This window comes from Myotis yumanensis, unplaced genomic scaffold (genome assembly GCF_028538775.1).
Source record: "Myotis yumanensis isolate MYYU_CA2020_CCGP unplaced genomic scaffold, mMyoYum1.0.hap1 SCAF_8, whole genome shotgun sequence".
In the NCBI taxonomy this organism is placed as follows: Eukaryota; Metazoa; Chordata; class Mammalia; order Chiroptera; family Vespertilionidae; genus Myotis; species Myotis yumanensis.
The window spans coordinates 45,997,966-46,060,167 of record NW_027223759.1 but is presented as its reverse complement, the minus strand read 5'-3'; the positions used below and the strand labels follow the sequence as shown (position 1 = coordinate 46,060,167).

Here is a 62,202-nt window from a genome sequence, read left to right as displayed (position 1 = left end):
GAAGGAAGAGGGAGAGATATAAACATCAATGATGAGAGAGAATCATTGATCGGCTGCCTCCTGCATGCCCCCTACTGGGGATGGAGCTCACAACCCAGCACTTGCCCTCTCTTGGAATTTAGCTGTGACTTCCTGGTTCATAGGTCAGTGCTCAACCACTGAGCCACACCTGCCAGGCATTGGCTCCTATTTCTAATTTTAATAACACTTACACTAACTAGCTGGCTCATCAAAATAGTCCTCTTATATTTTTATTCAATTGTTTAACTGTAGCTGAACTCAACCATTTTATTTAACAGTCTCCAAAAGCATGTAAAAAAAGCTCCATGAATCCTTTCTTGGAGCCATTTTAATGAGCAAGACTTGCTATACTTTCAAAATTCCTGTGATCAAAGATTCATCCACTTTTTAGAAGACTCCAATTGATGGAAATACCACCCGTAAAAAACCTCCAGGCTATGTGGGATGAAATGACAGACTGACAAGACGGATAGAAAGCTGACAGACACAGTTGGGGTGCTACTCAGCTTGCCCTCTAGCAGGAAATTTCTTCACCTTCTTCCACAGAGTTGGGCCTCTGACAGTGTTTATATGTAGAAGTCACCACTGCCTTGGCCAACGCTGATTGAACCTGAAGGGAACATCTAACCAAATTTGGGCCAATCTGATTCTCTGGCCCAAGAATTTGGAATTGAGACAGAACTTAGTTGGTCTATATATGTTTTGCAATCTCAGGAGCAGGGAGGTGGGGATGGGAGGTAAATGTTACATGTGGACAGGAGAAGCAAGAAAGCCAATCCAAAGAGAAGGTTGGATAGGAGGAGAGAGCCAGAGATAAAAATAGAGTATTCTGACAGCGTTCTAGCCCCTGGGCCCAGTCCTGACTGAGGCTCAACTTCATTTCTTCCTGCCCTAGGGTTCCACGAACATCACCACCCACGCCCCACGCCCCAACCTTATAACAAAGCCCCTATAACTGCCCTCCCCTGCAATGTGGGCTGGACTTAGTATCTCACTTCTAACAAAGAGAATGGGGTGGTCCTCGCTGGTTTGACTCAGTGGTTGGAGTGTTGGCCTTCGGACTGAGATTGTGGGTTCGATTCCAGTCAAGGGCATATACTTCAGTTGCAGGCTCTATCCCTGGCCCCGGTTGGGGCACATGAGGGAGGCAACCAGTCAATGTGTCTCTCTCACATCGATGTTTCTCTCTCTCTCTCACTCTCTTTCTCTCCCTCCCTTCCACTCTCTCTAAAAACTCAGTGGAAAAAATATCCTCCGGTGAGGATTAACAAAACAAAAAATGAAACAAGCAAACAAAAACAAGAGAATGGGGTGGAACTGACAGCATGACTTCCGAACTCAAGTCATAGAGGCATTCCACCCCCACACCCCCCTTCTCGGTTACACCTTGCCCACTCGGGGGGACTCCAGCAGCCATGTATTGAGGACACTGAAGCAGCCTGTGGAGAGGCTCAAGTGGAAAGGCGCTGAGGCCTCCCACCATCAATCAGGTCTTCTCACCAGCCTTGGAAGTGAGCCATCTTAGAAGTGGACTTTCCAGCCCCCATCAAGCCCTGGCTAACATTTTAACTAAAACCTCATGAGATTCCTAGTCAAAACCATCCGGCTGAGCTGCTTTCAAATTCTTACCCCACAGCAACTGGGAAGATACGTGTTTACGGTTTTAAGCCACTAAGTTTTGGGCTAGTTTGTTACACAGCAGCCTTCATGGCCCCACATGATCTGGACCCCCTCTCAGGCCTCCTTTCTGGCCCCTGCTCTCCTGCTCACTATGCTCTAACCATATATTTTCCTCCTTGTGCCTTTCACCCATACTCTTCCCATTATCTGAAATCCTCTTCTCCCAAATAATACTTCCTCCTATTTTAGGTCTCCGCTTAAATGCAAATGCTTCAAAGAGAACCCAGTCTAAAGCCTGTCCTTTTACCCCATCTCCACTCTTCTCTCACAATATCCTGTTCTTAGTCTTCATAAATTTTACTATAGCTTATTGTTATATATATATTCATATTTGTGGAATAAATATTGTAAATGAAGTGGGTTCTACTATCTATGACCAAGGAGTCCTAACTAATAGCTCAACACACAAATATTGGGCCAGGAGGTGCAGACTCTATTTCTGGGTTTTTCAGTAAACTGGGTGCCCTTTTCAGGGTGCTTCTAGCTCTTCTAAGAAATCTCAGTACAGGTAGATACCTAATGAAGTGGCCCTTGAGCCCAGATAGTTAGGCTGTCAGAGGCCAAACAGTTAAGGAACTGTGGATGAGCTGGCTGGCCAGCAACTGAGAATCATGGGACCAGCTCTCACAGGCCTCTGCACTGGCTCTCTGTCCTCCCAAAGATTCAGCATACCTTGCTTTCCAGCCCTTTCCAAAACAGAAGGACTTATCCTAATTCTAGAGTCTTAGAAAGCTCTCACCGTTACTATACCTGGTGTGGAGTTCCCAGTGCCCTTTCTCCCTGTGCCAGAAGCTCTTTACTCCCTTGTTCTCCTCTCTGATGCCACAAAAGCAATTGTCTTCTCCCTCTCATTCCAACCCTACCTGCTCAGGACACATGGCTCTCCTCCTCACCAAGGGCCTTATTCTCCACTGTGTTCTCAGCCTCAGTCTGGTGCCCAAAACACTGTCCCCCAACTCCTATCTCAAGTCTGAAATTTATCTCTTAGGATATCTACAGTCTTTGTGACCCCCAACCCAAGGCTCACCCACAGGAATGACTTTTCCTCACAACTAGCCAGGATAGAAAGCAGAGCCTAAGCCTGGGGAGGACACAGGTAAGCTCCAAGAGAGCAGGCGTTTCATGGGCAGAGCCCATGGCTGATATGGCCAAAGAGATGGCCACAGCTGTAGCTCATTCTCTCTCTCTCTCTCTCTCTCTCTCTCTCCCTCCCTCCCTCCCTCCCTCCCTCCCTCCCTCCCTTCCTCCCCCAGCCCAGACCACTGGCCTCAGCTTGTCTGTATCTTTGTTTCTATCTGTGCATCAGCTCTCCTCCCCTCCTCCTCCTCCTCCTCTTTCTAATCCTCCTCCTCCTCTTTCTCCTCCTCCTCCTCCTCCTCCTCAGTCTCAACCAGCTTCCTCTGCTTACTTGTCTTACACAGGGCCCACCCTATACTTCATTTCTATAGGACTGAACACCACCACAGCCACAGGTCACTAGGATTTCCCTCTATATCTCTTAGTTCTAATTCCCTAAATAACTTGTGAGAAGTTCAAATCATCTTTTCAGACCGAGCTGTGCCAATCAGGTAGTAGCCTGCTTTTCCATGGAGTCCCCTGGGCCGGTCTTCTGGAGCTGAAAAGGGCTGGGAACAGGGCCCTCAGCAGCCTGCGGGCAGGCACTCTTCCAGAAGGGCACAGGGGGACAGGCCCCTGTATATGCCACACCTCCACTGCGTTCTGTAACTTTGATTTGAGGATGATTCAACACCCTAAATATCTATTGTATCTACCCTTGGAGTTCAAGACATTTTCTCCAGGAAAATCCTGCTACTGTACAGTATGTTACAAGCAGTTACATCTTGGAGTCTTATAAAATGGGACTTCAGAGACTATCTAGTTCAGAAATCGCAAACCCGACTCACCTCATGCCAGCTCTGCCTGCCTGCAGTATTTCTTATTATAAATCACAATATCACAGGGGCAGTCAGAATCGGAACCCAGAGCAGCAGCTCATTCCTCTTTCTGACGTGACACGGTAGCTCTGAAGGGCCCAAGCCCAGGAGTGCAGGAGGGCTGTGTGGGCAAAGCCATTCACTGGCTCTCAGTGATCTTGAAAATGGCCCGGACCATGGCTGGCTGAACAGCTGAAAGAGAACTCTCAGAGCGTGAAAAATGCTCCACCAGTCTTCCTGACAAACCGTGTTTTCCTATTTGGCAGGTGAAATCCTTTCCAGAAAAAAAAAAAATGCTATCTTATAAAGAACTCCCTTCTCCAAAGTGCCAATGACAACTTTCATGAGGAAAACTCCAAGGCAATAAACTAATTAAGCAAGTCCCACAGTCAGGAGGAGACTAACCGGACCAGCCTCCGTTCAGGGCAGGTTGGACCAAATGAATAGCTCAGCGGAGATCAATAAAAGAAAAAAAGTAATTAGAGATTCTTACTCATGTGTGCTGCCCTTGCCATAAGGTTAGTTCTCGAGGTGACATGGGAAGGCCTCACCAATTCCACTTTGGGATCTGGGTGACACTGGATTGCTTTCTGCATCTTTACATCTATATAGGGGACAATTAGCCTACATATGGTGGGGCTCTTAGACACTGCACCCTCCCCTTGTCCCTCCACCTCCCTGAATACTCCCAGCCTCCCGTAGGCTTCCCCCAAGAACTTGGACCAAAATCCAGTAAGATTTAAAATCATTTTCACAAAGGGCCACCTCAACATCCTTGTGCTGGTTAGAGGAATCTTTTCAGTTCAGTAACAGGAACACCTTCAGTTACTAAGTTGATCTGATAGCTGTATACTTTTCCTAAACTGGTTTCTTGTACTTTTTCTTTGAACTGATCTTTTGTCCTTGCTTTCCAGGAGGCCCTGGGCTAGGAGGGCTCAAGTATGTCTGGGGGACTTACCCAAATGGTGAAAACTACCTGCATTAGTTTGGATCAGGCTGGGCTGTGTATAACAGAAGAATGCATTAACATCTGGGTTAAATTGAAAACAGTTTCTCATCCGTGGTTCTCATCCAAGCTGCATCTGGGAGGTTAAAACTATTGATGCTTAAGCCTTAGGCACAGAGATTCTGGGCCCTGAGCATTAGCTTAAAAATAACAACATCCCCCCAAACAAAAACAAAACATTTCTGTTCAATGGCTTTAACCCTGGTGGTACATTAGGGTCACTGGGGGGGTGCTTAAAGAAGCAATACCTTGCTAGGGCTCCAGCTTGACATTCTAATTCAATTGGCCTGTTGAGAGGCACAGCGATGTAGTTTTAAGCTGTCTCAGGTAACTCTAAGATGCATCCAGGGTTGAAATCCACTGACCCAGATGCTCTAAATTAGCTTGAGGGACCTGACCTGGAGGAGTTCCAGAGTACAGAAAGCACTTGCAAAGGAAATCGTTGTACCCTTTGATCATCTTTAAGAACGGGTCGCAAGAATAGTAGGGCTGGTTTCGGAAAGATGGGCAAATATGATCCCAATTTTCAAAAAGTCTGAAAAAAGAAGGCACTCTAATCTGTAGTTCTGGCAACTAGGCATTAAGCCCAGGCAATATTTCTTTTTATTAAAATTATGGTTTATCAGCAGTGACCAATAGGAGCTTGCCCAGGTTCAGTAAGAAAAAGACACACCCAACTAACTATATTCCTTATTTCAACAAGGTTGCCTAACTTTAAGATAAGGAACATGTGTTTATTAAATTTCAGAAAGAATATGGCAAAATTGTGTGTGTGTGTGTGTGTGTGTGTGTGTGTGTTAAGGTAAGGGAATGAAGACCCATACTTCTCAAACTTTATTGTGCAGTAAATCCCGGAAGATCTTGTACAATACTGAGTCTGAAGGTATAGAGTGGGTCTTGAGAATCTGCATTTTAAAAGCTTCAAGGTGTTGCACAAGTCCACATGAGACACTGTGAGTAACAAGGGCATGGAGTGCATAATAGTAGGCCAAGGACTCCACTTGCCGAAATAAATAAATAAATATAGTAATATTGTTACTTATATAACTATTTGGTTTTTGTTTCTTCAAAAGGATTCCATTTTCAGCATTCAGATGACTAGAGGTATTTCATTTGAAATAGTTAGAATGCATAGTCATAATACTAAATGGCATAGAATCTGACTGGACGAAATGGAACACTGATCCAAATGGTATATTTTTTTCATAGAACCATGTGAACAGACAGGACCTGGAGCGGACATAAGGATTTGCACAATGCCTTAAATGGATTCCTTGCGGCCAAAGGAAGTGATATAAAGCTATTCCCAGCCAACTCACCATGTGGGAATATGTTTTCACAAAAGGCAAACTTATCAAGAGTTTGTACTGAGTAGCGATTGAAGTGGTAATACCAGCAATGGCAATGGAACATCTACTGTTTTCACAGTAATGTATATTATAACATCCTATATAATAAAAGGCTAATATGCAAATCAACTGAACGGCGGAATGACCGGTTGCTATGATGTGCACTGACCACCAGGGGACAGACACTCAATGCAGGAGTTGCCCCCTGGTAGTCAGTGTGCTCCCACAGGGGGAGCACTGCTCAGCCAGAAGCCAGGCTCACAGCTGGCGAGCGCAGCGGCGGTGGCAGGAGCCTCTCCCAACTCCACTGCAGGCGGGCAGTAAGGAGCGAGGGGTCCTGGACTGTGAGAGCCCTGGACTGCGAGAGGGATGTCTAACTGCTGGCTTAAGCCTGAAAGCCAGCAGGCAGACATCCCCCGAGGGGTCCTGGACTGCAAGAAGGTGCAGGCCAGGCTGAGGAATCTCCCCCTCCCAGTGCATGAATCTCATGCACCGGGCCTCTAGTTTTACTAGTGATGTGAAAATCTCCAGACTACTGACATGAGAGAAATGGAAACTTCCAAATACAACTTGTGGCTGCTATGGCTGACTCAAGAGATTTCAAAATCAGTAAAGTTCAGTCCATCTTCCTTGCCTGCCCCCAAATATCACTTTCTGGTGCAATCAAAGATCAATAATTCAGTCACATGGATTATCCCAAAGGTATGAGGTAGTGCAATAAATAAGTCCCTCCTTTCTTTTCACTTGCTTCTTTTGTGTGTGTCTCTGCATTTGTGAGGCAGTTCTTACGTTTCATTCTGGGCGTCACTTGCCAGGCCGGTTTTTCCTTTCTGTGAGTCTTGTTCCATAAGACCAGAGGCTACATACCACGCTTGCAGCTTCCAGGCAAGGGGGTGGGGATGCCTCGAGGCGCAGATCTAGCTGTGACTCTAGCAATCCTCCACATAAACAATAGCCATTTGGGAACATGGACCTTTGTTTCAGCAGTTCAGGAGAATTCCTTCTTAGCAGAGAAAACTCATTTGCTGGTGGCAGTGATTCAAGCTGCTAACTTCACAGAGGATATTAGCAGAGCCAAATTCTTTCTCCGTTATGGAGGTCAGAGGTGAGGCAACTGTGCTTACAGGGCGAAGCTCTTTTATGGATTCCCTTGGCTTTCTGCTTTCTTCTTCACAACCGATTAACACCCAATGACCATTTCTTCAAGAAAGAAAAATTAATTTCCTCAGTTTAATTAACTTCCCTGGCTCAGTATTCACCACAGCCTGCCTGTACCCAGACAATGACTTGAGACTCAGGGTTTGTGTGGTCAGAATAAGACCTGGACTTAACCCTTGCCTGGCACGCGCGAGGACTCCTGAATGCTGAGTAGTGTATCCAGTGGACATGATTTTTGGAGAGCCTGAAACTTTTTGCTAGTTTGACATTTTGCCTTAACTTCATGGTCAAAGTGCATTTGTTGACAGCATGGGTTTTATTATTGTTAATTTTAATACACTGTTGAGTACTTCTTTCTGCCTCATTCTTTGAACAATTAAAAAACAAATGTTTATTGAGAATGCAGAAAGCATGGTGTACTTCATATGTTTACTAAGTAGCTACAGATTTAGGTTATCATATGCTTTTTTATTCTTTTATTACAGCTCTTCAGAATGATATGGTAGAGGCAATAAAGCATAATGGTTAATTGCATGATGCCAAGCTGAATTGCCTGAGTTCAGACTTAGCTCTGACATTTCATAGCTATGTGTCATGGGCAAGTTAATGGACCTCTCTGTGCCTCGGTTTCTTCCTATGTAAAATCAGGAATAAGAGCAGTATCGACTTTTTTAAGTAGTAAATGACTTAGCGATGTGAAACAGAACAGTGCTTGGGCCCAGAGTAAGCTCTCATAATGCTCACTCACAGTGAGCATTTATTAAAGAACATCACTGATGAAAGATCACTATTTCATTGTAAATTTTCTACAATTAATTGTCCTGTCAACTCTCCTTCGTCTATTACCTGTTTTGTGCAAGGCATAGTGGGTGCTGGAGTTACAGAGGTGAATCCTACATAAACTCTACTCTGGAATCCTTTGGGAATTTTGTGCATACGTCACAGTTGTGTGATGAGTTGACATATGAAGGAGTCACCCATTTGCACCAGCCTGGCTATGGCTGAGTCAGGACCCCATGCATCACAGGATAATACGAAGTGTCACAGTGCCCCGATATCCAATTCATTATTTCCTTTAAAGCTTTCTAAATGACCTCTCCTTTGCCAGTGATCTGTGCTCCTAGAAAAAGCACAGGACACAAGAAAGGAAACAATTCCCAGTGACCTTGAAAAGGCACCTTGAAGAAGGTGTTGTTTGTCACTGACTCTAAGATGCACTTTTTTTTTTCACCTTTTGACTCCTCTGAAGTCGGATGCAGTGAGAAAGTGTTACCATTGCCCAGGCATGTGATCTGGTCACAGCCGCTCAGCTGTCACTTAACTGAGTTGTGTGCATTGTTGGTACCACAGGATTTGAAATGTATCGTCATTAAAATGTCTTCCAAATGATTACACTACGATTTAGATAGAAATGAAAAGTTACTGTACATACAGGAAGGCATAGAAACAGAGCCCTGCAAGATATGATTAAAAAATTATGCTTAGTAAGTCTAAAAGAGTGCTTTCATTAAACATAAGATTCTAAGTGCTAAGAAAGCATGCACCATAGTATAGTTGGCAGTATTTTTCTTGTTTCATAAAATGTTTCTTGGTACATAAAATAATGGTTTATTTTACAATTAAAAGCTTCTTAGATTCAATGAAATATAGCACATTTTAAAGCTTGAGAAATAATTAGAAGATCCTAAAACACTTATCTTCACATTTTTCCCAGCATTCTAAATGTTCAAATCCTACTTACATTAATATTTGATTGATTTTTAAACTCATCTCATTGTTAAACCTAATGGCATTATCTTGAAAGAAATATGTTATTCTTATAACATAGAATGAAGGTTTTGATGTGCTAGTCAGATGGTTTAAATATGAATTACAATAAACCCATAACCATTAAAGTGGAAAAACATGCTTGACCATTTATTACCTAAAATTGTTTTACAATAGAATGCAGGCATGTGCAGGATCCCTTAGGGAAACCCCCCATTTAGATGAGGTTTCACCTGCTCAGATCTGTCACTTCCTCCCAGCCACTGAGCCATTTCCAGACCCTTTGCTTTCAAAAAATTCACATGGAAAAATCCTGCCCAAACTGAATTCTCAGAGAACTGCACCAACTTAGTGTTTGACACTTCAGTACCCATAATTCCCATGCTCATTTCCTTACTAAGGGACAGAAAGTTAGATGCCCTACTTTGGCTGTGATGACTGACCCTCTGAGGTTGCCAGACTTTGCCATGAATTCTTACCAACATTTTGACACAATAATTTTGGAACTTTGGGGGAGGGGTCTAATTTTAGTCTAGGGTAATCATTATCAAGATTGGTGCTTGTCCTTCAATTTACTTTCAATTTGTAAGCCCAGTCATACATCTTCTTTGATTCAATAGAGCATCACTTTCACATATGGCCAGGTCTCTTGTTTCAACAAGAGAAAGAAATTCTATCAGCAAGTGACACTTCCCCACTTTGCACTTCCTACTAATCATGGCTATGTTTTCAAGGTCCTATCACAAAGAGCAGCTCATTGATTTTTATTATTTTTGAAATCCATTGGCTCCCATACAGCGTGAAGCTGGCAGATGCCAGAGGGTTAGAATTGCAGAAATTAATTAACGAAGACTGAAAGCTCTTATTAGCTGATGCTTTTGCTATCTTTCTTTTTCTCATTTAACTAGTTCAGAGTGGGTCTAAGACTCTTCAAACTGGAGGCAGGGAAAATGTAAGCGCTGAATGTTCAAGACACAAGAAATCCAAGTATTAGGCCTTGGGCAAGAGAAGAGCACTTGCCTCATTTTCTGTCACTTTCCAACTGTACCACTATCAGGTCTGGATTTAGAAAACCCACAGATTAGTTGGTTCCCAAATCACCTCTAACTGGTGTCTATATTTAGTTGATTCCAGATAGAAGTTGGCACTAAAAGGCTGGACTGGAATCCCTCTGCATCACAACCATTAAAATTAGGTTTCAATGCCCCATGGAAGTCCGCTGCTCTGTGAAGATGTAGCACTTTGCTGATACTCTTTAAACATCAAACCAGTTAGAATCTATTATTGTAGATTCCACTGTTAAGTCTATGTCTGTTCAATTTCTCTTTTTAAAAGTGATTTTCTGGGATGGAAAAGTAGTACTTTCCAACTGCTAGTGGCAGTATAAATTGGTGTAATATTTCTCTTTCTTTCTTTTTTAAACAATCTTTCCTAAAAGCAAGGTAGCTATAGGCATAAGATGTCATCAAATGCACATACAATTTGACCAAGATTTCTGCAAGTATTTTGTTCAAGGAAATAATAAGAAATGTGGGCAAAATTTTATCAATAAAGAAGTTTATTGTAACATTGATTAGAGTAGTGAAATATTAGAAAAACCTAAACATCCCAAATACTTCGCTATTATACAACCCACAAAAGTGATGTCAGAATATTTGACATAGGAAAATGGTTACCTTATATTGTGAAATTAAAAAACCATGTTCAGCCGAGACCGGTTTGGCTCAGTGGATGGAGCGTCGGCCTGCGGACTGGGGGGTCCCGGGTTCGGTTCCGGTCGGGGGCGTGTGCCTGGGTTGCGGGCACATCCCCGGTGGGGGATGTGCGGGAGGCAGCTGATCGGTGTTTCTCTCTCATCGATGTTTCTGACTCTCTGTCTCTTTCACTTCCTCTCTGTGGGAAATCAATAAAATATATTTAAAAAAAAAAAAAAAAACCATGTTCATGTCTCATAACTATATACTATTATTCTAATTTTTAATTGTATACATTTATAGCAGTTAAGAGGGGTAGAATTACAGTATATTTTTATTTTCTTCCCTGTATATTTCTGTATTTTTCAAATTTTCTACATTGAACAGCTACCACTCTTGAAATCAGAGAAGGAACATTAAAGGCTTTACAAAAGAAAGCACCTCCTTGAGGCATAAAATAATTGAAATTCAAAGTTTATCAAATCAAGCCCTTATTATTCCTGAGGGTTCAGAAAGAAAGAAACTGTGATTTGTTGAGGACTTGCCATATGGTAGCCACTGTACTAGGACATTTTGCATATATTACCTCACTTAATCATCACAATAGTCCTGAAAAGTAAATACTATTATCCTTATTTTTATGCAGGAGGATGCAGAAACTAGAGAACTTAATAAGCTTAATTTATCTCAGTTCAAAAAACTATAAATGACAGTCAAAATGTTAAAATGCAGAGTCAGGTCTCATTCATTTGTTCATTCCTTTATTTATTCATATCTAATATGCAAACTGACCGAACAGCAGAATGACCCGTGGAATGACTGGTTGCTGTGACATGCACTGACCACCAGGGGGCAGATGCTCAATGTAGAAGCTTCCCCCAGCCCTCAGGCCCCAGGCCAGCCAAGGTAGGTGCCAGTGGGAGCCCCCTAATCACCCCGCTGGTTGCCCCGCAGAGAGAGGCAACAGGCGGTGGCAGTGGGGGCAAGGCTGGTGAGTGGGCGGCACCAGGCTGGCCAAGGCGGGTGCCAGCGGGCCCCCCCCCTCGATCGCCCCATTAGTCACCCCGCAGATCAGCCCTGATCACCGGCCAGGCCTAGGGACCCTACCCATGCATGAATTTCATGCATCGGGCCTCTAGTATATATATAAAAGCCTAAGCGATGTCTGACCATTCGACCATCCGAACGGTAGCTATGATGTTAAATGACCACCAGAGGGCAGATGCTATGACGTGCAGTAGGCGGGAGACACTCAACACAGGAGCTGCTGAGCCGCAGTGACTTGGCAGCTGCGTTTCTTGGGTGACGCACCTGGAACCAGAGAGGAGGGAGCCCAATTCTGGGGTGCATCACCTGAGAACTGCCCTCTCACAATCTGGGACCCTTCAGGGGGATGTCAGAGAGCAGGTTTCGGCCCGATCCCTGCAGGCCAGGCTGCACCGGACCTCTAGTGTGTGTGTGTGTGTGTGTGTGTGTGTGTGTGTGTGTATGTGTGTGTACACACAAACATACATAATTATGAGGATTGCTAACTAGTTCTGGCATATGAAAATATAGAGAATAACATTTAAAGTATCCATACATTCACCTTCCAGCTTAAAAAATTAAATACTTCAGATACAGAGGTGCTTCCTGTGCACTTACTTCCATTCCATTTTGTTCTTTTCCATCCAGGGATTACCATTATCTTGAATCTGAAGTTTATTGTTTCCATGCAAGATATTGTTCTTTTGCTACATATGTTTATATCCATAAACTATACTGAACCAGTCACTATCCAGTCAGGAAAATAGAAACCACATTATATGTTTTGCACAAAGGGAGATTTCATACTGAGAATTGGTTACAAAGGTATAAGAAGGGGCTGGAGGAGCAAACAGGATAAAGGGGGCTCTGTTCAATTTTATCCATTGACCCCTCCAGATCAAGTCTCAACCTTTGCTTGTGTTCAGAAAACTGAATGGTACAGACTGCCCCACTGGACTCCCTTGACCTCTGACTTCCGGTTAGTTTTGGGCAGTGGGGAGTGCTGGCAGGAGGTCGAGGGGAAAGGGGAATGAGATCAGATATCTGCTCACTTGTTTTCTTCCCTGTTGGATTGCTACAGGTTGGCGCTGCAGCTGCTACAATAGCTACTGACACTACTGAAAGGCTCACTTCCAGTCACTTCCTACCATTGCTGCTGCCACCATTGCGGGAAGCACCACCAGGAACAGAAAGGGAAATGGCTTCTCCTTTCTTCTGTCTTCTAATCTCTTTGTCAGTGCCAGGCACTGGCAAATCCAAGGGAGCTTGTGGCATGTAGTTCACAGGTTTCCAGCCCCTTGCAATACAGAAGAGGGCACGGAAAGGCTGGAGTGGGGCTGAGAGCCAACAGCGCGTAACCTGGTCAAGTGCATAGTATTGTCTGCATTTTTAAAACTCTATATAGGTAGCGTCATACTACTAGTATACCTATCCTCGCTTTTTAGTTTAACTTTATACTTTTGAGATCTACCCATGTTGATACACATGGCTCCAGTTTATTCATTTTAGCTGCAATATTGTATTCAATAATGGCATTTCTACAAGGAAACTAATGAAGATAGAAACATGGATGCTAGCACAGCTGGTGTGGCTCAGTGGTTTAGCACTGACCTATGAACCAGGAGGTCACGGTTCGATTCCTGGTAGGGGCACATGCCTGGGTTGCAGGCTCAGTCCCCAGGAAGGGATGTGCAGGAGGCAGCTAATCAATGATTCTCTCTCATCATTGATGCTTCTCTCGCTCTCTCTCTCCCTCTCTGAAATCAATAAAAATATATTGAGAGAGAGAGAGAGAAACATTAGGCACCAGGAAAACTGCAGCAATGGTTATCACTTTTAGTAGTAAGTTCCCAAGAAGGTGAGCCATTTATCTCACCCTCTACCAACTGTCAAAAAGGGGTAACACAGACTTTGATGAGGCACAAACAGGAGCAACATAAGTAACTTACTAACTGATCCTGAATAAGAAAAGGCTTTGAAACTATTCATTACTCATACTGAATTCAAATCAACAAACATTACTACCAAGTTCTCAACACTCAACCAGGAACTGGGGAGCTAAAGAAGAAAAAAAAACATAATCCTCACCCTGAATGATGGACCATAGATGGTAGAAGACAGTCCTATGACGATGATGTTACCAGAAATGATGGAACTATTTCAGGAACTCAGAGTAAGGAGAGAATCATTCTGAATGTAGGGATACATAAGTAACATTTGAGATAAGCGTTAAGGCTGGTTAGAATTTGTCTAAGTAGAAAAATGTAGAAAAGAACATTCCAGATGTATGGATGAGCATAAATAAAGGCAAGAAGGTAAGAAAGGAAATGGTCTGTATGGGAAATAGCAGGTAGTCACATGTGTGGTGGAAACGTGACACAGCTCCAAGGACCGGATTTGCTCATGAACTACCAAAGGCCCCACAGCCTGGGTTCTGCAAACGATGGCTTGTGTCAGATGCCTAGGAAACAAAAATTTTGACCACTGAACATAGCAACAGCCTATTACAAAACCATAAAGAGGATTACAATTGCCAAGCAGAACAAAACATTACCATCAAATCTAGTTCTTATATTTATTCCTGTGCATTAAATTAATTTGTTGAATTAGCTGCCAGGCACTCTGCTAAGTATTAAGAACACAGCTGATTCCACTGCAGGCCCTGTTCTTCAGGAGCCTAATAACTGGATATTTCATGTGTGTATTTATGTATTTAGTAGGCGTCCTAAAAACCTGGTATTGGTTTATTGACAGCAAAGAAAGTTAAATAGATTTTTATGTTTAAATTTAAATAATATTTTATTGTTACAGAAGCAGCCCATGGGCATTATAGAACATAGAACCAGGCAAAACTAAAAATAAATTACCTCTGTCACCACCCAGAGATCACCACTGCAACCCGTGGTTCATATCCTTCCACATTTTAATATACATACATATGTAATTACATGTATTTAGTTTTAAAGAATGCTTTCATATTGTTTAGAGACCTCCTGTCTTGTAACCTGTTTTTTTTTTCCAGTCAATACTTTCCACTTTTCCATGTCAATAAATGCCTTTTTCCCCCTACTACTCAGTACATATTCAAATTTTCCCAATTAAGCCAAAAATGCCCTTTACACCTAATTTCTCCAAATTAGTCCGATTCAAGATTTTACTTTGCATTTCCTGGTTATGTCCTTCATATATCTTCTTTTTTTAAAAAATCTTCACCCGAGATTTTTTTTCTTGATTTTTTAGAGAAAAAGGAAAGGGGGAGGGGAGAGAGAAACACCCATCAGTTGCCTCCTGCATGCACCCTGACCAACCGAGGATCAAACCTAGGTATGTGCCCTGACCGGGAATTGAACCCACAACCTTTTGGTGTACAGGAGGCCCCAACCAACTGAGCTACCCAGTCAAGGCGCCTTCACATATCCTTTAATCCTGTGTAGTCCCTTTCTTATTATTCTAACTTGATGAAAAGCACTGGTCAGCTGTTCTGAAGAACAGGCCACCTCCTCTATTTGCCTGGTCGCCTACTTGTGATGTTACTTTACTCGTGGCTCTATCCTCGCTATTCCTGCAAACTAGAAGCGCTCACTGAAGATGTGATAGAAGCAAGTCAAACATTTTGGGCTGGAATATGTACTTCGCATTGCTTCTCATCAGAATACACCGCTGGTGATGGTCCAACTGACCCCTGGGCAATGGGGGTTTTCACATGGAGTAGGACGTGTGACTAGGACTTGGCTAAGGAAAGGAAGAGGAATGGGGAACCCAGCCGCAGGCGGTGGAACGCAAAGGACATCCAACTGTGCTGATCTTCTCACCATTAGGAAAAGGAAAAAAAAAAAAAGAAGTACTTGGGGGGCCCTCCATGACTCCGGGACAGCCGTTTTACAAATGGCACGTTTCCCTTTATACAACTGAGCTGAGCTGAGCCGACGCAGTATTCGGTCTACGGAGAGCCACTGTCACCCTCCTCTGCCCAACCTGGGACAAGACAGGGAATGGCGAGGAAGCAGTGCGCTGCATTCAACCCTATTCTTCCCAGCAGCCTTCCTCCTGTCTCCGGCCACACGAGGAGCTGCTGCCCAGCAGCCATACTCGCGGGCGAGAATCTTTCGGGAGATGAATCTTGTCCCACCCGGCGTCCCGTAGCCAGGTTCCCAGGCAGGACGAACGGCACGTCCGCTCGAGGAGGCCCCGCCCCGCTCTCCGCCTCCCGCCCGCCCACCCCACCTGCGCAGGCTCAGACAGTTCCGGGGGCTCGCGGCAGGTGGCGCTGTCGGCGGCGGCGCTGCGGCCCGGGCTGCAGCGGAGACGATCTCCCGGCGGGCAGTGCGGCCCGGCTCTCCGGCGGCAGCGAGTGCCACGTCCCAAGTGCTCAGCGGAGGAGCCGAGAGGGCGGTTGGCGGGGGGCGGGGAACAGCGCGGAGCCCGACCCGACCACGGATCGCCCGCCGCCATGGGCGCTTCGCAGAGCGTCGAGATTCCCGGCGGCGGCACGGAAGGCTACCACGTCCTGCGGGTAAGAGGTCCGACGGCGGCCCGGGAGCAGCGGGCTGGAGGCGGGCCTTTCCCGAGGCTGGCAGGCCCGACCTCACGGAGGAGCGGCGGCCGCGGTCGCTGCGGTGCCGAGGCCGGGTCTCGAGTGCACTCGCGGCCCGCCGGCCCGCCGCCCCCAGGCCCGGGCCCCCCGCCGTGGGAGGGCGGGCTGGAGCGGGGACGGCCTCCGGCGACTTCGCCGGGGAACAAACTTGGCTGCTTTTCCTCCGCACGGCATCCCGCGTCCCCTCCCCCTGAATTCTTCGCGTCCAAAGTTAGTTCCTCCGAGGCGTGGGGGCAGACTCTGCCAGGAGGTGATGGCGGAGGTACCTTTGGAGTTTTCCGAGGAAAGCACGCCCGGCACCCGCCGACCGGAGGCGGGGGATGCGACGGCAGGTGCTCGTTCCCCTCGGCGCCGCCTGAATGTCCGCCGAGGCCAGGAAGGCAAACAGAACGAAATGGCCCAGGTCCTAGGAGCAGGTTTGACGCGCTGCGGTGTATATACTTGGATTTGACAGTGTCTCTCCCTCTCCGGCGTCGCTCCGGACCTTTCCCGTCCTCCTCTCCCATGTTTCCTGGCCGGGGGAACTTCCGCCCGGTCCTTCCCAGGGCTGCTCGGGGCGTGGTGGAGATCGGAGGTGTAGAGCCTCCGTGGAGAAAGGGGTACGGGGGAGAGGGGGACGTTGAAACATCCAGGCAAACACAGCCAAGCAGCCTCCGTCCCCGGCTGCGGGGAGCCGCACCGCACAGGGCGTTAGCCAAGCCCCTGCTTCTCCGTGGACAGCCTGGCGTGGACAGCGCCTGCCGCCCTCCCCGCGGCGGGCCGGTCTGCACGGGGCTTGGAGGGCTGGGCGCCGTGACACCTGCGTGCGGCAGCGCGATTGCCCGCAGCGTGGCCCCGAGTGCAGCGCCGTTTCGGGGTGCGGTAGAGCACCGCCAGATGCTGGCTCCTCGCCGGCAAGGGCCTTTTCCCCGAACGTGCGAAAGTGCACTTCCTGGTGCTCCCAGAAAATCTGTCTGGCCCACGCCCCGTGTTTTAGGCAGGCACACTCCTCGGGTACCCCCATCCCTGTGCGATAGGGCTGTGATCAGTCCCCTTTCTGATCCTCAGCATTATCGCCTCCTGTTGTGTCCCCGCTGTACTAAGAATCCCTCCTGGAGCCACACACTGGCTGGGAAACGATTTTCGCAGCAAAATAAAGAGAATCTGTTAATAAACCATCTTACCTTCCCTTTCCTTCAGTTAAGCCAACCCCCAAGTACTGCAGAGGGAGGGGAAATGGAAGAAGTGTCAGGTTCCAGGTGTGAAGTGCACGTTAGCGGCAGTACTTTTCTCTCCGTTGTCTGGTTTGATTTCGAATTCTCTGCTCTTGGCTGTGTTATTCAGTATTATCCAATGACTGATTGTACCCATGAATCCTTGGGGATTCGTGATATTTTTTAATAGGTGCAATCAGTAAAACACAGTGTTAATGAGTTTAAAAAGTCTCCTAGAAAGTTGTAAACATCAAAAGGATTCCAATTCCGTGACTTCTATTAATAACTTCATTTGCCATAAAACAAGTTGAAGTGTATTTTCTTCACATAGGTGCACCTCAGTAAATCGGCACGCATACATATTCTATAGTTCAGATGTTATTAATCTATAAATCTGATTTTTACAAGCACTAGGGACAACCTTTGTTTTCTATCTGGAGCATAAATGTTGCAAAAGATGAAGTAATTCTTATTTTGTTCGAGTTTTATAAGAGAGAGCTTTAAAATAATAATAATAATAATAATAATAATCTAATTTAGGATAATTTTTTTTTTAAATCCTCACTCAACGACATAAGTTAGAAGAAGGGGGAAAGCGAAACTAATCGATTGCCTTCTGTACTTGCTCCAACCACCAGGGATTGAACCTGAAACCTAGGTACAGTATGTGCTCTGACCAGGAATCAAACCAGCAACCTTTTGGTGCAGGATACTGTGCTCAACCATCTGAGCCACTTTGACCAGGCAGAGAATTTTTTAAATGTATCTGTGTATGTAACCTGCTCTGCCCCTGATTCTGTAATTGGTTTTCTTATCTTTGTTTTCAAAGTGGCAAGTACTATGTTAAATCCCAACGTATAAAAAGATCTTCCTTGCCCTGACCGGTTTGGCTCAGTGGATAGAGTGTCGGCCTGCGGACTGAAGGGTCCCAGGTTCAATTCCGGTCAAGGGCATGTACCTTGGTTGTGGGCACATCCCTAGTGGGGGGTAAACAGGAGGCAGCTGATCGATGTTTCTCTCCCATCGATGTTTCTAACTCTCTATTCCTCTCCCTTTCTCTCTGTAAAAAATCCTTTAATTTGCTGTTGCTTAAATGTACAGCAGTATATTCCACCGCTGGATTACTGAGCTTGTAAACCAGAGTATATATGGCAGGTTAACCCTGGAATAACATCACCAGTGTTCAACAAGGTCTAGAATGATTAAATTAGAAGTGTTCATTCATTCCTGGCCATTTCCTTGTTAGTAATAAAAACTTATATGACTGGGTTTTGAAATACTAATTTTATTATTATTACTTTAAAGTTCTTACAGTTCAGATTGAACTTTATGGTTTTTCCATTTTTCCATAGTCATTGTTAGATTCTTCTTTAAAAAAAATCTTTAGGGACAACCTTGAAATGTTTCCAAATTTTCTGCTTTGAACAGTGTACTTTACTCTTTATGTTTTATGTATTTATGTATTTTCATGTTTGATCCTATTTTATGCCCCCACTCCCTGTCCTGGAAGTAACCATCATAAATAATTTCTTCATATCTTTTTTGTTGTTGCTGCTAATCCTCACCTGAGGATTTTTTCCCATTGATTTTGTTTGTTTGTTTGTTTAATATATTTTTATTTACTTCAAAGAGGGAGAGAGAGAGAAACATCAATGATGAGAGAGAATCATTGATCGGCTGCCCCCTGTGTGTCCCCCCCACCCCTCCACTGGGGAAGGAACCCAAAACCCAGAGCACGTGCCTGACCCGGAATGGAACTATGACCTCCTGGTTCAGAGGTTGAAACTCAGCCACTTAGTCACACTAGCTGGGCTCCATTGCTTTTTAAAGAGTGGAAGAGAGGGAGAGAGAGAAAGAAAGGTCACTATGAGAGAGACACATCGATTCTGCCTCACGCACCTCAACCCGGACCAGGGTCTGAGATTGAACCTGCAAACCAGATATATATGTCCTTGACCAGGAATCAAACCCACAACCACTGAGCAAAACCGGCCAGGGCTATAGATAATGTTTGGTACACCTTCCTCCCTTTTATTCCCCCCCCCCCCCCCTTTTTATAACTGTTGGCATCAGACTGTTACCTTGGTCTTCTCATTTGATAACCCATCTTGGCAGTCTTTCCATAGCAGCACATAGGTCTGCCTCTTGTTTCACTTAGTTTCAGAGTAGTCTCTTGTACCATAGTTGGGTTAAGCAGCACCTTCTGATGTTGGGCATTTAATTTTTCTATTCTTCTGTTGTTATAAGTACATATCTACAACCTTAAATCCTACCTTTGATTTTACTTAAAATGTACATTTTCCCAAATTATTGAATTTTAATATTGTCTAATTATATAAACATTGAATAGTATAAAATGAGGTGACAGGTTGTCAGAGTTTTTTATTCTTTTGGAGCAAACTTTACTTTCGACATTTTTTTTACTAATTATATGGATTTTTTCTAGGAAGCTGCTATGTAATACTGGGTTTTTATTTCCTTTTAGTTACTATTAGAATTTTATTTCAAATTGCTTCATATGTTACAAGTTACATCATGGGTTGAGTGTCAGGAGAATGTGCTCTTTGAGTTACTTTGGTAGAACATCTATAATAATAAAAACGTAATATGCTAATTAGACTGGATGTACTTTAGACGAAGCCGGGGCTGAGAAGGAAGCCCGGGTCCTGGGTGCCAGAGGGAAGCCGATGCCGGCAGCTGGGGGAAGGAAGGCCTACTCTTGCACAAATTTCATGCATCGGGCCTCTAGTTGAGAATAATGTTTTAGCAGGGAAGCTTGAACTCTTTTAGTCTACTAAAAAATTATTTCCTACACTTTTGTGTCAAGTCCCAAATTGGGAAACTGGCCCTTTTCAGGTGTGGAAGAGCTCATTGACTCCAAAAGTGTATCTTTTATAACTCTGAAAGATTTTGAGTTTATTTTAATTACATCACATTTCCAAATCTTTTTCTATCATTTTATGTGTCTGGTTTAAATGAATCCTCATTTAGGTGTTACTTGATTGTTTTATTTTTATAGTCTTTTTTAACATCTCTACGGTTTTTAAAAACAGTGCAGAAGTGAGAGTGTTAACATTAAATTGAGAGCTAGAGAAGGTGATGGTGTAGACAGAAAGTCCTTCAAAGGGATTTACCTACCTTTTATGTGGGAGGAAGCAATTGATGGTGCAGAGAAGACACATTCCACTGAGCCAGTTTTATGGAAACATTTCCATGGTTAGAAAATTTAAGATAATTCATATACCAGCCAGAAATTTGAGCAATTGTGTTTTTGTATATCACTTATAAAATACCTAGTCTGATAATATCCATGTTCTGAAAGTAGCCTTGTAATTTCCTTTGTTACTTTAAGGTAGCAGTTCTGTATTCCTCATTAAATAAACCAATGCAGTTAGGAGAGTACCGCCGCCCCTTTCCCCGCCTCCCCCAAACTCTTCTTCCCTTCAACCCTGCTGTCCCTCTCTCCCTCAAGTCAAGATATGACCCGGATCTATACTACTAAGGGGTAATATGCTAATTAGACCAGATGTCTTCCAGATGTCCTTCCAGACAAAGCCACAGCTGCAAGGGCCAAGGAGGGCTGGCAGTGGCAGCAGCAGGGGAGTGATGGGGGCGGCACCTTCTCCTGATCTGCCCAGTCGCCTCCTGAAGAGGGAGGCCAAACTGCGGCTTAGGACATCCCCTGATGAGGGCTCCTGGACTGTGAGAGGAGGCAGGCCGGGCTGAGGTACCCCCCCCCCCCTCCTCCAGTGCATGAATTTTCGTGCACCGGGCCTCTAATCTAGTATAAAGTGTTATACTTTTGATCCCAGGAGAAGAGATGGATGTTTCACTGGAAAGCAACCAGTATAGAACTATTCGATCTGTACACAGATTCAGGCTCAATCTGATAAAACTTTCTAATGATTGAGGATCAGAAAGTGAGGTGAGAAAGTCAAAAGCTTAATTCTGCTGCATATACCAAAACTTATCTATTCTGCTGTTTAGTTTGGGGCTGTTACAAATAGTACTGCTGTGAACATTATACTGTATGTATTGGAGAACATGTATACCCATTTCTATTGGATATACTAAAGAGTGGAATTTTTGGTCAGAGGTGTGCATATTTCAGTATTAATGGATATTGCCAAGTCATTGACTAATTTAACATTCCCACCATCAGGTTTCTGATTGTTCCATATCCTCATTAATACTTACTATTTTCCATCTTTTTTTATTTTGACCATTCTGATAGGTGTGTAGTGGTATGGCATTGTGGTTTTAATTTGCATTTCCTTGATGACTGTTGAAGTTGAGCACATTTTCATATTTATTGGCCACTTTGTATCCTCTTTTGTTTAGTGTCTGCTAAAATGTTTTCTCCATTTCTCCATTTTTAGCAGCTTTATTGATATTTAATTTATATGTGATTAAATCCAACTTTTTGAAGTATACAGTTCAGTGGTTTTTGTAGTATATTCACAGAGTTGTAACCATCACTAGTATCTAATTCCAGAACCTTTTTATCACCTGAGAAAGAAACTTTCTTCCTATTAGCAGTTACTCTCCCTCCTTCCTACTCTCAGCCCCTGACAGCCACGAATCAACTTTATTTTTCTATGGATTTGCCTTTTCTGGACATTTCAATGGAATCATACAATATATGGTCTTTATGACTGGCTTCTTTCACTTAGTATAATGCTTTCAAGGTTCATTCATGTTGTAACATCTATCAATACTTGGTTCCTTTTTATTGCCAAGTTATATTCCATTTTATGGGTATTCCTCAATTTGTTTATCTGTTCTTTAGCTGAGGAATATCAGCTGAGTTTCCATTTTCTGGCTTTTATGAATAATGCAGCTATGAAATTTGTGTACAAGTTTTACATGGACATGTTTTCATTTCTTTTGGTTATATATCTAGGAGTGGAATTGCTGGGTCATATGATTACTGTGTTTAGCATTTTAAGGAATTGCCAAACTTTTACACAGTGGCTGCACCATTTTACATTTCCACCATCAATGTATGCAGGTTGCAGTTTCTCCACATTATTTTTTTTATATATATATATTTCAGGTGATTCATTTATTTATTTATTACATTTTTATTGTTCAGATTATTACATTTGTTCCTCTTTTTTTCCCCCCATAACTCCCTTCCTTCCAGTTCCCACCCCACCCTCCGCCCTCACTCCCCACCCACTGTGTTCATCCATAGGTGCACGATTTTTGTCCAGTCTCTTCCCGCATCTCCCACACCCTTTTCCTCCCCAAGAATAGTCAGTCCAGTCCCTTTCTATGTCTCTGATTCTATTATAATCAACAGTTCATTCTGTTCCTCAGATTATTTATTCACTTGATTCTTAGATTCATTTGTTGATAGAGGCATATTTGTTGTTCATAATTTGTATCTTTACCTTTTTCTTCTTCTTCCTCTTCTTAAAGGATACCTTTCAGCATTTCATATAATACTGGTTTGGTGGTGATGAACTCCTTTAGCTTTTCCTTATCTGTGAAGCTCTTTATCTGACCTTCAATTCTGAATGATAGCTTTGCTGGATAAAGTAATCTTGGTTGTAGGTTCTTGGCATTCATCACTTTGAATATTTCTTGCCACTCCCTTCTGGCCTGCAAAGTTTCTGTTGAGAAATCAGCTGACAGTCATATGGGTATTCCCTTGTAGATAACTGAGTTTCTTTCTCTTGCTGCTTTTAAGATTCTCTCTTTGTCTTTTGCTCTTGGCATTTTAATGATGATGTGTCTTGGTGTGGTCCTCTTTGGATTCCTTTTGTTTGGGGTTCTCTGTGCTTCCTGGAGTTGTAAGTCTATTTCTTTCACCAGGAAGGGGAAGTTTTCTGTCATTATTTCTTCAAATAGGTTTTCAATATCTTGCTCACTCTCATCTTCTGGCACCCCTATAATTCTGATGTTGGTACGCTTGAAGCTGTCCCAGAGGCTCCTTATGCTATCTTCGTATTTTCGGATTCTTTTTTCATTTTGCTTTTCCGGTTGGGTGTTTTTCACTTCTTCGAATTTCAAATCTTTGACTTGATTCTTGTGCTCCTCTGGTCTGCTGTTGGGAGTCTGTATAATATTCTTTATTTCAGTCAGTGTATGCTTAATTTCTAGTTGGTTCTTTATCACAACATTGAAGGTCTCATTAGATTTCTTGTAGATCTCAATAAGTTTATCGGCGGCTTCTAGACAGTTCTTGAGGGACCTTAAAAGTGTGGTTCTGAACTCAATATCCTCCATTGACAATTTTGTCCTGTTTCTTTGTCTCCGCATTTTTTTTTTTTTTTTTTTTTTTTAATATATTTTTATTGATTTTTTACAGAGAGGAAGGGAGAGAGATAGATAGTCAGAAACATCGATGGGAGAGAAACATCGACCAGCCGCCTCCTGCACATCTCCCACGGGGGATGTGCCCGCAACCCAGGCACATGCCCTTGACCGGAATCGAACCCGGGACCTTTCAGTCCGCAGGCCGACGCTCTATCCACTGAGCCAAACCGGTTTTGGCTGTCTCCGCATTTTTTATGCTTTCTTGGTGCACCCCCTGGTGGTCTTTGTGCGCAGTCTTGTTGTAGTTAAGCCTTGATTGTTGTAGTTAATACTAGGGGGATTTGACCTCCAGGCCACCTGGCTGTGATAATCAGCTGTGTTTGCAGTGGGAGAACTTCTGTCCTCTGGGGAGGTGCTAATCTAGCCTTTGCCTGAGGCTGTCCTGCAAATGGCTCTGCGCAGGGCTTGGGCGGGGCGGGTCGCACGGGATCAACAGGGCAGGCGGAGGGAGCAGTTATGGCTGCTCTCAGTCCCGTCCCCAGAGGATCTGCCTCTCAGAGTCCCAGCAACTGCTGTAAACCTCGGAGAGAAAGCTGCCCTCGTGTTCCTACCGATGCCAGACAGTCCCGATTCTCCCGTTTGAGTCTGGGTCCCTAGAGACTCGCCCGGATCTGGAGCTCAGAGCCTGAGACTCCCTCCCGATTGAAAATGACAACTGCGCCCTCAGCCACCAGCCTGCTCCTCGCGCACCTCCGCACCTTTGTATTTTCCGCACTGCGCCTCCTCTGAGCCTCGGTATGCTGTTCTCTTTCCTTCTAGTTGAAAAATTTCCCCTCAGCCAGCCTTCCTGTGGTTCTGGGTGATGTCCGTTCCGTCTTTTAGTTGTATTTTTGAAGTGGTTGTGCGAGGCAGCAAACTCCGGTGTTTACTTATGCCACCATCTTGGTTTCTCTCTCTCCACGTTATTTATTGTCCAGCCTCATTATTGTCTTTTTTATGTTAGCCATTGTAGATATGAAGTGGTATCTCATTGTGGTTTTATTGTCTATCTTTCTTAATGATTTGCAGTATTCTAAATTTGTCCGTTGTTGAATGTGTATTTTCTACTTAATTATCTTTTGACTAGCAGAAGTTTGTAGTTTTAGTATAATTTAGCTTACCAATTTTTTTAGTTTATAGTTAGTACTTTTTTGTGTCCCATTTAAGAAGGCTTCATACTTGAAGATCTCAAAGATATTCTGTGTTTTTCTCTAAAAGCGTTTTTGTTTTACCTTTGATCTTTAGATCCATCGTCCATCCAGAATTGATTTTTGAGAAACAACATTTAAAAAATTATTTCTCTTCCCTTCCTAGCTGGCTAACATTTTGTGTTTTTTAATGGGTGAGAAATAATTAATACATGGTTAGAAAAGCAATGTAGTATCCAGGATTAGTTGGTTATAAAGATTTGCCCTCAGGTGGTGACTAAAAAGTTAAAAAGAAAAGCTTCAGATTTGTAGGACTCCTGTCATATGTCAGAGACTTAGCTAAGCATTTCATAAACTTACACTCATTCAGTCACTACAGTATTCTTGTAAAGTAGATGACGTTATCCCTTACTTGCAGATGAGAAAACTGAAGCCCATAAAGATAAACTTTCCTCAGCTTACGCTGCTAAAAAGTAGGCAAAACCATGCCTCAAAACCAAGTCAGTCTACCTCTAAAATTCTATTATCTTTTCACTGTACATTTTTCCCCAGAATATATATTTTTATTGATTTCAAAGAGGAAGGAAAAAGGAGAGAGAAACATCAGTGATGAGAGAGAATCATTGATTGGCTGCCTCCTGCACGCCCCCTCCTGGGGATCGAGCCCCCAACCTAGGCATGTGCCCTTGACCAGAACCAAACCTGGGACCCTTTAGTACGCAAGGTGACACTCTATCCACTGAGCCAAACCAGCCAGCACTCATGGTACATTTTTTTTTTAATCTTGCAAAATCTTAATTATTTAACTTTAAATTTAACCTCTTCATCTTAAATTTGTGATATTTGGCCCAATAATAAGTGCTAAGTAGCCTGCATAACCGTGTGTGTTTATGTATGTGTACATATTTAATTCAGATGGTTTGAAGGAAACACGATAAATAATCAGATCTCATAGGGGACAAAATGTATTGAAGTGGGAATCTGATGTTTGAGAGATTAGATGGCTAAGTGATTCTTATCAATGAATAATATTGCCAGAGAAATTTACCTGTGTGGATTTTTCATTTGCTGTGTTGTAGATCTTATTTTCCATGCTATGAAAAGTAAGAAATTTCCTTTAAGTGTATTAGGGTCAAGAGAGCATTTCCTAGGGCTCCCTCTGCTGGCTTCTTAGCAGTAATTAAGATACCTAAATACAAGAATTGTGCTGGTACTAATGATGTAAATAAATTTAGGAAAGAAATTAATTTCAAGGTCCATTAGAAACAGAGAGGAGATTGATGTTTGTAGCAAATGAAAATGAAAAAATAGAGTTAGAGAAATATTATTTATTGTAGAATTCAAAGTTAGTTACTGAATCTTTTTTGAGTTATGGGGAATAATACCCCTACTGGTATTGAAGACTTTGCATTTCAAACAAATGGTAGTAAAACTTTATACTTGAAGGGTGGCATGATAAGATTCTGTAAAGATTCTGTATGTGAGACCAACTTTCTCAGTTGGTGATGACATTACAAAAAGCATTGTCTTTAGCCTTTTTTAACTAAAAGGTAAACTTTTGGCAGCCTCAGTGGAGAAGTGTGAAATTGATCAGTGAACATGTTAGTTTCTAGATAAAATAGAATTATTAGATAATGGGCCCTATTAAATGAGAAACTTCACTCTGAGGAGCTTCTGGGGCAGTGGTTCTCAACCTTGGCTGCACATTAGAATCACCTGGGAATCTTTTTAAAATCCTGATTTCTGGGCCTCATCCTCCGGAAATTCTGTTTCTTTTAACAAAGAACCTGTTTGGTTGATTTGCATGATAACAAATTCTCATTTCTTTTAACAAAGAAACAGAATTTCCGGAGGATGAAGCCCAGAAATCAGTATTTTAAAAAGATTCCCAGGTGATTCTAATGTGCAGCCAAGGTTGAGAACCACTGTTCTAGGGCTTATGCTAATTATCTTCACACCTGAAGCATTTTGCACCTAGTTGATAAGATCCTAATAGACAGGCATTTCACACTTGGCAGATCTTTGACTCTTTTTTTCCCAGCCAGCTGTGACTTGACTTCACTTTTCTTCTCATAGGTCCAAGCTGCCACCATTTTCCTTTGCAGAGTTGCCATTTGAGGAGAAATCTATATGCCATTTTGGGTTCTAGACAGTTTGCTTGACAATACAGGGTGGGACAAAGGGTTAGCAGTTGTTCATATGGAAAGTTATACAATCCTCCTATATAATAAAAAGTTAACATGCAAATCGACCGAACAGTGGAACGATCGGTTGCTATGACACGCACTGACCATCAGGGGGCAAACGCTCAGTGCAGGAGCTGCCCCCTGGTGGTAGGTGTGCTCCCACAAGGGGAGCGCCACTCAGCCAGAAGCCGGGCTCACAGCTGGTGAGTACAGCAGCAGTGGCGGGAGCCTCTCCTGCCTCCGCTGTAGGCAGGCGGAGGGTACCCCCACCCCTTAGTGCATGAATTTTGTGCTCCAGGCCTCTACTAATTGATTAATAATAATATAGGAATAAACTTCATTTCATGTACTCACAACTGTAAACCTCCTTTTGCCCCACCCTATATGCAGAATATAATAGCCCCCGTTTAAGAAAACTTGAGTATACAGAAACTAAACAAGTATATATTGACTGTTTTTATTAAAGGTAACACTTTTAAATCCCTTTGGTAATTTAACTTACTTAATTTAAAAAATGATTAAGTCTCACATTTGCAGGGTAATTTGCATAAAGCAAAATCAAACAGTTTTACTAAATTAAACATTGAAGCATCTTTATAATGGACAACTAACTATTTCTTATTGTGACAAATGGGAAAAAATTTAGTTTTACTTCTTCAGAGGCAATGATAGTATAATTTGGCTTTAAATAAAGGTAATACTAATCCAAGAAGTCAGATATTAAAGGGACATATTCTGGGAACAATCTGTGTTCAATTTTGAAAGCATTAAAATGATTTGTTACTGTGTAAATAGCTACAGATTTATGTATGGATGAATGTATGTATCTGTTATTTGCTTAGCCTCAGAATTGAGTATTAAAACTCTTTAGACGGTTAGAGAAAATCAGCCTACAAATATCAATTCAAACTTTGTTTTCAAAGCAGAATAACAATTCCTTAAAACATTATGAAAATACTAGAGGCTCGGTGCATGAAAATTCGTGCACTGGAGGGGGGGGGTGTCCCTCAGGCGGCCTGCCCCCTGTCACAGTCCAGGAGCCCTCAGGGGTGGGAGGCGACCCGGCGATCAGGGGAAGGTGACGCCCCATCACACCTCTGCTGCTGCCACTGCTACCAGCGCAAGCCTCGGCTGGCCCTGGTTACCTGCACCTCGGGCTGGCCCTCGGCATCTGGGAGGCTGAGAGGACTGGGGGACTCTGGAGGCAGGCACCCTGGTGGGGCTGAAGGGACTGGGCGCCGCCATCTTTGCAACAGCATGAGGGTCAATTAGCATATTCCCTCTTTATTAGATAGGATTATAGAGAGATGCAAAGTGGGTTATATTAACTTTTTTGCTTGTCATATTACTAATACTGCCAGCTACTAATTTTATTATTTCAATTTCAGAAAATTTAATAGGTAATTTTAATCCATTTCAAAGTTGGGTGCTAAACAGTTGAGTTGTTGAGAAGCTAAATAGTCCTACTCTTTCACTTAAAGTCCTCTATAAATTTGGCTGCACTCTTTCCAGCAGCCTCCTTATTGGATTAATAGTTGTAAAATGTACTTTTGAGTTTCACCTCTACCACTAGCCAGCTATGGCCCGTAGAAAGCAACAAAATGGTTTTTTTACCTGTAAAATAAATGAATTGCCCAAAATTCTTTTAAGTGCTTTCAACACTTTATTTGTGTCATGGAGAAATCCTTTAAGAATCTGATGAAAACTGTTGATTCATAGAAAATGTAGCATATCATTTCAGGAGTGGCAGTGTTCCCTGACACCACCCACAGACCTTTTCTTGTATTAGAGGACTTCTGATTTTCAAAACCTATAATTCTGTGTTTCTATCCCACACCACCCTGTTGTCTAGCTATACTATGTTATCATCCTCATTTTTCAGACTCCTTTAGGGTTTTTACTCATATCATTTCTTCAACTTTCAGATGTCCTTATTCCCTTGTTCATTTTCACCTTTGAAAGTTCTACCTCCTTTTTAAAGTACAGTTCAAATGTGTGTGTGTGTGTGTGTGTGTGTGTGTGTGTGTGTGTGTGAAGCTTCTTCAATTAGAATTAATCTTTCTTTTAGAGTTTTATACCTACATTTAACTCTTACTTTTTTGGTCTTGTAGCACAGTTATTAGAGGCCTATATGTCCTCTGTCTCCCTTTTCTCTTCTTGCCTGTTTCTCCACAGATTATAAATGTTTTGACACCAGCCATTATGATCCTATATTAGTTTTAACTAGTAATTGTTCCTTGCTAGTAGTAGTTATGGAATAAATGCTCCCAAAATTAATTTGAATTTGTCACTTAGTTGTAATAAATTACTATCTGTTGTGTCATGTGCTAAATGCTCAGAGGATTGCCCCGCAACCTGCCTCCAAAAAGTAGAAAGTGGTGTTAATAGAATCAGAGGGAAAGCCTCATATAGGAAGTGAACATAAAGAATGGGTAGAATTTAGGAAGCTGCAAGGGTATTTATTTTCTGGAATAGATGAAGAGAAATGAGAGAACTAGTGTGTAGCTATAATTTTTTATTGATAAAATTAATCTAGTTTTACAGAAGAAATGGGTATTAAAATTTTACTTACAATTTTTAATTAAGCTTTGTATTTTTCATATTGGCATTTTTGTTTTTACAGGTACAAGAAAATTCCCCAGGACATAGAGCTGGACTGGAACCATTCTTTGATTTTATTGTTTCTATTAATGGTTCAAGATTAGTAAGTTCAGCTTTTTGTATCTTCATGTGTAGTATTTTGTATCTTTTGAAAACGGAATTTTTCAGATTATATGGAACTGGTGTTTATTCATTAGTTACAAACAAAGTGTGTTACCAGTTTGTAAAAATAATTGTTAGTAAACGTATGAAAATGTCAAATATAAAATACTATACTTGACACTCCAGCAATTATTTTAGGGGAATAAAATCACTGGAGACTTTTACTTTAAATGTTAAATATTTAAATGTTTTTATGCAGAAAAAAATAATATTAAAACATTTGCTTTTTTTTTTGCCCTAACCGGTTTGGCTCAGTGGATAGAGCCTCGGCCTGAGGACTGAAGGGTCCCAGGTTCGATTCCGGTCAAGGGCATGTGCCTTGGTTGCGGGCACATCCCCAGTGGGAGGTGTGCAAGAGGCAGCTGATCGATGTTTCTCTCTCATCGATGTTTCTAGCTCTCTGTCCCTCTCCCTTCCTCTCTGTGGAAAATCAATGAAATATATTAAAAAAAAAAAAAAGAGTTCACTGTGAACACAAATGGTATTAAAAAAAAAAAAACATTTGCTTTTTTTAAAGATGTCAAATTTTTGTAGGTTATTGACAAATGACTCTTAACTTGTAGTTTTCTTGTGTATATAAGTAATGTTACTAGAACCAGATAGATGTGTTCCAAAAATGCAGAATTAAAACCACTTTTTATAAGTTGCTTTCAGTTTACTTATAATAAAGCCCTGTAGGAAGGGAATTATATAATTTCAGCAAAGGAAATTCTTATGACAGTGGCTACTTGGTTGGCTTATTTTTTTCACAGAAGTGTTGTTTTTATTACTTTTCAACATCTTCTACATAATGGCCTTTATTCATTTATGTAATGAAATATTTAACATACTGCTTCCATTTTCTTTTTCCTGCCAGTTCCTATTAAATAAATAAACTTTATATTTAGGAGTAGAATCCAAAATTAAACTTCAATGCCAGCAAACGTTTTAGATTTTAAAACCAAAGTCATACCAATCCTGTTAGTAATATGACTTCTTATGGAATATTTTGGGGGTTTTATCACTGAAGCCCTAGGTCACTTCAATCCATGTTGGGTTGCAAATTCCATAATCTGTAGTTAGCTGTTAGAAAAAAGTCAGAAGTTGTTGCTAACAAGGATTGTTCTTAACTTCTTAACATTCTTTTACTTGGAAGAACTTTGGTATGTTAATGAAACCTTTGCCCATAGAATGCTTTGTGTTGATTAATATTACTCCAGTAGGCCATAGGATGCTTAAACTAAGATAGTTAACATTACATTTTTATTTATTAAGAAAAATAATTTTATGTGTTCACAGAATAAAGACAATGATACTCTTAAGGATCTACTGAAAGCAAATGTTGAAAAGCCTGTAAAAATGCTTATCTACAGTAGTAAAACACTGGAGCTGCGAGAGACCTCAGTCACACCAAGTAACATGTGGGGTGGCCAGGGCTTGTTGGGAGTGAGCATTCGTTTCTGCAGCTTTGATGGGGCAAATGAAAACGTTTGGCATGTGTTGGTACGTATCACTTGTAAGCTGCTACTTGCAGTTTAAGAAGCAGTGTAGAAAGGTGTCCTATCAGTGGGTTATCTCCAGTTTGGTTGAGATTATAGGGATATTATTATTATTAGGCTATTTTAGTTCTTGAAAATCAGAATTCATTTCTGTTAAAATACAGGTTATTTTTTTAAATGCATGAGATGAGGAAGAGAAGCAAATAATGATTTATCTGTTATGAGAAGAAATGTTAAAGGAGATAGCTATAGAAGTATTTTAAATATTAAAGATTATGTGACATAACAAGACAATTACAAATGTAGGGGTTTTTAATCACTATAATTAAGGACTGTGAGCTATAAAATTTGGAAGATTATTTTATGTATATTAATTTTGGGCTGTGTTTTTGTGTCACCATAGGAAGTAGAATCAAATTCTCCAGCGGCACGGGCAGGTCTTAGACCTCACAGTGATTATATCATTGGAGCAGATACTGTCATGAATGAGGTAATTAGTCTGTTTATTAAAGAAAATTATGTAACATTTTCTTATTAATGTTTACGTTCAGAAGTATATGTGCATACTTTGCAATTAGAGTTGAAATTTGGGTCTTTGCCGGTCAAGATCACTTATGCCAGGGAGTTAAACAGACATCTGGGAGGTGTCTCATTAGTATAGCTATGGGGGGAAATGCATACTATGTAGCAGTTGCACAGATTTTGTGTATGGGATATAAAAATCTCTTATGGCCCTGACTGGTTTGGCTCAGTGGATGGAGCGTCGGCCTGCGGACTGAGGGGTCCTAGGTTCGATTCCAGTCAAGGGCATGTACCTTGGTTGCGGGCACATCCCCAGTAGGGGGTGTGCAGAAGGCAGCTGATCGATGTTTCTCTCTCATCGATGTTTCTAACTCTCTGTCCCTCTCCCTTCCTCTGTAAAAAATCATTAAAATATATTTTTTAAAAAATCTCTTACGTACCTCAAGGCTAAATCAAATCCTCATTTTGGTTATTGATTTCATTTTCTCTTCCTAAAAAGAGGTCACAAAATTGGCTCAGCTATTTTAATCCTTTTCCTTGCCTGATAGCTAGTGAAAGTATATATTGCTAAATCAAAAATGAGAGAAAAAATAAGGTGCTCAGATAACCAGGTCTTACTCATAGAGAGCAAAAGCAGAATACATAGGATTTGTGTGTAGAAGAGTTTTACTAAAATTGCTGACTAGGTCTTATGAAAGTGGACATAGGCCTTGCATGTAGTAAATAGGTCATATATTAAATTAAACCTTGTTTGAGTATCAGTTTTAAGAAATGATGTTTATGTTTGGGGCAAGGCCCACAATATGTGTGGATGTGTTTCGTTTTTTCATCCTTACCTGTAGATATGTTTATTGATTTTAGATATAGAGGAAGAGAGAGAGAGACATTAATATTGATGTGAGAGAGAAAAACGAATTGGTTGCCTCTTTTATGTGCCCCGACTGGGGATCAAACCCTCAATCTAGGTATGTGCCCTGTCTGGAAATCAAACCCACAACCTTTTGGTGTACGGGATGATTCTCCAATCAACTTAGCCACCCAGCAAGGTTGTGTGTATATGTTTTTTAAAGTTTCCAGGTTACTATTCTGATATTAGCCAGGTTTGAGACTCACTGTTCTAAAGTTCAGTAACATAAAAATATTTTTCTCCTGTGATGCTTTTGCAGTCTGAAGATCTGTTCAGCCTTATTGAAACACATGAAACAAAACCATTGAAACTTTATGTGTATAATACAGACACTGATAACTGTCGAGAAGTGATTATTACACCAAATTCTGCATGGGGTGGAGAAGGCAGGTAAGGTCATTTTTAGACTAAATTATAACTGCTTAAACTTAGATGTGTTGTAAAAATTGATTGTTTTCATTTTGAAACTAGAGGCCCAGTGCACAAAAGTTTGTGCACTGGGGGCGGGGAGGTGTCCCTCAGCCCGGCCTATGCCCTCTTGCAGTCTGGGACCCCTTGGAGGATGTCCACCTGCTGACTTAGGCCCGCTCCCTGGGGGATTGGGCCCAAGCTGGCAGTCAGACATCCCTCTGGCAGCCCGGCAGCCCTCAGGGGATGTCCACTTGCCAGCGGGAAGCAGGGCTAAGCTGCATTCGGACATCCTTAGCGCTGCTGAGGAGGCGAGAGAGGCTCCCACCACCACCACTGTACTGGCAGCCATCAGCCTGGCTTGTGGCTGAGCAGAGCTCCCCCTGTGGGAGCACACTGACCACCAGGGGGCAGCTCCTGCATTGAGCATCTGCCCCCTGGTGGTCAGTGTGTGTCATAGTGACCAGTCATTCCCAGTCGTTCTGCTGTTAGGGTTAGTTTGCATATTACCCTTTTATTATATAGGATAGAGACCTGGTGCATGGGTGGGGGCCGGCTGGTTTGCCCTGAAGGGTGTCCCAGATCAGGGTGGGGGTCCCCTGGGGTGCCTGGCCAGCCTGGGTGAGGGGCTGATGGCTGTTTGCAGGCTGGTCACACCCCCTTCAGGGTGGGGGTCCCCACTGGGGTGCCTGGCCAGGCTGGTTGAGGGCCTGATGGCTGTTCTCAGGCTGGTCAAGCCCCCCCCCCCCCCCCAGTGAGTACCCTCACCCCATGGAGGTTTGGCCAGCCTGGGTGAGGGGCTGAGGGCTGTTTTCAGGCTGACCACACCCCCTTTAGGGTGGGGAGTCCCCACTGGGGTGCCTGGCCAGTCTGGGTAAGGGGCTGAGGGCCGTTTTCAGGCTGGCCAACCCCCCCCCCCCCCCGCGACGGAAGCTCCCAGCCTCTCCTTTTTTTTCTTTTTCTTTTTTTAATTCTGAGATTTATTTACCTTCTATAATTGAAACTTTGTAGCCTTGAGAGGAGCTCAGAGCTGGCCAGGGTGGGTGGGAGGGAAGCCTCCTGCTCGCTCCAGCTCCGTGGCCACAGCCAGCTGAAAGCAGGTATCTGGGGTTTATTTACCTTCTATAATTGAAACTTTGTTGCTTTGAGTGGAGCTCAGAGCCAGGAAGCTTGGATTCCTCCATCATTGGGGCAACCAAGCCTCTTGCTTGCTCCCGTTCCGTGGCTGCCGGCCGCCATCTTGGGTTGGGTTAATTTGCATATAGTCACTCTGATTGGCTGGTGGGCGTGGCTTAAGGCATAGCGAAGGTAAGGTCAATTTGCATGTTTGTCTTTTATTAGCGTAGATAAGTTATTGCTTTATTAAAAGACATCTCTTTTTTTTTTTTTAAGTGAGATATATTTTTTTTAATATATTTTATTGATTTTTTACAGAGAGGAAGGGAGAGAGATAAAAAGTTAGAAACATCGATGAGAGAGAAACATCGACCAGCTGCCTCCTGCACATCTCCCACTGGGGATGTGCCCGCAACCCAGGTACGTGCCCTTGACCGGAATCGAACCTGGGACCCTTCAGTCCGCAGGCCGATGCTCTATCCACTGAGCCAAACCAGTTTCGGCAAAAGACATCTCTTGAAAAAAGGAAAGCATTGACCTAGAACAGGGGTGGGGGGCCTTTTTTCTGCCAAGGGCCATTTGGATATTTATAACATCATTCGTTGAATATAATTCACTTAATATAAATTTATGTTGCTATGAACAAAGCTCCTAGATTTATTGAATTTTGATTCCCACCTGTGGTTGCCTTGGCAGGGCCAGACCAATTTATTTTGAGAGCCTTATATGGCCTATAGGCCGGATGTTCCCCACCCCTGATCTAGAATATTGAACCTAAATTCATTTAAAAAAATGTTTAATTTTTTTTTTTAAGAGAGATAGGAAAGGAGAGGGATAGAGAGGAACATTGATGAGAGAGGAACATTGATTAGCTAGCTGCCTCCTGCATGTCCCCCTTTTGGGGGTTGAACCTGGAACCTCTTGGTTCGTGAGTTGAAGCTCAACTACCGAGCCACACTGGCCAAGCAATAATTCTTCTTTTAAAGTACATATTTAGGAAGACTGGTATATAGACTATAGTCTTTTTTTTTTTTTTTTTTTTTAATATATTTTATTGATTTTTCACAGAGAGGAAGGGAGAGAGATAGATAGTCAGAAACATCGATGGGAGAGAAACATCGATCAGCTGCCTCCTGCACACCCCCCACTGGGGATGTGCCCACAAGCCAGGTACATGCCCTTGACCGGAATCGAACCTGGGACCCTTGAGTCCGCAGGCCGACGCTCTATCCACTGAGCCAAACCGGCTTCGGCTACTATAGTCCTTTTTTTTTTTTACTGACCTAAGAGCTAATAGCCTTTTTTTGTTTTGTTATTTTAATCAAATAGTTCAGTTTTATTTTATTTTCCTAATTCCCCTCTTCAACAATGGGACAATGCAGTGTAACTTTCTCTAGCTGCTGCGAAGATTTCTTAGACTTTGTGGAAACTGTTGGATTTCAGAAATAGATAGGCTGATTTCAACCAAGAATTAGACAAAATTGCAATGACCATAAAATTCAATTTAGAAAGAGGATCAAGCCAAGCAGGTAAACAGATTTTATAAAATCAGTTTTCTGGGACTGTTTATCAACTCACTTCCCTAATTTCAAAAAGCTAAAGCAAAGCATGCTGATTTACATTGCTTTTTTTAGTTCTTTCAGCTGTTGCTTAAATTGTACAAATTTTTCAATATTTTGAAAGTCCTAAGCCTTTTTTAATTGGAAGAATTATTAATCACTAGGGGCCCAGTGCACAAATTTGTGCACCTTGAAAGGAACTGTGGGCCACGAGGCTGCAGTGGGCACAGGGGTGGGTCTCAGCCCATCCTCTGTGCCCTCACCCGGCCCCTACTACCGTGGCCCCCCGTTCCCTGTCTGCCGGCAGCCCCACTCCCACTGCTGCTGCTCCCACACACTGATGGTGCCAACCCCACTCAAACCCACTGAAGGTGTGGAGCCGTTGGGGCCGGTGCCAGTAGTGGGTGCGAGCGGGGCGGCTGCTGCCCCGATCGCCCCTCAGGAGCAGGGGGAGGTGGAGAACCCCTCAGGGGCAATCGGGACAGCGCTGGGCTCTGGCAGTGGGTGGGAGCAGTAGTGCCGGCAGCGGGTGCGAGTGCCGGCTGGGACCATGGTGCATGGGAACAAAAAATTTTCAGTAACTACCAGAGGCTCTCCCTGATGATAGCAACCAGCACCCCGCCTTGGTCTGACACCCCCAGTCACTGCTCCACCATCTCGCCACGGCCGATGCCCACCATGTTCTGCACTCTGCTGCCTGCTGTCGACGTCTGCCATGTTCTGTGCAGACCCCCTGGTGGTCAGTGCACGTCATGGTGACCGGTTGTTGTTATGCCGTTCGGTCTATTTGCATATTAGCCTTTTATTATATAGGATAGTAATTATTATAGGAAAGCTTAGGGTTTGGAAACTTCCAAGTGTTTTGTAAAAGTTCTGCCATTTGCTGGGAAAAGGATGACTTAGTTGATGCAGGCAGAGAAAAACCTCTATTTGCTCACACTATTACCTTTACCCACACTACCTGAGAGTCTATGTTGCCATCAGAATGCTAAGTTGTTGCAATTTGAGAAAATGAGATAGAGCTCTCATTTTAAGAATCTGGCCTGCCTGAAGCAGTACTTGATCAAGTTGTCATTGTTCATTGTCCAGGTTTATAGTCACAGAATATGATCTTAAGACATTCAAAGTCAACTAATTTCAGAGGGACTGCCACATAAAACTAAATTTTTAAGGAAGCTGCTGTATTTATTAGAATGGCAAATTTTCAGTTTACAAAAGAAACTAATAGGTTCTCCAGTTAGAATACTTAGGTCCGATTAGTACCACAAGATTGCTTGGTGAGCATAGAATCAACGTGCAAGGAAGAGATTCTGCAGATGGGGATGTCATCACTAGTTCTTTAATTTTTAATTACACTGCTACATTCTTGTTCTTAGAGCCCTTCTTTTCTAGACTCTGGCAATTATTCCTTTTCTTTGGGAGACATTTTTCCTTTTGACATGACTTAGTACCATTGATCAGCCATTGCTTTAAACAGGCCCATACATACCATTTTCCTGAGTCTACTCTCATTTGTCATGTGTCTGCTTCTGGTTTTTATTCCCTCTGAGGCTGTCCACATTTCATTCATTACAGCATATTTCTCTTAGTTTCATTCTTGGGCTAGCTTTAAGTTCGCAGAATGTCTTGCTGTTGCCTTCAAGTGCCTCTCTATCACCACTTAGTTATTTTGATTAATAAGCACCTTGTTTTATTTTTATTTTTTATTTTTTTAAATATATTTTATTGACTTTTTACAGAGGGGAAGAGAGAGAGAGATAGAGAGTTAGAAACATCGATGAGAGAGAAACATTGATCAGCTGCCTCCTGCACATCTCCCATTGGGGATGTGCCCGCAACCCAGGTACGTGCCCGCAACCCAGGTACATGCCCTTGACCGGAATCGAACCTGGGACCTTTCAGTCCGCAAGCCGATGCTCTATCCACTTAGCCAAACCGGTTTTGGCTAAGCACCTTGTTTTAAAATGTAACTACCTCTGAAATGCTATCATCGATCAGTGTAAATTATTTAATCTTATTCCCTTCAAATTTATCTGAGATCCAGTTCAGTGAGAATTGCAGTTTTGATGGTAGAAGGAAGGGAAAAAAAGTGAGAGCAGGAACAAGTAATTTTGTAATGTGAAGCATCATTGTGAAATCAGATTTGCATAAGGAAAAGCTTAAGTTGGCCACTGCCTGCTCTCCCAGCTTTTGGTGATGGTAATACACATAGAAATAATAAATGCCTTGGCAGGGGAGAGGCACAGACGTGTCTGCCTGGCCTACTCAGAAAGTGTCAAGTAGTTTGGGAAATAAAAGCAGTCACGATAGAAACAGTTGGAACCTGATTATGATGGGCCTTAAATACCGTGGTCAGGAGATTTGTATATACTTTGGTCAGTGGGACGATGATATTGTATCAGTGGGGGCTCTTTGGTTCCAAACAGTAGAAACCAACTGTCATTGCTGTAAGCCAGTGGTTCTTAACCTTCCTAATGCCACGACCCTTTAATGCAGTTCCTCATGTTGTGGTGATCCCCAATTTCATTGTTATAAATTGAACATAATTAAAGCATAGTGATTAATCACAAAAACAACATGTAATTATATATGTGTTTTCTGATGGTCTTATGCGACCCCTGTGAAAGGGTCGTAGTCTTGGGCAGGAGAGATGGATTGGCTTTGGCCACTAGCAACTCCTTGGTTTGGGCAGGAGAGGCCTTCTGATTGACAGTCACACCAGTACTGCACACAACAGAAGAGAAATAATTCTCCAAAAGGAAGAAGGAAAAATAAATATTGGGAGGCCAATAGACTATGGAAAGAAGCAATGTAATCATATCATTAAAAAGATGGCCTCGCCCTAACCAGTTTTGCTCAGTGTATAGAGCGTCAGCCTGCGGACTCAAGGGTCCCAGGTTCGATTCCCGTCAAGGGCATGTATCTTGGTTGTGGGCACATCCCCAGTAAAGAGTGTGCAGGAGGCAGCTGACTGATGTTTCTCTCTCATTGATGTTTCTAACTCTCTATTCCTCTCCCTTCCTCTTTGTAAAAAATCAATAAAATATATTTAAAAAATAAAAATAAAAATCATCATTCTCCCCTTTAAAAAAAAAAAAGATGGCCTCTGGTAACAGTAAGAGGATGAATTGGAGTCTGGATTAATTTGGATTGATTTTTGTTGTGTTTTGAAATAGAACTATGAGATGTGTAAATTACATCATCATACAGAAGTGCTTGGAGCTCTTCTGTGCAAAGACTATGGCATTCATTCAGCAAATAATTATTAAGTGTCTACCATGTATCAGGAACTGCTCAAGGCATTAAACAAAACAAGGTCTCTGCCCTCAAGAACCTTAACATTTTATTAAGGGAGACAGAAAATAATATACAGTGTGTTGGATGGTAATAAATACTTGAAGAAAAATAGAGTAAGGGTAATGCCCATGGTGGAGAAAAGGGTGGTATTTCATAAGAGGGTGGTCAGGGAGCCTCTGATAAGATGACATTATTTAAAAGAATGGAAATGTTTTTTTATATTTCAAAACCTCAATGAAATGCAAGCTATGACTGATAACAGTAACTTTTAAAAATATTTTTTTTCATAGCCTAGGATGTGGCATTGGATATGGTTATTTACATCGAATACCTACACGCCCCTTTGAAGAAGGAAAGAAAATATCTCTTCCAGGACAGATGACTGGTACACCTATTACTCCTCTTAAAGATGGGTTTACAGAGGTAAGATAACTTTACTATATGATTATATCATAAAGTTTCCACCAAAATGACTTGAGTGTTGATGTATTTGGTGGTAGCACTAATTGTTGTAGGGTAGATGATGAGTTAAGTATTGACCATGCTGAATTTGAATATACATTTGGATATTCTACAGGTCTGGATTTTAAGAAAGAAGACAAGGCTAGAGATATAGATTTGGGAATCATCAGGAAAGAGAGGGTAATTTAACCCAATGAGCATTAATAAAAATTGTCAAGGGATTAGCCTCTAAGTGAGTCGAAGGACTGACATTGGAATCTTGAACATTTCTAGTATTTAAATGGATGGGCAGAGAAAGGAAGCTCATGAGAGGTCCAGGGGGAGAACAAAGCTTTAAGAAAAAGGGAGATAGGGGGTGAATGGTGAATGATTAAGTGATGATAGCTGGTGTTTATTATTTCAAGAAACTTGACTGGAAAGCAAAGAATGCTAGGTGTGTGGGGACTGTTACAGGATCAAAATGAAGCTTTTTAAGGAATAAGAGATATTTGCACAGGATTAAAGGCCTTTAAACTGTATCCTAAGCAGGCCTCACAGAACGATTAACTCTTGTCTACACAACTAATTCAAAACCAAACATCAAAAAAGAAAATGCTACAGTTGTAAAGAAAAGGCTGCTACCACTGTCATTTTATGGTACACATTTTGACCAGATTCTAGAGAAAGTGAAGAGGAGCTCTGAAGTAGTATAACCTCCGCTTCCTCCTCATCCCCACCATTGGCTTATGGCCAGAGCAGTGTAGTTATATGTTCAGACTCCCCTGCCCATTTCTGCTGCCCCTAACCAGATGAGCCTCTAGGACAGTCAGAAGACAGAGGATGAAATAGCAACTAGGGAAAAGGGCTATTATATAAGTTATGTTGAAATGTGCTAGAAGGCATTGGAGCTAGCAGAAATAGAGTATTCAGAGGTAAAACTACCTATCCACCCATCTATATAGAATCCATATAGACTCATTCATTTTCTCTTGCTGGAAGGTAGAGATCTGGCTGCCACATTCATTCATTCATTCATGAAAAAAGATAAGGTGGACTTATGAGGTGAGGCATCTTGAGAAATGTCTAAGGAATTTATCATGGTTTTAAGACTTCCGTCTGATTTCTTCCATGACCAATGAAAATTTAAAACAAAAATTGGCTGAGAACTCAAAGAAGAAAGCAGTGGTGATATAAGGGTTGAGTAAAGTGATTTTTGGATGGCCTGGAATGAGGAGGATAGAATCTACTCCTAGTGTGGAAGTAGCTATAACAGTGTGTGTAAAAAGGTAGATGCCATGTGTCAAGAGACTGGAAGTGACAGGATGGGAAGGTAGTTACAGTGCATGGTCCTTGGCATATACCAACATTAGGAAAGAGTCCCAGAAGGCAGAAGTGCTGGGTTAACATATTTGACAGTATATGATCAAAAAATCTGTAGGACCGGTGAGAGTCAATATTTATATTTTCTTGTAAATACACTTGAGTAATTTTTTTTCTTTCTACTTTTTCTTTTTTTTCCGGAAGGTCCAGTTGTCCTCGGTTAATCCCCCATTGTTGTCCCCACCAGGAACCACAGATATTGAACAGAGTCTGTCAGGACTTTCTATTAGCTCAACTGCACCAGCTATCAGTAATGTTCTCAGTACAGGTACACAGAAAATGTATTCTGTTTTTCAGTCTACTTTGTTTGACCTGATACTCTTTTCTGTCTCCAGCTATACAATTTTAAAAAATCAATGCCAGTATACTTTGAAAACTGTAAATATGCTCTGTATTGACAGGCCCTGTCTGTGAAACTTAGTACTAAATCACCATGCATTTGACACACAGCATTTAAACCTCTTCTCAGTATAGTTCTGACTTTGGGCTTCTCTTAATATTGTACAAGTTGTAGAGCCAGGACTCTACCTTGAAATTCTGTTTAATTGCTCTGTTTATTCAACAGATGTTGCATATCCCTGAAGTGGTAAACACTGGGGATACAAAAGTGAGCAGGATACCATGTATTCCTTTCCTAGGAGCTCAGTCTTGCTCAGGAAACATGTGTCTGTCTCCTTTCCTTTATTACTTGTTCTACCTAATACATATAGTCCCTGTTTGTTTTTGTGATGTTATTTTTTTTTAATACATTTTATTGATTTTTTTACAGAGAGAAAGGGAGAGGGATAGAGAGTCAGAAACATCGATGAGAGAGAAACATTGATCAGCCGCCTCCCGCACACTCCCCACTGGGTATGTTCCCGCAACCAAGGCACATGCCCTCAACCGGAATCGATCCTGGGACCCTTGAGTCCGCAGGCCGGCGCTCTATCCACTGAGCCAAACCAGTTAGGGCATGTTGTTATTTTTTTAACAGCTTTATCAAAATCTAATTCACATACCAAACAATTCGCCCATTTAAAATATACATTTCGGTGGGGGTGGTGAGTTTATTTGCAGAGTTGTTTAATCATCACCTCAGTCAATTTTAGAAAAATTTTATTACCCCAAAAGAGACCCTGTACCCATTATCAGTCACTTCCTATTTTTCCCCAATGTGCCCCCTCCTTGCTTGGCCTAGGCAGTTACTGATCTACTTTCTTTCGATGGATTTGTCTAATCTAGGCCTTTCATATAATACTAGGGGCCCGGTGTACGAATTCGTGCACAGGTGGGGTCCAGCTGGGGGGAGGGGCCGAGGGAGGTTGGCCAGCTGGCCCCACCCACGGCTGGGCTGGTTGGCCAGCCGCAGTGTGTGTCATAGCAACCTGTCGTTCTGGTCACTTGGCTTTTATATATGTAGATAGATATGTGCAGTTTCCTGTGATTGGCTTCTTTCACTTGGAATAATGTTTTTAAGATTCATTCATGTCATAGCATATATTAAAACTTCGTTCCTTTTTATGGCTAAATATTATCCCATTGGATTGATATTCCACATTTTGTTTATTCATCAGTTGAGGGACTTCTTAAATTATTTCTACTTTTTGGCTACTATTAATAGTATTGCTATGAACATTTGAGTACAAGTTTTTATGGGATTGCTTGGTCACATAATATAGTTCTTAACTTGGTATGTTGGTAGAGTTTATTTTTTTCTTTCCTTTTTAAAAAATCTTCTGTTTTTTGGTTTTCTTCCTTCATAATACTATACCTAGAGTATATTATGTACTCAGATATTGAGTAAGTGAATTAAATACTGACATGGTTTAGTTTTATTTCCTTAGTACTTTTTATTCTTGAGCTATTTGTATTCAATATTTGCTTACATGTTCTGGAATGGATTTAAAACAGCCCAGCAAGATACACTTAAGGTCAAGAATATAATCTCTGGAGTTGGTCCCCTAGGTTCAAATCAAAGCTTTTTTTAGAATCTTTGTTTTTTCCCCCAAAGAAGTGTTTTTCTAGATGAATTTTTAAATTTTAATTTCTTATAATTAAAAATTTAACTCAGAAATGGGTAGAATAGTATAACAAACCCTCACTATGCAGCTTCATTTGTTATCAGTATGGTGACATATCTTCCCACCCCTACTCTTTGTTGTTGTTTTTTCCCAGTATATTTTTATTGATTTCAGAGAGTAAGGAAGAGGGAGATAGAAAAATCAATGATGAAAGAGAATCATTGATCGGTGCCTCCTGCTCACCCCGCACTGGGGATTGAGCCCCAACCAGGCATGTGCCCTGACCAGAAATCAAACTGTTACCTCCTGGTTCATAGATCGATGCTCAACCACTGAGCCATGCCAGCCAGACTTTTTGTTAAGTTTTTTTCCCAACTTGATTGAGGTGTTATGTGCATACCATAAAATTAATTCGCTGTAAATATACAATTCAGTGTCTTTCAGTATATTTAAGTAGGGAGTTGTGCAGTCATCACCACAATCCAGTTTCAGGACATTTCCTAGGTGACATTAACTATTAATGTCATCAATATCAAGTCTTAGATACAGTTGGGAGGGATTTTAAAGTTTGTTTCATATAAGTGGTGTTTGAATTCTTTTTATGTTATGATTTTTTTTTCTTATACCCCATCAGATGCTCCTGTAGTGTTCCTGAATAGACTTAGTAAAGGTGGATTGGGGTTCTTCTCACGGCAGAGGCTGTATCTGTGTCTGAGTAACTCTACCTGCTTTAGAGTAAGAGGGTTCCTATGCCTTATGATAAGTCTTCTGATTTTAGAGGACAGCTAACATCTCTCTTCAAGTCCCAGTTTCTTTTTGACATTTTAGCTCTTCCCTCATTACATTAGAATTATACAGTACTTGTATTATCTTAAAAGCACATGCACTGAGATCCTTGACCTTATAACACTACAGAGAAATGGTTTCTTGAATATTAAAAGAAAGAGTATAGATAAAGCAGTAATTGCTCAAAAGAGACTGTCAGATACTAACATTTTCACTTCGAGTAACTCAGTTTAAAAATACTCCTATGTCCTAGCATCATAGTGTGAGAAACAATTTTTTGTTAGGCATTTATTTTTCTGTCTTTGCTTTTATTTTTTTTTTTTTAATATATTTTTATTGATTTCAGAGAGGAAGGGAGAGGGAGATAGAGATAGAAACATCAATGATGAGAGAGAATCATTGATCAGCTGCCTCCTGCACACCCCCTACTGGGGATCGAGCCTGCAACCCGAGCATGTACCCTTGACTAGAATCGAACCCAGGACCCTCCAATCCCCAGGCCGACGCTCTATCCACTGAGCCAAACTAGCTAGGGCTGTCTTTGCTTTTAATTATATTGCTGCAAAGTAGCCCAAATAGTAACTGTAGAAATATAGAAATATATGGTTTTTAAAAATGACTTCTCTGTGGGTTGATATTTTTTAGATTATGAAAGTTTTAGAAAATGAATGTATCATGTTGAAATGGCATTAATCAGTGTGACCTTTCTGGTACACCCCCACAACACTTCCCGACCCCCTTCTTTGCTCAGTTTTTCTGCAGAGAACTTACACCATTTTACATACTATGTATTTTATTTGTTTAATATTTGTCTTTTCTGGCCTTCATTAGAATGTAAATTTCGTAAAGGTCTTGATTCCTATTTTTTTTATGCTGTGAAGAGCCTCCAGGCCTAGAACAATATCTAATATATAATAAGTGCCCCTCAAAAACTTGAGTAAATGAACGCACCAACCAACCATCCAACAACCTCTTGGAGAGTCTGATAAAAGCAAAGAATCCTCTTCTACTTTTGCATGCCTCCAATTTCTGCAGTAAATATATACATGAATAAATAAATATCTGAAGATGGTTGCTTCATACTTTTAGGCACAATTCATTTCTACTACTGTATTTAAGCAGATCTCTATAAGATTAAGATAAAAACTAGAATTCATTTGCAATATTACTATTGTTTTGACATCAGCAAAACCTCCCACATAAGTAGGTGAGAAACTTTAGTAGGTAATCTTGATCAGGCAGTATCTTAAGAGTTATTTGTATATAAAGAACATAGCATCCTCAAGCTAGCATAAGTGAAAGTGGGAATGTGCTGGACCTCAAAGAAGTGTCACAGAACCTAGAGTCAAATGGAAATGGAGATCCAGGAAGCCAGGTCATTCTCTCCATCTCTGGAGGTTCACGTGCTCTTTTGTCTCTTTCCTCTTTCAGAGCCCAGCACTCACTGTTTCATCAGGCATATGGCTCCCACCCCTCCAGCAGGCCCAGGTCCCCATGGTTTCTTAGTTCAGGAGCCCAATGGAGACTGACTAATCTTTGCATTCCATTTCCAGATTTGCAAAAACAATTTTGTAATCTAACCCTGCTTAGGTCAAGTGTAAATGTCTCATCCAGTGAGCTTAGCTGGACTGGCTTTGCTGAGCCTCCCGCCTTCTCGGCCCAGGCTCTAACAGTTTTTGTTAGGGGCCATGGGCAGAGTAGATAGACCAGCTGTGACACCTAATGACACAGCCAGAAATTAACTAAATGAAGTCCCACTGACCACCTGGGGGGCGGGGGAGGGTAGGGGGACTAAACACTGTGAATATAATCTGTTTATTCTTTGTCAACTGAATTTGTTATAAATTTTTAAAAGGTTGTACTTTTATTTTAGGTGTACCAACAGTACCATTATTGCCACCACAAGTAAACCAGTCCCTCACTTCTGTACCATCAATGAATCCAGCTACTACATTACCAGGTAAGCAGCAGGAGACTTGAGATGTATGTAATAAGAGCATTACTGATATTTTGCATCTTAAAAAGCAATGAAAAAAATGTTACACCTATGGAGTGACTTTTTATGTCTTTTAATCTCATTTTGCCTCTGTAACTTTGTGATAAATGAGAGCAAGAGGAAATGAACCAACTTACCACCCCTTCCCACCCCTCTTGCAGCATGAGGCAGGAATAAGAAATATGTGCAAGTTCGGTTCTTCAGTGCTTCCTTAGTTGGGCTTTCTCATAGTTGTCTACTAGTATGTGAATACACATTATGTCCTGGGAGAGGGCACTCCTTATCTGCATCTTTAGTAGCTTGAACATTAGATTAGATTTTGGTTTATTTCTCTTACTGTTCCCAATGAACACGAGTCCCTTTATCTTGCAAATAATAATCAAGTATTATTTCACTGATCAAATATATTTGCATTGTGGGAGTCTTTAATTATATAGCTAAAGATGTTGTTATACAGACATATTAAGCCATTGTTAACCAATTAACCAAGTATGTACACACTCAAACACAGAATGATAAAGCAGGTCAGAGAAAATGTTAATAACATTTGGGGAATTTGAGTGAAAGGTATATTTGGGGATTCTTTATATCGACTGCTTTTTGTAACCCTAAGTCTGAAATTATTTCAGAATTTGAAAAAAAAAAAGGCCAGAGAGACTGTAAACCTCAACCAACAAAGAAAACTTCCATTCCATTTTACTACCATTCTTGCTGGATAAATCACCCCTTTCTCCAGACATTTTGACCTCATCGTTCTTGCTCTTGGGTTTAGAACAGCGGTTCTCAACCTGTGGGTTGCGACCCCTTTGGGGGTCGAACGGCCCTTTCACAGGGATCGCCTAAGACCATCGGAAAACATATATAATTACATATTGTTTTTGTGATTAATCACTATGCTTTAATTATGTTCAATCTGTAACAATGAAATTGGGGGTCACCACAACATGAGGAACTGTATTAAAGGGTCGCGGCATTAGGAAGGTTGAGAACCACTGGTTTAGAATTAGTATTTGTTTTAACTCTTAGCCATTTAATCAGTTAGGTATAGAAAGACATTTTGCTTCGCCTCACTGGCGAGGCTCAGTAGTTGAGCCTTTACCTACGAATCTGGAGGTCGTGGTTCAATTCCCGGTCGGGGCACATTCCCGGGTTGCAGGCTCAATTCCCAGTGTGGGGCATGCAGGAGGCAGCCAATCAATGATTCTCTCTTATCACTGATGTTTCTATCTCTCTCCCTCTCCCTTCCTCTCTGAAATAAATAAAAATATATTTTAAAAAACAGACATTTTGCTTCAGTGAGATTTTATTGTTAATGTTGTTATGATACAAAACTGCCACATAGTAAGTGGACTTCTCACTTTGAAGTGAGTAGTATTTTTTCAACACAGATGGATTGAATGTTTTCCCCCCTGGGAACTGGTTAACCTTTTGTCCTCACCTTCTCTTCAGGTCTGATGCCTTTACCACCAGGACTACCTAACCTGTCTGCCCTCCCCAACCTCAACCTCCCCACACCACACGTCATGCCCAGCGTCAGCCTTCCAGAACTTGTGAACCCAGGTATGTTGCCCATCTTGCCTTCCTAGGGCTCTAACTAATAAAAAGTTTTATCTAGGAAAGCCAATCCTCTATTTCAGGGCTGTTGTGGGTTTTTTTCTGGAAAAGGCAGATCAGTTTAATAAATTGTAGCTGCCTCAAATCAATATTAATCTTTTTTATTTAAAAGGCTTTTTAAAAAAAGAGGAAGCCCTAACCGGTTTGGCTCAGTGGATAGAATGTCGGCCTGTGGACTGAAGGGTCCCAGGTTCGATGCATGTACCTTGGTTGCGGGTTCATCCCCAGTAGAGGGTGTGCAGGAGGCAGCTGATTGATGTTTCTAATCTCTATCCCTCTCCCTTTCTCTCTGTAAAAAGTCAATAAAATATATATTTTAAAAATAGATTTTTTAATTAAAAAAAAGAGGAAGAAGTTATCTTTGTGATTCTCCTCTCACTGCACCCTGACAACTCATGCGCCACAAAGGCCATTCGTAGAAGTAAAGAGAGTGTGTGGTGTCATGCTGCTGTAACTAAATTGGATGGAAGGTGTACATTTCACCCAGTGGAGGTGAATGAACTTCTCTGATTCTCCTTGTGTTTGGGGCGGCTTCCCCCTGTGGTGCCTATCTTGCGTAGCCCAGGCCCGGAAACTTAGACTGTAAAACCATTGCCCTTGCTCAGCTGGTTAGCTTATTTTTTGATAAATACTTGTCATTTAATAAATATTCTCCATTATTAAATGTTTTTATAATAAAAACTGTGAGAGATTTTAGCTGCAAATAGGTAAGTTAGCAGATATTCAGTGTTCACACTCTTCTTATGCACTGATGAAAATGAAGCAGCAGAGTATATCCCACAAGTCTGCTCTTCCAGTTAATGGTTACCCAGGTTACCTTTGACTTGGGGAGGGCCACATGTCAGGGCTGACTTTTCATTCCTGTAAACGCTAATGCTTATTGTCTTAGCGCTCTCTGTCTTTTCTTCTGTGCCCTACATTCTTGGCTTTTTCCTGTCTTTTCCCCAAATTGACATTGAAGGTTTAATCAGCCCAGTGGTTGCCCTGAACCTGTTGTGCAACCTGCCTTTCCATTGTTTCTGAAAGAAGTAATACTCTTTTCCTTTATTATTATTGATTCCTTATTTTTAATCCTCACCCAAGGAATTTTTTTTTAAGTATATATTTTTATTGATTTCAGAGAGGAAGGGAGAGGGGGAGAGAGAGATAGAAACATCAATGATGAGAGAGAATCATTGATTGGCTGCCTCCTGCATACCCCCTACTGGGGATCGAGCCCACAACCCAGGCATGTGCCCTTGACCGGAATCGAACCTAGGACTTTTCAGTCTGTAGGCCGACACTCTATCCACTGAGCCAAACCAGCTAGGGCTCTTTTTTCCCCCCATTAATTTTCAGAGCGAGTCAAAGGAGGTGGGGGCCGGGGGGGAGAAAAACATCCATGTGAGAGAGACACATCAACTGACTGCCTCTCGCATGTGCCCCCACTGGGGGCAAGAAATGAACCCACAACCAAAATACGTGCCCTTGACCAGGAATTGAACCCTTGACCCTTTATTCCGAAAGCTGACACTCTAACCATTGAGCAAAACTGGCCAGAGCTATTGTGCATTTTAAAATCAATACAATAAACCCACTAAATATAAACAGTCATCCCTCAATCTGGGGCTTGAGCAGAGGCTGGGTATTTATGATGAAGCTAATGCAGGGGCTTCATGACAAGCCCCTCCTTCCACAGTCTTCCCAGAGGCTGCCTTCTGTGTCTCCTCATCCTATTGTCTGTCCAGGGCAGCTCTCAGTCAGCTTGCAGCTTTCCTGGGTGAGTGGGATTCTCCTGTCCGACACTCGGTGTGGCTACAGTGCCTGCTGGAGGGGCTGCTGTCTGTCCCCACTGGGAGAGTCATTTCTTCCCTGAGCTGGGACAGGGAGCCGAGGCATATACGAGCCTAGACACAGGGAGCCTTTCCTCCTGGCCAGCTGGTCAATACAAACAGTTATGTGACTATGACTACTCTTTTAGTGCTGGGAGGATGTATGATCTGTGCTGTTTTTGTCCTAGGTTTGCCACCTCTTCCTTCCTTGTCTTCCCGAAACTTACCTGGCATTGCAGCTCTCCCCTTGCCATCCGAGTTCCTTCCATCATTCCCTTTGGTTCCAGAGGTCTCTCCAGCAGCAGGCTCAGCGGAGCTGTTGTCCTCCCTCCCACCCACCAGCAGCCCACCCTCCGACCCCGTCATGACCACTGCAAGAGCAGATGCTGCCTCAGCACTCACTCTGGATGTAACGCTCCCAACTTCCAAGGCCCCGATCACTGTTGAGGACAGAGTCAGCGAATCCACCCTAGCCAGCCAGAAGCCTGTTTCTTCCGTAACAGATGCAAATGCCTCTGAGTCACCTTAACTTTGAACCATCTTTGGAGTTGGCTCGGTGTGCTTATTTAACCACAGAAACGAATCTGGAAACGCAAACTATCATTAATTTCACACTAGTTTTTATCATATCTGTAGGTTCCTGTAAATAATTCTAAGGGAAAACTAAGCAAGAGGATCTGAGATTGTATCCTGCCAAATCAGGGTGGGTTCATGGGCTGGGGAGGGAAATGTCAAAATGTGCTTGTATTTTGAAAACAACCAAAAAGAATTGTAAGAGGGCTTGCTGCCAGGTTTCCACTGCCATTCTTGGGGGTGTGCATCTTTGGGAAAGGTGGCAACAAGGTGTCTACTTTTGTCCCTGTCCCCCTGCTGCTCCTCTGTAAGAAAATGAAACATTTTATGCCTAGTTCTCACATGCAGCATTTCTTGTAGTTTGTAAATCATTTGCGGGAAAGCAGACCAATTCACTAAACCGTGAAAGGAAAAAATATTTACTTTTGGTCTCCGTGAGTCACATCTCTATTAAGGTTTACACAAAAATCCAGCTAAAGATGCTTGATAAAGTTACACAATGTGCACTAGTAATTGAACATCTTTTTATTCAGCCTATACACGGATCCTTGTTTTGAGCTCTCAGAATTACTCAGACAACATTTTGTAACTGCTGCTGTTGCTTTATACGTCCACCATAAAATACATTTAAAAAGAAATAAAGGAGGTATTGGTGTTGCACAGTTTTAAACCAGAAGGTGGCACTTTGTGGCTACATCAGATATTACAACTATACTGGGAAAGCATAGATATAGCAATAAATTATAGTAATTTGACTTTTCTTGTGATACATTTAAATTATAGGTCTTACCTGCCATATGTGAATGCATTGCTCTCAGTGTGCCACACATCTTCAGTGTAATTTTTCATGTCTTAATGTTAGCTTTCTCCTAAGTTTTCTAAGAGAAGATAAGGTAAATGGAATTGATTTATTGAATGAAATTAAGTGCATATTATATCTCTGTTTTTAAATAAGATGAAAGAACTTCATCGGTTATTGACCTGGCACTGGCGTGAACATTGCTAAGAGAATAGCACATAGAACTACAACCACTCAGCTAACTAGGGTCATCAGCTCCAGCTCAGAGCCTCCAACAGGGGCCAATGCCAGTCAGTTCTTAGCATATATCCATTTCTAGAGCCAGATTTCTAGTTAAAATGATTAAAGAAGGCTCCAGCTCTAATCATAGCATCTTCTGTTTACATTATAAATATTTCTAGAATAGTTCTCTCAATTCTATTTTTAAAGAGGAGCTTATAACAGGTAGGAAAAATATTCACAAGTATATTTAAACTAGAGGCCCGATGCATGAAATTCGTGCAAGGGTCTCGGCCCTCGCAGCCCCAGCTTCGTCCAGAAGGTCATCCGGCTGTCTGGTCTAATTAGCATATTGTGCTTTTATTATTATAGATGGTATAATTGTTTACTTTCCAGGACAGGAAAAGTTGAGCAAGTTGTTATTACTTTCTAAAAGATGTTCATATTAAGTGTGTGTGTGTGTGTGTGTGTGTGTGTGTGTGAGTGAGATACCTTAGTGCAGTGGTTCTCAACCTTCCTAATGCTGTGACCCTTTAATACAGTTCCTCATGTTGTGGTGACCCCCCCCCAATTTCATTGTTACAAATTGAACATAATTAAAGCATAGTGATTAATCACAAAAACAATATGTAATTATATATGTGTTTTCTGATGGTCTTAGGCGACCCCCAAAGAGGTCGTGACCCACAGGTTGAGAACCGCTGCCTTAGTGGAAAGCAAGTAATTTTTTAAAAAATATTTTTATTGATTTCAGAGGGGGAGAGAGAGAGAGAAACATCAACGATGAGAGAGACTCATTGATCGGCTGCCTTTTGCACGCCCCTACTGCGGAACGAGCCTGCAACCCAGGCATGTGCCCTTATGGGAATTGAACTGTGACCACCTGGTTCTTAGGTCGATGTTCAACCATCGAGTCATACTGGCTGGGCAATTTTTAAGATTTACAAAATGATTTTTTAACACCTTTCGTACCGCATAGAAATCTCTAAGACATACGCCAGGGACTGCACGTTTTTGGGCAAACTGCACGTTATTTAAATCATCATAACTACAGATCATAGTGCACTTTAGGTGTTGTTTTTCAATAATTATAACATTTTTATTTACAAAAACAAAGTTCCTAGTACTTTTTTAACGTATGGTACTGCGTAAAACATTTTCTAAAAGCGCCAGGAACTTGAAGACTATTCGAATGACCAAAATACAATGTAACTGCAATGCTTTATGGGTTCGTGCAATTATATAGTTTTTCGTAGATTGACCTGCACGGTTTCCACCAATAAGATCGCTTCATTCGATGTGGACAAGACAGTGTGCTGACATCTAAGGTCCATAACAGATGGCGTGTGAAAAACGAGAAAACTCGTGAGCGGTCCTTAACAGATGGTGCGCGAAACACGAGAAAGCTCGTGAGCGGTATGAAAGGTGTTAACAGTTTCTCCAACGCAATGATATTACCTCTTGTGGGATCACAGTTCTCATTTGAAAATGACAACATCCCTAGACCATCTTCCCAGGAAAATGTCCATAAGTATATGTAAAACCCTGTGCTCTGGGGAGAGAGGGCTTCTTAGCACTCCCTTGGAAGATAGCTACAGACTTGGTCTAGATTGGCTCATTAGATCTTTACTTATTTTAGATACTCTTTGCTTCTTTCAGAAAAAAAACAGTTTTGGTGTTTATAGACAGCAGTAGGTTCTGTACCAGGTGCCAGAAATGTGATATAAAAAAAGTGTCCCTACCAAGAAGCCACTCACTGTGGCCTTCTTGGGGGGTCAGTCCTCAGGGCTCTCCAGGGTAAGTGCTCTAACATGGAGAGGAGTTCCAGCGAGATGAGGATCACAAAGGCAGAATTACCTTTGAACCCTCTGCACCGCTCAGCTTGTGTCCAAGTGCCACAAAAGAGGCACAAGGCAGTAATGGGGGAGGACATTAGTTTTGAATAGGCTGTTACCACAACAATTCTCAAAATAATAGTGGCTTAAACAAGAATGTTTATTTCTCTCCCTTATTCAGAGAGATGGAGGTAGACCAGCTGAGGCAGGCCTGGCCCCTGGGATGTCAGAGACCTGGGCTCTCAGCTCGTAGTTCTACTTGGTGTGCTTTCCATTTCCAAGGTTAGCATACGGACCCAGATGGCAGCTGGAGCCCCAGCTACACCATTCTCATTCCAGCCAGAAGAGCAACTCCTGTCCCCCTTCCTTTGGGGGCAATTCAGAAAAGTTTCACACAGCACTTTAGCTCACATCCTTCTGGCCAGTGTGGAGTCACCAGGCCACTTTTAGCTGAAAAAGGGTCTGAGAGATGAAGTCTTTATCTCATATGCCCAGCCATTGCTGATAAGGAAGGGGAGTAACTAATGCAACCTAAGTGCCTGGCTGGGGAGTTGGGCCTTTGTCTTAAAAACAGGAGTCACAAAAGAACAAAACAAAACAAAAAAAGAAAGAAAAGAAAAAGAAAATAAGAGAAAAAAACACAGGAGTCACAGGAGTATTTCGTTGGGAAAAAGCTCAGATTTGCATTTGAGAAAGCCTGCCTAGCAGAGTGGAGGGGGCAGAGCGTCAGGGCCAGGGAAGTGGCTCTGTTACTCAAAGGCCACTTAGGTAGCTAAGACCATCTGTGATGATGACTTTGGTTTTTGTTCCTGTTTTACTGAATGTGCTTACCTTTGAATAGCCTCATTTAGCTCATTGCCTGAAAAGTGAAAATAAAAAGGAGAAACAGCTTCCTCATGAGACTTAAACTAAAGTTTAAGGATGGCTCTTCCTTGGTCTGAAGGTGAAGGCCTCCCCTCTAATTATCTGACCACCCAGCAAGCCTTTCCACCCGCTTAAAATCACCTCAATTAGAGTATGGATAGCTGGGCCCTTGGAGTTTTGAAAAGCTTCCCATGGGACGAGAGCCCCTCATAGGGACATTTCTCGCCCTCATTGAGCCTGTCCCCTCCCAGGCTGCAATTAGCAGCTGGCTCAGCACCTCCTCCTCTGATAATTGAGTCAGGCTGTCTTGTAACGGGGACGTAATAAGGCAATAGGAACGTCATTGTCTACTAAGACACACCTCTCAGCAAAGTGCACATTAGAAGAGAGCCCTTTTTATTGCTGATAATTTTTGCATTTGATGTAGGAGGAGCAGTTTCAGGTTTTGCTGACCAATGCATTCCTTTATAGGCCTTGGGACCACTCCTAGGCTGGCGGCACCCTGGGAACTGGGGAAGGGGGGGGCGGGGGGGGAGGGGGGGAAGGGGCTGTTCACAAGGATGCAGCCAGGGGCAGAGGCTTGCTGCCAACTGCGGAAGGAAGGCCGGCACAGTTTACACCTGTTAAAGCGCAGCTGAGGCTGAGAAGTGCAGAAAAAGCTGCTGCTCCAGGGAACTGGCCACTCTCCTCCAGTTCAAATAACACACGAGGACACTCCTTCCGCTGGTGGAGGTGCGCTCCGGGGACTTTGGTTGTTACCAGCTTTGAGGCTGCAGCAATAGGAAGGCCTCTGCTCCTTGAAGGCCACTGGGCCTTGGGGTAATAACAGCCACTGCCCACTGCCCAGTGCTCAGTGAGGAGCCAGGCCAGGTCTGTGCAAAGCCCTTTACAAGACAATCTGCCCAGCGAACAAGAGGTAGCCAACTGGCTTCCCCAACGTGGTTCTTTGATCTGCCCTGTATATATTAAAATGTGAATCAATTGCCAACATTTAAAAGTCAGAAAAAGTCCCAAGATCCAGCAACACTGGGTTCTGTCCACAAAGAAACAAGCGCCATCTTAAGCCTACGCCCTCCAGTCTGCCCCAGTCCCCACCTGGCCCACAGACAACTTGCAGTGTCTGCAGTATGATCCTGGTGGCGATGGGTGGGAAACCGGGACTTCAAGAATTTGGAGGGTCCAGAGCCCAGAGAATCCAGGATCAGAAACAAGATCCTCCCTGGACTTCCTTGTTTTAGATCCATGAATCTTGGTGGAACAGGCTCTAAGGCAGCGGTTCTCAACCTGTGGGTCACGACCCCTTTGGGGTCGAACGACCCTTTCACAGTGGTCGCCTAAGACCATCGGAAAACACATATATAATTACATATTTTTGTGATTAATCACTATGCTTTAATTATGTTCAATTTGTAACAATGAAATTGGGGGTCACCACAACATGAGGAACTGTATTAAAGGGTCGCAGCATTAGGAAGGTTGAGAACCACTGCTCTAAGGTAAACAAAGTTTGACGCAGTCACTTAAACTATAAACCTGGGGGAGAAATAGTTGTCTGGACAATGACTGGGACAGTGACCAGAATTTGGGTTTTACCAGCCTCTTCCTAAAGCCAATTCTGGGGCTCCAAGCCCATTAGTTATTTACCTTACCAACCAACTCTGTTGGAATTTATCATCAGTTCTCTTTTAGGGAATAAGGAGTAGGTGATACAAGGTCCTGAATACCTGGGAGGCCTGCCCTCCACTCAATACAGCCTCACATCCTCATAGAGCAGTGGTTCTCAACCTTGGCTGCACATTAGAATCACCTGGGAATCTTTTTAAAATCCTGATTTCTGGGCCTCATCCTCCGGAAATTCTGTTTCTTTGTTACTAATGTTGTGGCCCTACCCCAAAACAAAGAAACAGAATTTCCGGGGGATGAGGCCCAGAAATCAGGATTTTAAAAAGATTCCCAGGTGATTCTAATGTGCAGCCAAGGTTGAGAACCATTGTGGTAGAGGGAAGCGGCTCACATTTGCCCAGCCCTGGCCAGGCTGACCTGGTTTGGCACCGGGACTAAGCCTGCCTGAGAGGAAGCACCTTCGAGAAGCATTGAATTAGAGTGGTTGGGATGGGGCTCTGGGGACTTCTTATTTCTTCTCTTATACACGTGTGTATTGTCAGAATTTTAAAAAACAGATTTGAGTTACTTTTCAGTCAACAAAAACTAGGGTTATTTCCATGTCGGGACAGTTGGGAGACTTACAGAGCCAGGACTGCCTAGCTGGAGGGAGCGTGGGCTGGGGATCTCCAGTGGCATTTACAGGGAGCCTGGTCATACACACGGAGCTCTCTACAAAGAAATCCCTATCAATGGTCCTAGACTGGAATTGCCACCGATGTTTGCTCAAACTACAAATCACAACACAGTGCCAGTCTGTTGTGTCTAAATCACATCAGCCAGAAATGTTCCCGTGTGGTTCAGACAGCTGTGCTAAGCCGAGGGCCCAGAGACATGATGGCAGCAGTCCCTGTCGCCTCTAGACATTGTTCAGATCTCCAGAAGGAATGTTAGCCGTCGGGTACATGAAGTGTACGCAGGTCTAATATTTCCTTTGAAGATCAGCTGAACAACCTGTGTGCTTTCGGACAACGGGGAGCCCGAGTGTGAGAGCTCATGCGCTGTCTTGCTAGGGAGCTGAATAAAAACAAGAAATGGGCTCTTGTTGTGGAGCCCAGGGACTCCGCTCATTCTGATGTCAATAAAACGAGCCGTTTGCCCACCTTGGTCTCTGTCAAGTTTTTTTCTTTTCTTGAAATGATCAGAAATGAAAAGGGCATGGAACCTTAGAGACAATGAGCTTCGTTTTTCCAAGTTCATATCTCTATTAGGCAGATAGTATAACCTGTGTTCCCGGCGGGGCCAGGTGAGGATCCACTGTGGCTGGAATGGGGAAGAAGCAGAGAGAGACGGACACAGGCCCCTGGGCAGGCACTGGTTCCAGATTTGGTCATGGTCTCATGTTGCTGAATGGTACATGGAGGAAATTTTTTTTTTCTAATTTCAATACCTATGTGTTTATTTTAACATGTATTGAGAAAAACACTTTGATGAGTATCTTCCTTTACTAATAAACGTCAATGAGAAAAGGGAGTCAATTTAAAGAAAAGTATTAGTTGACAGCAGGTGCCAAGAGTTTTCCTGTTAGTTCTCTGGGGCATCCCAGCAGGTGGGACTGATAACTTCCCTCAACAGAGAAGAAACCTCCTCCGGGTCACACGGCGGAAAGCTTTGGGCCAGGAGCCGACTCCAGGGATGTCTGTCCGGGCCCCAGCTTCAGTTCTGTCCCTACAGGGCGGGCGCCCGCAGGGCCCAACCCTGACTGTCACCCGGAGACCCGCGCGGGGAGGCAGGGAGCCCCGCCAGGGCGGACTTCCGAGCGGAGCCCGCAGTGCGCGCCACGGCCACCAGGTGACACCCCGAGCCCAGGAAAGCCGCGCCCCGTCGAGGCCGCGGGGTCTCCGGGCCGGCCTCGCAGGGCCCCTGGGCGGGGCTGGGGCATCGTGGGAGCAGCCCCAAGGGTGGCGGCGCTTTTTGCTCTTTAGAAAAGGTCTCCGGGATTCCGTTCCCTGCCTCCTGCCGCCGCACCTGTAGCTGAGCGGGTGGGGGCGGGTTTGGGGGGGGGGGGGCAGAGAAGCCTGGGTCGTTCACCAGAAGGGTTCCTTTTTCAACACCATTTTAAAGTAGATATAGCATCCGCCTGAGGATTTGTTAAGATAAAGAAGGAAATCCTTCGGGTGTCTTCGAACCTCTCAGATACTTCAAGAAACACCAGGAATCTGAGTATCTGGTGCGGCGGTGCAGGGGCCTGGCTTCCACCATTCCCAGCCCACCCCCTCCCCACCCTCCTCCTCTGCCTCCTCAGCGCCGCGCAGGCTGCCGAGTGCAGGGCCGGGCTGTGACCGTCACAACCTGCCCCGGCCGTGGGCTCTGCGCAGCGCGCCTCTCTAGTCAACAAGGCAGTTTCCCTAAATCCGGCAGCCGGCTTTGGCCCCGGTGTCTGCCTCCGAAGGCATTCCACCACGCCGCCTACAAATTAGCAAAGGAGCAGCCCGCGTGATGAGTATGGGGACAGAAAAGCACAGGAGCGGGCAGCTTCACCTAAGGAGGCCAGGGGAGGCTCTCCCGAGGAGGTGTGTGGGGCTTTGAAGGGTGGATAGGAGCTCTCTCAGGCCGTCAGCCGAGCGTCCACAAGGACAGGAGGCGTGCACCACAGTGCTCTGGCACTACCCATCGCTCGGGAGTGCGGGGGTGAGGAATGGATTGGTAGCGGTTGCAGCTGGAGGGGGAAAGGGCCAGATCGTGAAAGGCCTTGGATTGGGTGCCAAGGAGTCTCGGACTGGACCATAAAAGGGATTTTTGTTTTGTTTGGGGCAGAGGAGTAAAGAGTTTGCCCTTTACAAGGATCAGTGATTTGAGAATTCTTCCTTTTAGCACGATAGCCTTTTGAAAGTAGAGTTTGTGGTACACAGAATTAAAAATCAGATCAAGGCGGAGCTGCTGAAAGCTGCCCTCTGGCTAGGAAGGGAATGTGTGGCTTCCCTGAAGAAGGCGGCCGCAGTCACCCCAGAGCCCACAGTGAGGGAAAACTTTAGGATCTCTCTTTTTTTAAAGAAGGTTGTTACTCTTTTTAATATATATATATATATTGATTTCAGAGAGGAAGGAAGAGGGAGAGAGAGATCGAAACATCGATGATGAGAGAGAATCATTGATCGACTGCCTCCTGCACACCCCCTACTGGGGATTGATCCCACAGCCCAGGCGTATGCCCCTGACAGGAATTGAACCCGGGACCCTGTAGTCCGCAGGCCAACACTCTATCCACTGAGCCAAACCAGCCAGGGCTAGGATCTCATTTTTTTTAAAATATATTTTTATTTATTTCAGAGAGGAAGGAAGAGGGAGAGATAGAAACATCAATGATGAGAGAGAATCATTGATTGGCTTCCTCCTGAACGGGGCTACTGGGGATCAAATCTGCAACCCGGGCATGTGCCCTGACTGGGAATCGAACCATGACCTCCTGGTTCATAGGTCAGTGTTCAACCACTGAGCCACACCAGCTGAGCTAGGAGCTCATCTTATCCCAAAGCAACTTGAGCCAGAGAAAGTGCTGTGATGCCTGAGGTCTCCGGCTTCCCAGTCCACCTCATCGCCCACCTGAAGGTCCTGCTTAGAGGGCTGTGGAGCACCTTCAATTTCTCCCCGTCTTTAGAGGTCTGGGAGGAGCCCAATGCCGGGGCGGGGGCGGGGGGTGAGAGCTCCCCAATTCTCCAGCAAGGCAACCTTTTCCACCTGGGCTGGGGAAAGCAACCGGGTCAGTGCTTCTCAACCCTGACTGCTTTTTTAAAAAGACCTTGAGCCTGACCGGTTTGGCTCAGTGGATAGAGCGTCGGCCTGTGGACTGAAGGGTCCCGGGTTCGATTCCGGTCAAGGGCATGTGCCTTGGTTTTGGGCACATCCCCAGTGGGGAGTGTGCAGGAGGCAGCTGATCGATGTTTCTAACTCTCTATCCCTCTCCCTTCCTCTCTGTAAAAAATCAATAAAATATATTTTTTTAAAAAATAATAAAAAATAAAAAGACGTTGATCATCTCCCTCAATTATTTTATGGGTGAAGAAAGTACAATCCAGCTCGGCTGGTGTGGCTCAGTGGTTGAACATTGACCCATGAACCAAGAGGTCACCCGTTGGATTCCCAGTCAGGGCACATGCCCGCCTGGGTTGTGGGCTCGATCCCCAGTAGGGGGCGTGCAGGAGGCTGCCCATGGATGTTTCTCTTTCATTGATGTTTCCCTTCCTCTCGCTCTCTAAAATAAATAAAAACATTTTTTTTTAAGTGAAATCCATTAAATGAAGCTGCCTCCGGCTCACAGCGGGGGTGGAACCGGGCCTTGTTGCAGGTGGAACCATTCATTGTGGATCAGCCTGGCGGCCACCTGTGCACGTGGGGACGGGTGGGTGGAGCAGCCCCCAGCGCCGGAGGCGCGCAGGTGACTGAGGCAGTCGAGGGCGGGGAGGAGGCGGCGCAGGCCCGGGAGCGCTGGCGGGGGACCTTCTTAACTTGAACCAGAGGGGAAAGTCCCTGCTTTTACCAGAATTTAAAATGCCACTGTTTGCTTTCTTCCTCAGTAAAACAGTGCAGTCCTCAGGTCTCCCAGTTTGTGCTAAGGACCCACCTTTGAACCGGGCTAGGCTTACGCTGGCCCTTAGCGGCGGGCTCCCGGGCCGCTCCTGCGCTCCGAGGGGAGCCTGCGCCCGGCTGCCGCTCTCGGGGCGCTGGCATCCTCCTGCCCCTGTGGACAAGCGGAGGAGCGGACGGCTCAGGTGAGAAAGTGCTTCGATGTGACATTTGAGGAGGGCGGCTCCCTGGGTTGACTTACACCCACCTGTCTTCACTCCTTGGCGGCAGGGACCGCGTCTGCAGCACCCGGCACATGCCTCGCTTCAGCCGCACCTAACGGTGCTGAATGATTGACATCAGGATCTGCCTTCATCCCGCCCAGAGTCCAGCCATGGGACCCAGCGAGAGTGAGACACGTGCTGGGCTGCTAGGTTAGAGCCTTACGGGCAGCGGCGTGCCTGGTGCACAGGTGCTGCCCCGCCCGCCCCCCGGCTCTGTCCGGCTCAGGCCCAGGGAGCCTCAGCCGGGAAGGAGCACATTCCCCCTCCGGGCGAGAGCTGTCTGTGGGGACCAGTGGCATCTCCAGGAGGTGTGTGTGGGAGCCAGGGCGACTGAAGGGCAAGGGCTGCTCACACCTGTTGCTCTGCCTCTAACGCCAGGCCAAAGGCTTTGTAGTCTCCCATTCCCATCTGACTGGGAGGGGTGTGTGTGTGTGTGTGTGTGTGTGTGTGTGTGTGTGTGTGTGTGTAGGGGGGTTCGGGGGTCGGGGGAGTGAAGTTAAGAACAACGCTTTTTGTTATTTGGTTGGTTTTCGGTTTTGGATTAGGGGTCTTATCTCTCTTGCTCAGGAGTAAACAATTAGTAAGTTATGGGCAGTAATTGAGTCTAAAGAGTCTTTATTTGGTTTCTCACTTTCAAAAGATGCTGTTCAGTGATTTGTTCTTTTACTTATAACACATTGGGATAATTAAAAGTTCTCAACACTGAGAAAAAATGTAATACTTGAAATATCTGAGCATGTCAGAAACTAGCAGCTCTTTGGTTTGTCTCAGGAAAACAAGATGGTGTCTGGGGAGAACTGCATTTGATAAAATATTGGCAAAAGTATGAACTGCATTTGATAAAATATTGGCAAAAGTATGAGAAGAGCCCTGGCCGAGTGGCTCAGCTGGTTGTGGCATCGTCCTATACACCAAAAGGTTGTGGGATTCCTCATCAGGGCACATACCTAGGTTTCGGGTTCAATCGCCGATGGGTTGAGTATGGGAGACAGTGGATCGATGTTTTTCTCTCACATCTATGTCTGTCTGTCTCTCCCCCGCCCCCCCTTCCTCTCTCTCTAAAATATCATTAAAAACATATCCTTGGGTGAGGATTTTTAAAAAAGTATTAGAACAGTGGTTCTCAACCTTCCTAATGCCGCGACCCTTTAATACAGTTCCTCATGTTGTGGTGACCCCCAACCATAAAATTATTTTCATTGCTACTTCATAACTGTAATTTTGCTACTGTAAACAATATGTAATTATATATGTGTTTTCCGATGGTCTTAGGCAACCCCTGTGAAAGGGTAGTTCGACCCCCAAAGGGGTCGCGACCCACAGGTTGAGAACCGCTGTATTAGACGAATACTATGGTAATATCAATAATATAACCATCTAGGGATTTAAGAAGTTCATACCTGTGATAAAAATGGCACCAACTATTTGATAACCTTGTTAGAGAATTACCGAGGAAGGATTTGTAGCTTATGTGATTTCCTATGTCTCAGAGCTAGCATTTGTCCAAAAGTTTCTCTTTTTACGTGTCAAGGAGAATGCACATATATATTTCTTCAGATCATAATTTCCTAAATATCTGGAGTATTGCCAGCTTTTATTACCAATATTCTCAGTATTCCAGGGCATATGTTTGTGCTTCTGATAATTTGAGGGGTATGACTGTCGTATTATTTCATCTCCAAAGTGATGAGTTTCTATAGTGAAAGGATGTTAGTTATTTTGCTTGAGTAACATAGACCTTTGACATTGTCTGTGTAAGTCTTTTTTATGTTGTAGTAGCACATATACGTTATTGTCTTACTGCAGTGTAATTTCACATTTATTTGTGTGATTCTCTAATAGATGTCTGTCTATTGGACTCTGTGCCAGCAAGGACACTTTCCTGCTTGGTTCTGTATCTGTGGAGCCTAGAAGAGTGTGTGGCATCTTATCCTATATAATAAAGAGGTAATATGCAAATTGACCATCACTCCAACACACAAGATGGCCACCCCATGTAGACACAAGATGGCCACCACAAGATGGCCAGCAGGGGTGGGCAGTTGTGGGCAATCAGGCCAGCAGGGGAGGGCAGTTGGGGGGGACCAGGCTTGCAGGGGAGGGTACTTGGGGGCGACCAGGCTGGCAGGGGAGGGCAGTTAGAGGCAATTGGGCCGGCAGGGGAGCAGTTAGGCATCAATCAGGCTGGCAGGGGAGTGGTTAGGGGGTGATCAGGCTGGCAGGCAGAAGCAGTTAGGGGCAATCAGGCAGGCAGGCAGGTGAGTGGTTTGGAGCCAGCAGTCCTGGACTGTGAGAGGGATGTCTGACTGCTTGTTTAGGCCCG

General features: G+C 43.3%; 1 protein-coding gene across 1 annotated transcript; it reads left to right on the top strand.

The window, feature by feature from the left end:
* Positions 1-15,971: 15,971 nt before the first annotated feature.
* Positions 15,972-50,468, top strand: GORASP2 (golgi reassembly stacking protein 2). The gene is made up of 10 exons (XM_070422777.1): positions 15,972-16,148; positions 29,683-29,763; positions 31,101-31,304; positions 31,704-31,790; positions 32,989-33,119; positions 39,400-39,532; positions 41,075-41,198; positions 45,593-45,679; positions 47,165-47,275; positions 49,329-50,468. The coding sequence occupies exons 1-10, from the start codon at positions 16,086-16,088 to the stop codon at positions 49,667-49,669; spliced, it is 1,362 nt and encodes a 453-aa protein (XP_070278878.1). The 5' UTR covers positions 15,972-16,085; the 3' UTR covers positions 49,670-50,468.
* The last annotated feature ends 11,734 nt before the right edge of the window (positions 50,469-62,202 follow it).

Coding starts and splice junctions, on each gene's coding strand:
- GORASP2 (XM_070422777.1), top strand. CDS start 16,086: ATGGGCGCTTCGCAGAGCGTCGAGATTCCCGGCGGCGGCACGGAAGGC. Junction 16,149..29,682: donor AAGGCTACCACGTCCTGCGG/GTAAGAGGTCCG, acceptor TTGTTTTTACAG/GTACAAGAAAATTCCCCAGG. Junction 45,680..47,164: donor TCCAGCTACTACATTACCAG/GTAAGCAGCAGG, acceptor CCTTCTCTTCAG/GTCTGATGCCTTTACCACCA.